This window comes from Puntigrus tetrazona, chromosome 8 (assembly GCF_018831695.1).
Source record: "Puntigrus tetrazona isolate hp1 chromosome 8, ASM1883169v1, whole genome shotgun sequence".
Lineage (NCBI taxonomy): Eukaryota > Metazoa > Chordata > Actinopteri > Cypriniformes > Cyprinidae > Puntigrus > Puntigrus tetrazona.
Genome location: NC_056706.1, coordinates 7,390,318 through 7,462,406, shown reverse-complemented (window position 1 = coordinate 7,462,406; position 72,089 = coordinate 7,390,318). Strand labels below are relative to the sequence as shown.

Genomic DNA, 72,089 nt, shown 5'->3' with positions numbered 1-72,089 from the left:
CACGTTTCCTGTGGTGAGGCCTCTTCTCTCCTGAGGAGAAAAAGAGAGGACACAAAATAAGACTGGAAGCCAAACTAAATATTTCAACATCCATGCCACAACAATTGTTTACATTAAATTATCACTAGGCAGAACAAACCCTTTCTACCCTCTGAAAAGCAGCTTTGTCAGTGGTTCTCAGTTGGTTTTGCTTCAGGACTTATGTTACAATGTTAACAATTTTTGCAATGTAAAAAAAACTTTCTTTTATCAAAAATAAATAAATAAATACATAAAATCTGTTTTACGATTTATTACTGTTCATTAAACTTTACAAATTATAAAAAATGTAACATTGACATTTATTATTCCAACAGTAAAGCTATTTTAATCCATTAAAATTTACAATTTACTATTAGTTTAATATCACACAGTTTGAATAATTGCACATAATTTTTTACTTAGTAATAATTGTTGTACAAAGCACACCTGTCCACTAGAATACACTTTATGATGACAGATGAATTTGCACCCAAATAGATTTATATTTTCTGAGCGACAAAAAATATTTCCTATCTATTAAATGTTGATAAGATTCTCAAGAGCAATATATATTGACATTTTAGTGTTTGCAGCAGAAAACCTGTGACCACCAGTCAAGAACCACTGGCTTAGAAAGATTCAGTTGACAGCTGGTTCACAAAAAACATTTTACTAGTTAGAAAATATGTAAGCACCAGCATAAAAAAACAACATCACGGTGAACAATTAATGCTGCTCAGGTCAGCTGGGTAGCTGAATATGAGAATTGAAGTATCTTGTGGGTAAAATATTTAACATGCACACTTGTTAACAGGTACTCTGCAACATGTGGTGAAAGGGTCCATTAGAATTTGTTTCATGACACAGCATTTTTGTGTGGCTGAATTATGATCAGCTCATGGTTTCATGGCCCAGTGAAATGGAAAACTGGATAGAGTTGCAATATTAAAGTGAAAAACAAGAAACAGCAAAACTGGAAATAGAGTTGATTCAGAATGGGGAGAAAAAAAGTGCAGGAGATATCGCTGGAAGCGACAAATCAGAATTCCAGCAAAGATCAGTAGACTTGAAAGAATGTGAAATCAGGCATTTGATAGAGATGGTGGAACAAGCTTCACCCAGATAGATAAATTAGGCGGTGCTGAATGTTAAAAAATTGAAATAAAACAGACTATTACTTACGGTACTTGTACTCTTGTGAAGTCCGTGTAATCAATGGCGATTGGTTGAAAACTAAGACATTAGTACTTCGAGAACAGAGACAAAACAAGCTTAAACATCACAGCCCCATGTTGATGACTAAGCTGGTTTCAGTTACATTTAATGCATTACTAAAGCCAATTCATTTATGTTTTATAACTCTTTTTACATTTGTTTATACAATTTTGTGATTATAAATTGGAGTCTTTTAAACATAAAAAAATGCATTGGGCTGCGTAGCAGGGCAGCAAAGCGTCATGATAACATGATGGTAATTATATTAGATAAGAAGCAACAAATACAGTATTCTGGAACATTTGAAATGCTGAGACAATGAAACATGACACAGATATAAGACATATATAAATGGGATTTCATAACCATAAGCACACAATATCAGAAGAGCCGCACCTGATTCATTTTCTTTGTAGTCAACTGGTCATTCATGTATTCCGGGATGACTTTGCATAGTTGTCATGCTAACTGAGAGCAGCCATTCATTTCCCAGTTCTCGTCAAGCAGTTTTCCGCGCCTGCGGCAGCCTTTTAAACTTTGAAGTAAACATGCAGATCCGATGCACGGACCCCGTTTCAGTCTTTGGGTTCACATGACAACCAGCTCTGCATTATCTCCCCAAATGCAGTGAGAAAGAGACCCTGCTCGTATTCACATCATAACAATGTATTCTGACAAAGGCATGGCCTCCATTGCCTCATACGAAGTCGTGTTTAGTTTTATTTTATAGTATTGTCCTTAAACGTATTAAATTATCCTCTCATTATTCAACTAATGATAGTAAAACCTCTTTTCTATACAACAACAATCATCACAAACATTGGTTTATTAGTTATTTCAAATTAGACATGCCCAAAAAGGATATATATTACAACAAATGTTTTCACAGGGTCCAAATGTAACATTTCAAACATAAATTAGAATAAGGCTGGTTAAGGTAATCAAATTTTGCAATGACCAGCAACTATAAGAAATGACAGTATATTATGTTACATTTCAACATAAGCTATGAAAGATGTTAGACATGTAAAGAGAATGTGCTTCAAATTATTAGGAAGATATAAACATCTGGCCACGCTCATGTATCCTCTAAAAATTATCACAGTAGAAACATACCATTAGAAGTTTATCTAGGAGGCTGGGATGATTTTTCTTCCTCATGTGGCAGCACAATATTTCTACTCATTAGGCTCCCAAATAAGTATGACAGAAAAACATCCGACATAAACATATATTCATGACAGGTGCAAGATGAATACTGACTCATCTTGTACGCGTCACTATAAATGGCGCTGTTTTCCTGTTGCCACTAATGAAGCGGAGTAAACAGCTAAATAAATCAATCGACATTGGGATGTAACAATGCATGAACAAGCCAAGTCAATAAAAATAAGCTATAATTTAAGTCGGTCAGTAGTAAACAGTGCAGAGACTTTCTTGGGTGAGGATTAATAGTCTTATGTCTGGTGGGAACTATCTTCAGAAAAGTTTAAATTGTATTTTCTTTTCATCTTACCTCAGTATAATGCCTATTAAGGTTATTGTTTAGAAAGCGTAGTACTTAACTTTTTATAACAAAGAAATGCTATGTGCGGCTGTTCCATAACAGCCACCTGCTATCAAAACCCGTTTTTGTTTGTTCAGAGTATATTTTATGTAGTATACTTTTTCACAAACCTAAAGTTCAATTTCAAATTCTAAATGAAAACGTCACTCATGGAGCATGTATACAGGATCTTCGCTTGGACTGTGATTAAAATTCGTGGTGCCTCTAATTTTTAAATGTAACCAACTGCAGCTTAAACCCGCCAAACTGATGACACTGGACCTTTTGAGCAATGTTGCCAGGCAACTTTAGGAAATGTTGCTGTAAACGTTCAACCAAGGTGAGACACAGGGCCCAGACTGATTTAAATTATCCAGATAAATTTGTTACATATTCTCAAATTAAAAAATGCCCAGCATCATTGCTGAAAAAAAGTTGCCTGACAAAATTGCAGTGGCTTAGTGTGTTAATATGAAAGGAATTTTTTTTTTTTTGGTTTGTATTATTTGTTTATGATTTTTGGATTTGTACAGCATTTTGTCTGAGAAATAATAAGGACATCTTATAATTTTGTCTCTTAAGTACATTTGATAAAAATGTTTTCATCTCTTCAGAAAATTGTATTATTAAATCTTTGTATTGAATCATATCCCATTGTAAGTTAGATGGTGTGTTACCTTCTAACTGTCGTACATTCCATATAACATTTCTCTCATATCATACCATTGTAAAAAAAATGTAGCAAAATGTTATTTTGGACCCTGCTTTTACATTTCTTGACTGAGAATCTTCAAACATTTTTCCCTTTTAGTCATTTTCAGTGATTAAGGAAGCACCTATTTCTCCTCCAGCATTTAATAGCATGTTATCAGTGAATCATGTATGGGGACTGATATATAACCACTCTTAATTCAGCATCCAAACTCACTCTAAGTCACTAAATGTACTGTGCTCATCGTAGAAAAAAGAAGCTTCATCTATAATCAATCAAAGAGATGTAAGGTGATTGTAACGTTGAGGACACAGTGAGCAATCATCAACTTGCACATGCTCAATTTCAGTCCTGACCTGCATATCATGCATTAAGTCCCAAAATCACAGAAAGATGCATGTGTGTATAAAACTATTATATAAACTTTATCTGTGATTAACCTTGTTTCCTCTGATCTCTTCATTCTTACAGAGATATAACATATGACTACATATACAAACTGGCCAGTGTAAAGGCATTCAAACTCTGTAATTCTCTTTTTGATGGGAACAAAGTCATCTGTGACAGCATAATAGACTCATCCTGCAAAGAACTGGGAGAAAGCAGTTTTCACAGTAGCTTTCATTGATTTTGGAAAAAACAAGTGTAGTATTTCAAGAATAAATGTCTCATGATATTCAAGTGTGTGTATTATAGTTGAATAAGTAATATTTGTTGATTGGCTAACTTATCTGTAGCCAGTGAGTATATCAGATTAACATCCTTTCTTTGTTTATACATAACTATGGCGTTTTTGTTGTCGTGGTGTGTGTTCTGAAGAAAATTGTATCTGTAACAAGAACTAATGTATATCTTCCACTGGCAACCATACAGCAATATCATGTAGACTCAAGCTAGCTTGTGCATCTGAGTCAATTTGGCTGGTACTGAAGCTGCAAAATCCTACAGTATCACTTTTAGACATGCCGATTTAGATATCTATGAAACCAGACTAAAATATCTCAGACATAAGACTGGTGTTAGTAGTGTTGAATTGGTATGTTAGCATCCTAACGTGAGGCGAACAAGCAGGCAGTGTACTTGTTTCACTTACTCTGAGGACATGAAAGAGAGGACATGGGCCCAACCTCCTTGGCTTTCTGCAGGGCATGTTTCTGATTAAACGCCTCTTCCTCTCCCTCTTCATCCTTTGGAACAGCAAAGCGTTTTGGTTATACAATTGCCTTACAAATCCTTCAACATATAAGCTAAAGCCTTGCTGGATATGCCTTTGAGCTCCTGGGCATTGGCCAAATTGTCAACAGCGATAGCCAAGAAGACGTTGAGCAGTGTATGGCCATTTGTCAAGGATTTTGGCTCAAAACAATGAGCCATACAGCAATAACCACTAAAACAGAGAAAGTTGCTTAAACATAAAGCGACATGCAGCTAACAGGATTTCAAGCAAACATACTAATATATAGCTTAAAAATGTCAGGCAAATGAAAAAAGCTAGTTTCATTTTACTGAAAGACCACAGAAAACTGTAGTAAGAGATACACTTAAACATAAAAGAAAAAGAAATGGGTATTAAGAAGGAAAAAAGGTCAATTTGATTTCATGTGACTTAAAAATGAATGAAGGCATTTAGTGAAAACCTGAAGCATATCTACGACACACACTAGACACTAAACAGAAACCGATGTAGGATGCAGTTTAAACAGAGTCAGAACAATGGTAGATAACAATACATCCTGACTTCATACCTTGAGACCTGATGCCATTGTACATGACTTCATTCAGTCACCGCCAGTGAGAATCTATAAATGTAGTGAACTTATTACAGGTCCACATGTAGTCTAACGTAACACAAACTAATCTTCTGAGAGGAAGAATAATTTGTAGATACACTCTTGCTGCATGTATGTCTATTAAATATTTAGTAATCTGACGATAATGTAGCTAATCTGTACCTTCAACAGAAGGAATACCAATTTATTTTACAGAATTCTATTCCACAGTTTGTAACCATTTTCCCACAATTTTTAAACACAAACAAAATCTACAAATTTTGTTTGGGCATAAAAGCTCTATTTTTTTGTTGTTGTTTGTTTTCATCTTTATAAAGGGAAGATAGTTTTATGTTTTGCTAAGTATGTTTTTGTTCTGTGCCTTGACCTTATTTCCTCTGTATCTGTGCAGTTAACACTGTGTTATCGATACAGTGTTATCTGTGTGTTAAGTTTTGGTCTAATTAATTGGCCTTCATTCTAAACCACTCTTCACTAAAACATCTTTTGCATTATACTCAGATTACAACTGAGTGAAATCTTACTTGAAACACTGTCATGATGGCTGCTGGAAAGAGTGTCCAAATTAGTGGGCGTGTGATCTTCAGATGAACCTGTAAAAAAAAAACTCTTTGCAAGCCATTTCATTTCAAAATCATATCTGGCCAGGTTAATGAATAATAGATTATCTTATCTATTTTCCTGTTGTGTTGCTACAACTGTTACATAAAGTTATAGTTCCACTTTAAGCTTTTTGTGCATTAAATTTAATGCCATGTTTGATGGGTATAGTCAGGATTAAAACAAGCTGAAGACTTAACATTGTTTTTGCCAAATTACATTAAGAGCAGCTCATAGCTACAGGTGTAGCATCCAGAAATTTTCGGTAGAAAAATCTTAATTTAAAAGGAAACTGTCCATGGGTGCTGTCTGCTTGAGCTGATAGATACCTTCCACCAAAGAGTTGCATGCCCAGAAGTGCAAAGACCACAATGAAGAGGAAAAGCAGGAGAACAGAGCTGATAATAGACTTCATGGGTTCATCAAATTTCAACCAGGTTCCTCAGGGATGCCCAGTGCCTTAACAACATAAATGCAGCATCTGAGTTCTGAAAACAGACAAAACATCACATGCCAATAAATAGTTCATTGTCTCTGCAAGCAAACTACAAGCCCAGAGGCTGTTCAGGCAAGCTTGCACTTACTTTTAGCAATCTTGAGATTCTCGAGAAAGTAATCATCAAGGCACATGAACGCTGATCCAAAGGATGTACCAGGTCTGAAGAACCCCAGAGCACCTCAAAAATGCACTTACACTATCACCTGGAAGCATTTCAGGAATTTACCTTTTTTGAAATATGCCACTGCTGTCGAATGTACATCAGTGATATGCATTGTGATACTACATAATAAATTGTTGTACAATAAATTCAACATCAATTTAATAATTTCACAGCATGACCAATAATTCAGACATCTGATGGCAAAAATCACATTTCTAAGCAGGATACAGATATTTGATGTGTTTAAAACCATCTACTTTTCATTTAACTTATTAATTAAATAAAGCTACATATTGATATTCAGTGATGGGTCCTAAAATTTATATTAAAATCAGAGACATGTTCATAGTGCTCCAGAGTGGAAGTATAATCTCAAAAAAGTTATGAATGTTACTATGTTTTCATCTGCTCTTATTTCTTGCACTGCTTTTATCTTTCTTGGAAAAAATGTAGACACTCATATTTGGAATCACCATGATCCTTTTTGACACTTGCACTGTTGTGCTATGCTTCATTCAAAGAGAGATTTTGAGATAGATATTGAAATACACTTGCCCCAAAATCAAAGCAGTTGAAGGAGGAGTGGAAATAGAGTCTGGGTCGAGTCCATACATCTTGAGAAACATCTCTGCCAGAAACAGGCCCAGAAGCAGGAACTCTGCCAGTCTGCAATAGAAAGAAATCCTTTCAAGTTAAGACTATTGATCATGTATGACAGCATATCCATTGAGAAAATACTCATTTTGTTGTGGTCTTACAAAGGAGACTTGACAACCAGTGAGGCTGCTAGCTGGTATCGATGGCAACACAGAAAGTGTTGAGAAACCACCAGACTCAGAGCGATCAGTAGAGTGTGAGTCTTCTGCATACGGCGAACGGAGATCCGTGGCATGCGTTCTTTCCGACGGAAATGGATGTTGGCCCTCTTTTTAGCACTGCGTATGCTGGCTCTGTTCAGTATCTGAAAAACAAAAATATTTCTGAACGACCAAACCAAACTTGATCCACTTTTTGTATACTTCTTGTTTGAATAAGGAATTCTTTCATGTGTGAATGATACAGTATTTTAAAAATGTGCATATAAGGATATATGGGTAAATATTTGGCATCACATGTAGACAAGAAATGAGGAGACTTGTCGAGAAACCACTCCCTTACACAGGCGATATGTCAGCATACTGTTCTTCTGGAGCTCTCAGACATCATCCACCCCTCTTCTCTTTTTATTGTGGTAGCTCTCTTTAGAACTGAGCAAACCAATCATTATCTCATTATCTTATCATTTATTTTATGTCAAATAAATGAGTAACATATTAATAAACCAAAACTGTAAAAATAAAAAGAATATACAGGTTATAAAACATTGACCTAGTTTACTTTTGGTCATGACCTGCCCATGTCGATACCATAACTTCAATGTATTAGGAATCCAAATATAAATACATAAAATAACTTAAATAATGAACTTAGATAATGCATAAAATCAATGTAAAGTATGTCTAGGTGGTTCCATCTGTAGCCCCTAGGGTGGAGTAGAAAAACTGCACCTAAAGCAAGTTCAAAGTGTATGCTTTAAATGCCTGAGAAACTATCGCTTTACATTTGTAATAATTTACTATCAGCCCTCTGTCTATTTAAAACAGGTCTCAGTCTCTCCTGACACCTAAAAATTGTTTTTCCATATAGTTGTTCCACAGAGTTGTTTTTAGACAATCATGTTGCAAATGGTATGATGGGACGTTTACATCAGAAAAACAGGGACATCGAAATAATGGTTCACCATGGTAACTGCCTGTTTTCACATTTTACACAGCCTCTGGGAAGCTGTCAATCAACATTTAATAAAGAAAAACTTGTTTTGATTCTGGGGAAAACCTGTCGACTTGTATAGGGTTTGGATGTCATGTGGTGAGTCTTCGCCTCACAGATGTGCACCATGACAATTTTTTTATTGTGACATCACTCTATTTGTATACCCTATAATCCTATGTATTATGGAGGACCAGAACAGGCTTTATTTGCCAGAACAGGCTATTGAATAAATGACGTAATCTGGGACAGAGAAGATAATAATATTTACTAGTATGTTCAAAATAATCCTTATGACCCTAACCCTGACAAATAATTAAAAAACCATCCACAATCACATTAGGAAAATGAAAAGAAGAAAAAGCTGTGAAGGTCAAACATCTCACCATCAAAGCAGGGTCCTGAATTCTTGTTCTCTTCTGCAAGCATCACCTCCTCTGCAAATAAAAATGTATTTAAATGCAATTCACGTACACAATTCACTAAAAAACTAGCATTTTAAAATGAAATTTATTAATATAAGTTTTTGGAAAACTTCAACAGATATTTCCAATTTAGCTATTTATAGAACACTAGTGAGCAAACAAATTTGTGACCGATCATGTGCACCAATTTTGTGTTCTGGTTTTCATACTTCATAAAATGCATTCTGGATCATTTTTAAAACATGCTGAAGAACATGATAATTATGTTTTGGGAATTTATGCCAGTTAAATCATTTTGAAATGTATATATTTCAGTTTATGTTTCACTTGAATTGTTACACTGATATATAGCAAATGTAATTTGCTTATGAAAAATTGCAAAATAAGTATTTTCTTTACAAGTGTTTCTTGTTTTTATGGCACTGAGCATCTGCTGTAGAATGGGAGACGATTCTGTAGCTACTGATGTGTTTTGACAGATTTGATTTATTTGTTTGCATGGTGCATTTGCCAGCTCAGTATGTAAAAATGCCTGCAGTCGATCCAGGCCCGATATCCGTTCGCTCCTCTCGATCTGTTGCTGTCTCCTGAGCTTCATGAAGGCTCTTGGGTTCTCTCTCGCTCTCGCTCTTTGTAAACTCCCTACATTGATCCAACAGCATACAGTACTCACACAGAGAAGAACCACAGGGACGACACTTAATTTATCCAAGTGTTTCACCTGCAGAAGTGAAGGGAATGAGGCAGAAATGGCGCTGCATCCATTTGCATAATTTTTTTAAAAGTTGAAATCCACACCAACTTGTAGCATCTATTACATTATCACTGCTAAGTCATATGATGCGTTTTTATGTATTCCTTTTTTTTTTTAGGCAGAGTCATGCTCATTCACAGTACATTCATGCAAATTCACACCAAGATTGAAGCTTGTAGTTTCAGTTACATTTCTGACAGAAATTGTGATTGTGTAAGAATACTAACAAAAAGCACTTTCAGCGTTCAGGTAGCCAGTGCTTTGCTGAACATTTCAGTTAATAAGTTGATGTATTACAGGAACATGATAATATTTTTAATTGTAATAGTAGCATAGCAGCGAAGTGCAGCTTTACAAACATTATTTTAATGTGAAAACAGTTAGCATATACCATAACTAATACAAAGTACCTAATTTGCATATACTATATAAGTCATATAATATTATTAAATTTCCTTTATGTCTCACTATTGTTTTATTCTTTCATCAAACTCAAATGTATACACATGTATCACAAAAAGTGTGCACATTTAGGATTGCACTGGAACTAAACAATTTTAAATAATTCAAGGTTTTTTAGTAAATTTAAATGCTCTTAGAGGATAACTGGCTGCTAAAGTGCAGCTTTATGCATCATAATATTAAAGTACATATAGTATAGTAATTTTATATACAGTAATATTTCACACTATTTTGAACAACTGCTATTTTCATGATGTAGCCAATGCTTTGTTTTATTCAAACCTCAAAAGCTGGTATTGTTTGTGAATAAAGTAAAATGAAATGTGTAAAAATGTGGCAGAAATGTGTAGAAAGAGAAACAGAGAAACAGAGTGAGGTAAGTTGCACTACACATACAGTGGGTATGTGTAGTAACTAATTTACCTCTTGTCTCTCTAGAGATTAAGTTAATACATTTCACATTTAACCTCTGATAAAACTCATTACCTGTGCCTGCTCAGACATCGATTTGAATGTAGTGTCAGTTTGTCTTAGAGTCCATTGAAAGCAATGCTTACCTGACAGGACTCCACAATGGATTCAACACAAAGAAGGAGCCAATTATTATTAGAGGAATGAAGTAGAGCCAATTCCAAATTAGAGCCTGAGCATCGTTGGTCTGTGCAAACACAAAACAAATGATCAAACCAATGAAAAATAATTCATTATAGTTTCAGTAAGTGGCTACTAAATCCACACAGAAGTGTCAAGAATTAGTATGGTCACAAAACAATACACCCTTCCTTTGTAACAGTGACGATTCAGTGAGGCTCTGTTCTGCAGTGTCTGGGGTGTGATCAGTGCGTGGGCAGGTGGCATTGTTGCCCAGCTGAGCTGAGAGGGTTATCCCGCATCCTGACGCAGCTGCATCGAAACTCAGTTATGAGTGTAAACACCTCTAACTGTAACATGACTCAAATCATGCATGACACCATGTGACTGATTAAAACGCTATGGATCCTTGAACATTCAGAATTATGAGATTATGACTTTTAAATATCATTATTAAGTAATCGGAGCCTGAGATCCATTTTTCACCATATTGAATATTTTAAAGGTGCAAATATAAATTACTTTCGAAATTCCATTTTAGATTACATAAATTATATGTTTAAGTCACCTTAGAATTTGCTTTAATTAATTTTTTATGTTTTTAAATATAATGTTTCCTATAACATTGATCTTAGCAGTGTTAAAGCAGGATTTTTCTTTTTTGCAAAATCATGAATAAACAACATAAAGGCGCAAACAGTAACTCTAATCTTTCCAATTCTTCAAATTTTTCCAATTCTTCAATCAAGTTGGCTAGAAAGCTTTCTTTAGTTGTATGAAGATTTATATTAAACTAAATGCATATAAGTATAATGCATAATAAATACAAATTAAGTCTTCTTCCACAAACATTACATATTAAAACAAAAATTAATTCCATGCTCAGATACCAGCACTACTGTACAGAAGAACAAAGAAGAACAGAGCTAACTCAGCATATAAATGGTACTGGAATGCTAGCAGTCAAGCTAGATTCACCAAAAGCTCAAATGATCTAATGCAGACTAAAGACTGTAATCAACACCTCTCATTTTTCAAGCACTTGGTACTGTTTATAGAAAAAAACACTTTACAATAAACACTGTGACATTATAAAAGGAAGTTGTTACTGTGCTTAATCAGCGAAAAGAAGATCGAAGTCGGGGAAAGCTACACAGTGTTGTACAGTATGTACAATCAGTGTACAAATACTATCACAGCCAGATGAGTCAGAAGAAGTTCTTCAAACATAAATCACAACTAATTCAACTAAAATGGACCAACCATAAACATTTCATCATTCAAGAACTTTGGTGATTTATCTTCTTATTTTGGGGAAAACAGAAGAACAGTATTGAGGAACAGTAATGTAAATGCCAAATACCTGCATGAACACAACAGATCAATGTCTCCAAAGCTACAGCATCAACAAAAAAGCGAGAACACTCATTTAACTTAAAACTCAAGCCAGTTTACTTTGTCCAGTCATTAAAATCTATGAAATACTACAAAAGAAGCTGTGAAAGAGAAACAGACTTGCTATATCATTCATCTGATAGAAACTCACATTTATAAGTACAGCTGTCAGCCTTCCATGGTGATGCACTGGAAGACAGTGAGTATGGAAAATAAGATGTTATCAAACGAGTGATGCCATCGTTGGGTCCTTGCCAGTGACCAATGCGGTTATAATTTTCAGGACAAGGCTTGGCCCCTGCGAGAAGTCAAGTTCAGATGAATCACGCTCTCTCAGAGTCTGCATGAGATAGAAAAGATGTTTTTCCATGAATTGCATACTGACTGTAAATCCATATATATGAATGTTAATGTGATAGTTTGATTCTACTGACTTTTACTGTATGGGCCAATAAAATACTTTGGATACCAACATTCACAATATCTTCGTTGATGTTCCACAGAAATGAGTTAGATGTGGAATCTCTTAAAGAGGAGTAACTGATGACACAGTTTACATTTTTGGGTAGAACTATCCTTTAAGAACATGGAGTGTTATATTCTAAAGATTTAAATACTTAGTTTGGATTCCAGCATCAGAAAAGCACACACACACACATATATATATTGATATTACTCTGTCTGTATATATATATATATATAAGTGAATGTGTGGAGTGTGTGCATGTTCTTTTTCTTGTGTGTGTCAGAGTGTGATCCTCATACATAATGTTTGAAAAAGCAACACATCTTTTGATTTCCACTGTAGAATAAAATCCGATAATAGCAAACATGAGAATGTAAAAAGCAGCAGCAGCCCCAATCTGCATGTGCTTCATCGCCTTCATTATGGATTTAAGAACTTCATTTGACCTTTAAAAAAATAGGAATATATAGATATCAATAAAACTTGTACACACATAATCTAAACAAAATATCCAAACTGTACTACTCACTTCTTCCCATGAATAAAGCTTTACTACAGCATTCGCTGTAAAGAAACAACTACATGTTGTTCAGACATGGACTGAATGTCTGAATCAGTGAGATTTTTTTGTGCATTTAAAAATAATTTCACCTTGTAACCAACAAAGAAAAAACTTTTACCTGATAAGGATGCAGTGAAATACTCCTTATTTCCGATGAATCAACACAATGCTTGATTAAGAACTTCATATAAAATCCTGAACATACTAGGAATGGAAACCAGTTTGAGACAATAATACCTCTGACCCTGAGCGTCTTGAGTCTAATGAAATATTCATGGGCTCTGCTGTGGCCAGAATCTGTTAACAAAATAAAAACAAACATAGATTAGGCAAAGAACCTAAATCAACTTAGAGAATTAGGCAGGATATATGAAAATTTTCACAAATATGTTAATAATGATATTTTGTTAACTGTGTCTCCATCATTAGTGACATGGTAATCAAGCGCGGTAGTGATGACTCATGGGCGATACTGTAGGTAAGGGAAGTAATTAGAGCAGTGGTGCTAAATGTGTCTGGTCTTTAATAAAGTAATCACTCTCACTGAATGACAGCCAGCACATACCCCAAATAAGGGTCACTTCTGATTCAAAGCTTCCTTCTAAAGCACAGGTGATATTCATCAGGGCACAACCAATGATTCATCACTGTCTTTGCATTCCACACAACTTTAATATACGGAGAAACCTTGTACCATATCTGAGTGACAATAATAGATGCCAGTAGAACCAGATGTGACGCTCATATGGAGTTTAAAGGACGATTCACTAAATATTAAAATCCTGTCATCTATTATTCACCCTTTGTTTCCAACATATTTCTGCTGATTCTAGATGTGTCGTTTACGTATCTGTACCTTGTATGTGGATGAGTTCATATGCTTATTTTCCACAAGTTAGCTAGTTATGGAAACACACAAAACCCCAAAAAAATTTCTTGAGGAACATGGGAAACGTCACGCCCTTATCTTATAAAACACTGTACAAACTATACTTAGAATGATTTTTTGTATATGCTGTATAGCATATATTTTCTTTTAGGTATAGTTTGGATGAGTCTCATAGCCTTCTCATTGTTTATAAAAACTAAAAAAGTTGTATGGTATGTCCTCCTTTTACATACACTGCCTCCACTAATAACAGCACTCTTGTCAATCTGAGCAAATAAATTAAAGGCCAGTACTTTTCCATCCAGCCATAGCCTTCCCAAGATTTCTAAAGTCAGCTTTCGATTTTTAACTGTTGGTATTTGAAAAGAATCCATGATGCCATGCATCTGAACAGAGATGTCCAGGATCAACAGAGGCAACAACATTAAAGATCAGCAGTATATTTAACCGTGAAGGTACGTTTATACCTTTTATGTATAAACCCATCTGGTGGTTTGCTGGCAATAAGCTATATTTTTGGTTTAACTCCAAATATAGAAGCCAGTGTCATTTGAAGTTCTAGTATTGTTTAACAACTAAATATGGTAGACTTTGAGGATGATTAGAGGATGTTTGATTTTCTTTTTTTTAGGTTTCTGTAGTTATTTTAACATCTTAGTTTATTGAAACCTGTATTTATTTCCCAGGAGTAAGCCAAAATGCATTAAGAACACGTTTTCGTTAAAGGATAACCAAGTAATTTCTCCAGATTTTACTAAGGGTGCAATATTAGTCAAGGGCACTGTGACTATATGAAAAAAAAACTGGACTGCTGGAGGTTTGATCACTGCTATGAGGAAAAAGCATTGTAAATGCCGCAGTATATAAACACCCATATTTGAATGCAATCAGTGCATTTGTCATGATTCCAGTCATTGCTGTTGAATTTAAGTAATCACAACCATGCCTGCACTCTTTGATCAGTAGGACCCTGCAATAATATGATGTCTTTGTGTAGTTCTGATTAGAATGAATAGCATCCTCATCTCTCAAATGCAACCCATCAAGTAGATGGCTCATTATAAAATGTAATGTTACTATCCCTTATTTGCTGCGCCACTTAAAGAGAAACAACAACATCAGTGATGCTGCATGCAACACTTGGAGAAATAAGAGGAGCATTGGTGTGTGTGAAGCTTTGATGACGGCATTAAACTTGACAGCTACCCACTGGATACCATGTGTGTAACCACTGGGATGAATCTTCCTTTCCAACATCTCTCTACCAGCTGCAATTCTGGATTCTCTCATATCCTAAGTCACCTGGCACTCCTGTTGTTGGCTAGTCGCTTCACCCCCTTCCGCCCCACTGAATTAAAAGACTGCCAAAGAAAGGTGTATGAACACGGGACTGATATAAAAAAGAAGAAGATACATAGGAACAATCGGATGAGGCGACTTTATGCACAGGATTTACCTGAAGCAATGGCGGATTTCTGCTCTTTTTTTAAATTTAACAGATGTTTAAAGTCGTAAAATAAATTATGCAAAATACATTAAGTTAAATACATAGTAAGTAGCAGAATGTGATAATTTATACAGTCCTCTTGTGCAGAATCTTATTTTGAAAAATATAAAAATACAGTTTTATTAATTAATTTAATGAAATTCATAGAAAAAGCAAACCTTTATCTAATAATGGCATTCAAGTATCTACAAATACAAAAACTGTAAAATCTTTAATTAAATGTGGAAATAAATTCAGCCATTTGCATTTGAACTTTATCATAAGTTCAAAAGAAGAGGATTTTGACAAAATGCATGGTTTTACTTACTGTAAGTGCACACAGGAAATACACTATTCTGCAGAACTTCCTATAGCCATGAAGTATTATGAAGGCGTTAATGTAGACCTGCATGAAACTATGCATCAGAATAAAATAAGACTTCAATACAGCCTTAATCAGCTCCTGTAGTCCACCTGGTAAGAAAGTAGTAAGTGCACAGTACAAACCAGACTCTTCCCTATACGATACTTTCACTTTATTTTCAGCAGGGCTTCTCAAGGCGGAATATTAATCCAGATTTCCCTGCATATTAGTCACATCCGGGGTGTCAAAGGTAGCAGGATGTCAGCAGTTCTAATTAGGACCTGAGAAAGAATTAAAATAGCAGCACAGGAACGAGATGAAGACTTCACTAAAAAGACTGCCTTAAAGAAAGAAAGAGAATTATATTTAGGAGTCTTTAAATGGAAGAATACAAATGAGGTGCAATCAGAAAAGATCTTTAAAATCATAAATAGATATTAAATTCAATGAAAAATGTTATGATGGCTCATTGCTCGGACTGACAATATTATGCGTTGCATTTATTAAATTAAGCAAAATGATTCTTGTCACCATGAAATCTGTTGTGAAAAGTTTATAAAGATGAGATCCATCAGTGCAAAATGTGCAGCGATAGCACGTATTCAGTTATGCTTACATAATTCATAACAGCTTGTGTTGTAACGTTAACATTTACAAACCATCACTGCCTGAAACAAACAATCTCTAAACCCTAATGCCAAGATGCATTCTTATGTATATGCTGAAAAAACACTAATTGCATGTGAGAAAGCTTCATTCCTCACTTCAAGGAGGAGTTGAGAGGAAGGAGATCTTGGCTGTTTCACTGAAAACAATATTGTGTGTAGGCGGGTCAGGAACACACAAAGCTGGTGTGAACAATTCCTGGCACTGAATAGACAGCGCGGTATGTTACCACTAACAAAAGACCAAAGGACCATAAATATAGCACAGGGCAGCACCACTGCTGATTCATGTAAACCTGCTGTATAGCCAAAGTTCATACTAATGATTAAGCATTGCAAATATATAGAAATAACACTGTAGTATTTTTCACTAATAAAGAATTGTAAAAATGTGAATAAATGAAGTAAGCCCTATAACCAGCAGTGCAGAAGGGATCAGGTAAATCATGCGCACTGAGGTTGTTTTTTAGGGCCTAATATTAATAAGTATATCTAATTAGAACTCAACAAAGATTAAAATGTATACCATAAAAAATGTATAACAATTGCTGTTACAATTAGTAACAGAAAGTCAAGATTATAATACATTCTCATTTGCAGTCAGCACTCTGCAAATAAACATTTTATATAATTTAAACAAATCATTGAATGAATAATGAGCATGATTCATTTCACAAACATTGCAGACTTAGTCAAATCTAGTTGAGATCTTATTAAGTGTGCATTTTGTATCTTCATGATCGTGTGTGAGCTGTGGGACAGTCAGAGGAGAGTTCAGCTTGACTGGAGATGTTCGTCCACAAACTTATTAAAACTCAAGATTCAAAATAAGCTGAGCTTTATCATTTTCCGCTTTCCTTATTCATGTAATTTTTCAAAAAAAATGGAGTGTTACCTTGGCTTTGTTAAAAAATAATGTGATTCCCAATTCACACAAACCTCCCAAGTACAGTACTGAGTTTATTTATTTTAAAAATTGTCTTTAAACTATATTTTATTATATACGCGTTTTATTTATTTTTATCTGTGGTCAAATAGTTTTAAATTTCTTAAATATTGCAGGTGCCGATGACTCGTGGGCACTGTATCGACATTGCTTGCCTGTTGTGCTTTGGGAGTCCTGAGTTCAAATCCCAGCTTACAGACCTTTCTCAATCTTCCCTCTCTCTCTTTACTGCTTTGCTTTGTCCTATCAAATTACAAGAGCCAAATTGTTTATATTAATTCAAATGAATTAAATTTTATTAGCCACTGATATCCTTTATCGGAAAAATTAAAAAACCTGTATACGTTGACAGTAGATGAAACAGTATTATAGCGTTTGCCTTTCTGTATCATTCAAATAATAATATTCTAATAATACCTTTTCCAATATTTTAAACAGTTCTGCCTAACAATTTGTTCAACTAATTAAAAACATCTGGAAACAGAGAATGAGAGCTCGCTCAGGTCTGTCACCATCAGCCACATATTGGTCAAACAGAAAATAATTTCCAGAAAATGTCTAATGCTGTAGTACAACCACTAATCTTGACTTGAGACAAAAAGTTTTTAGAATGCAGCCCACTCCTTCAAAGCCAGTCAGGATTGTTTTTGCAGGTGATGCCTGCAAAAGTGCTATCTGAATTTGAACATGTTCGGTTAACATTTGCATATCTACAGTTATATTTATTTATTTATTTATTTATGGGAAAAAATGCAGTGTTGTCCTTGAGAGAAAACCTGGTGCTGTCAGGTAAAACATGCAATCTGATGGAAAGTAGATATTGCTTATCTGCCTGTGAATATTAAAAGCACAAAGAGGCTGCTATAAAATGATCTGCATGATTCTGCATATCTCTGATTATTAACACGTCTAAGGTGTTTTCAGCATCTACATAAACATGACCAAGTCTCCAGAGCTGCTCTGAAAGAAAACTTAAACATTTCCTAATTAATAAAAAAAAAAAAAAAAAAAAACGTTAATCAGCTTTGCTCTGAAACTCAAAGGACCATCAAAATAAAAGTTTGATTTGAATTTGAAATTATGAGACAAATATATTTGCATGGTACAATGTACATGAAAGTTATGATAACAAGCAATATTATTTATAATAATTTATTTAAACATTATTTTTAAGAATATCGTAGGTTGTTTCTGATTTAATTTAATTATAACATTTTGAAAATATTAATTAAATTGTTAAAAGTGTGATATAGATTCTCTTATACTTTATTCGTTTGTAAATGTATATGTAAATATTTTTAATGAAGTGCATTTATTTCCTTTTTCAGAAGGAGACTTCGAAACTTTCATTAAAATGGTTTCAAGTTTGTTGTAAGGATTTGTTCTATTCTTTTGAGAGTAATTAGCCACATTTCCATTATTCTTCATATTACACAAATAAAAATTGCCAAATTGCCAATTCTCGAAAACATCCAAATATCCAAGATTTTATACACTCGCATGAGGTGGTTTCAGAGCAATTCGAAAAAGAATAATTTGCAAAACTGCAATGGAAACAGGTTTTTTCGTCTGCAGATTAAAAGCATACTTAGTCCTCTTCAATGTACTGTGGCCTCCAGAAACACTTAATAATAGTTTGCTCACCAGAGGTTACAGTACGATGAGATCATGCTCTTTGTGATCTGTAGATACTGAAAAAAACCTGTTTCAGTGTTGCTTTCGATACTCTTTTTTCCACCTCATCTTCAGTGTATAAATGTCTTTGAGTGTGGATGTTTTCTCGAGGTGGCTGTTTGGTACATGTGTGAAAGAATGAAATGTAATAATTACTCTCAAAAAATAGAACAAATCGCTACAACAAACTTGAAAACCATTTTAATAAAGAAGTTTTAGTCTTCCCTTCTGAAAAAAGGAAATAAGCTGTTTCATTAAGCTACGTATGCGACCTGCGAAATAAACTATCAAGAAAGAATCTATATCACACTGGCTGAACTGAATTAACATTTTCAAATGTTATGCAGTAAATCGAAACAACCACATGATATTCGCTTAAAAACTAATTTAATCGTATTATAATAATATTGTTATTATCATAACTTTCATGTACGTATGCCATGCAAATATATTTGTCTCATATTTCAGAATTAAATCAGCTTTCTTTGATGGTCACTGAGGGTGTTTATCATGTTTTTTTATTGAGCAGGAAATGTTTGAAGTAGCTACCGAATATTAAATGTTTAACTAATAGATGGCTTACCTTTTGAGCTTGTATGTTAATAATCGGGATATGCAGAAATCATGCAGACTCATTTTATAGCAACATACTTAACAGGCGAGCTGTAATATCTGCGTCGGTGCATGTTTTAACAACTCAAGAATTAACACTGCATTTTCCCCATAAATAAATAAACAAACAAATGTAACAACAGATATGCAAATGTTAACCGAACATGTTCAAACAATGATAACACTTGCGGTATCACTCTGCGCTAATCTGACATTTGAAGGAGAAACTACTAAGAGCTTTTTGTCTCAGAGAATCGAATTGAAAATGATTGTACCTACAAGTATTAGACATTTTCTGGAAATTATTTTCTGTTTGGCGAATTGGGCTTACAATGATTCAGTGTTTTAATGAATTGAACAAGTATTGAGCAGAGGCTATTTAAACGACGGAGAAAACCTGTTGTTAGAATATTTATTATTTGAATGATGAGCAAGCAACTACTAATCTGTTTCATCGCGTGTTTTATGCAGTTTTACTCGATGTGACAATCGTGGCGTAGTGGTCATTTGAACCAATATAAAGCTGATTTTGACACAGCCCCGATGAGACAAAACAAGCAATGAAAGAGAGGAGAAGGTGAGAAAGGCGAGACTTCAGCTCGTGACCCCCAAGCACACAACAGTGCTAAATGTTCGATACGTAGCCCCTATCGGCCTGCATTTAAGAAATTTAAATCATTTGACGTAAAAAAATGAAATGCTTGGCGTAAACGCGGATTTTGAAACATTTTTAAAATAATAAACTCGATGCTATTACTACTGAAGATGAGTATCACGACCGACTTTTAAATAAAGCAGGCCAACGCTAGGCGAAAATTGTGAATATGCGAGAAAAAGTATAAGACTTCAGCTTATTTTAATCTTGATTTAAGATTTATTGGTGTTTATCTCAGTAACTAGCTCTCTGACTGTCCCACAGCACACGTCATGCAGATACAAATGCACATAGATCTCCAGCTTCGTTTATTAAATGAATGAAATAAACTCGTATTGTTCAATGATTTGTTTAAGTATATAAATGTTTATTTGCAGAATTGCTTGAAAACTGCAAATGAAATGTATTATAATCTTTGACTTCTGTTACTAATTGTAACGACAATTGTTATAATGCACATGTTGTATTTAATCTCTTGTTGATTCTGAGCTCAGTAGATATACTTTTATTGTATTGAGCCCCCAAGCGTCCCAGTGTTTTTATGTTACCTGGTCACTACCACTGCTGTACTAGGGCTTTACTCAGCTGTACATTTTTAATTTCTTATTGATGAAAAATATGCTACAGTGTTATTTCTATGTATTTGCAATGTGTCATTGAGCAGGCTGGCTATACAGCGAGCGTAATTGCGTGCTGGTCTTTTTGTTAGTAACAACATCTCATGTGACCGTTAAGTGCCGAGCTATCTTCACCAGCACGTGTTTTTACACCTGATATTGTTTTCAGTGAAAACTTGGTCAAGATCTCTGCTCTTCTCAACCTCCTCTTGAAGTGGTGAAACTTTCACCTCATGCAGTGTGTTTCTGTGCACTATATGGGAAATGCATCTTGGCATTTGAAGACGTTTGTTTCTAACGTAATTTGTAAATGTTAACGTTACAAACACAACTGTTAGTAATTATGTAGCATAACTGGGCGCGTATTTAATGTTGCATTTTATTGCGATGAATCTCATCTTTATAAGCTTTTCTGGCTGCGTAGTGACGAATAGTTTTGCCCTTAACAAATGCGGCGTAATGGCTGTCGAGCGTCTCGGTTTAACGGTCATCATAACATTTTCATTGAGCTAACTCATCGACACATGATTTTATGGGCTTTCTGTTGCGGCTTTCTAGCTTTGCCAGGCTACTGCTTTCTTTCTTTAACGATCTTTGATAATCTTTATGTTCTGTGCTGTTCTTCTTTCTCGAGTCCCTGAGTAAATAAGCGCTGACATCCTGCTGCCTTAACACCCGAATGTGTTTTAATATGCGAGAGAAAATATTTGGATAATATTCGTAACTATGAAAACCCTAACAACTAAATTAAGTAAGTGAAAGCCTTCTTGTGGTTTGGCTGCGTGCGCATTACTTTTCACTTATGGTGAAGGCGATAGGCTGCTGTTGAAGTCTTGTTTTATCTCACGATACGTAGTTTCATGCGAGTCGTGCCTTCATATGGCCTTTATAAAGTAACGGCCTTATTGTGCACTTATAACGAAGTAACACATGCATTTTTGTCAAAAAAGCTTTCTTTTGAGCTTATGATAAAAATTCAAATATAAATAGCTGACTTTTTTTATTTACATTTAATTAATTTTACGGTTTGCGACTGTAGATATGGTCAATAAAACGTTTATTTTTCGTAATTTCATTAGTAATTAATAAAACTGTATTTGTATTTTCAAATGAATTCTGCGCAGGAACTTTAACGCTCAAACGTGCGTTACTTACTTTATGTATTTGGCAATGCTATTTTGCATAATTCACTGCATGACCAAGCATCATTCAAAAAGGATTACTTTGCTCAAAACAAATCACAGTGCTCATCATTGTCTCTGCTCTTCTTTTATATCGGTCGGTGTTCCTTGCACTAACGGCGATCTTTCAGTGGAAATATGAAAAGGCGAGCCAGCCAGCGTAGGAGTGCTGAAGCAACTTGGGAGTGAGGAAAATCCCAGAATTACGGCTGGCTAAGTGTTTGAAAGAAGATTCATCCCGGGTTGCACACATGGCATCAGTGAGCAACTGTCGGCAGTGCTGCACCAACACTTCTCTCACACACTATGCTCCTCTTGACCCTACTCTCCAAATGTTACATCAGCATCACTGACAATTTCCTCTTAAGTGGCACCTTAATGAGACCTTTGCATTTATAATGAGCCATCTATAGGATTGCATTTGAAGGTGGTGCTATTATTACAATCAAGGCTCACAATAAACATATCATATTGTGCGAGTCACTGACTTTGAAGAAGTGTTGTAAGATGAGTTGTGTTACTCAGACTCTTCAACAGCAATAATCAATCCTTAAACTCTAATATGATATGTTTGCTGTCGGCATTTGCAGTCTTTCTCATGGCGTGACTAAACCACCAGGATGAGTCGGTTTTCATGATCTGCCCATGTTGCCCATGGCTAATCACAGTACTGTTGCTATCTTTTAACAACGTGTTCTTTGTACATTTGAGTATGAGTTTCAATACTTCAAAGATGTTAGCATATTTACAGAAAACCTAAAAGAAAAATCAAGCATCCTCTAAATCCTCCAAAAGAAATCCTATTAGATTGTTAAGCTCTTCTAGAAACTTTAAATGTTGCAATATGTCGAATAAACTAAAATATAACTTGTGCACAACAAACTACCAGATGAGTTATAAAAAGGAAGAATGTGCCTTCGCAGTTAAATATACTGCTGTCTTTAATGTTGTTGGCCTGAGCAATTAGTCACGCCAATCATGGTTATTTCAATACCAACGGTTCATGAGAATGTTATAATGAGCCGTATTAACAGAAGACACAAACACGTTGTGTCCGGAGTACAAGAGGCCAATATTAGTGGAGGAGCTGATAATGTGAGAGGATCTATATGTTTTTGCAGATTTTATAACAAGCGAATTATACAAAGCCTGAACATCAAACCATACCTAAAAAGAAAAATGTATCGTTACTTTAACATGTACAAATGTCATTCTAAAAGTATAGTTTTGTACCGGTGTTTACTAGATGACAGGCGTCTCCTCTTTTGCTGAAAAGCCAAGCATGTAAACAAGCTCACCTTTGAATACGAATCACGGCGGCGAACGCATCTGAAATCGTGAAAACTATGAAGTTGAAACAAGATGAAATAATGAACGACGAAGTTGGGCATTCTATGGCGTCATCACAGTTCCCTACTGGCATGTGACCGTCGCTCAGTATGAGTTTTCTCCGTATATTAGGGTGTATTGAATAATTTGTCGTGATTTGACCTTACGATGAATACTCACCCATTAACGAAAGCTTTAGTCAGAAGTGACCGGTGTGCTGTGGCTGTGCAGTAAAGACCGAACACGTATGTGCACCATGATCACTACGGCGCTGATGTGTCACTAATGATAGTACACGATTAACAAATGTCATTGTCCAACGCCTGTTTAATATTTTCATATATCCCCACTATTTCTGTTGATTATTCTTTTGCCTATTCCATGAGCTGTTTTTATTTTGTTAACGAGATTCTGTACAACAGGCTTACGTAATCTTTCGTGAACTCTTTTTTAGTACCAAAACTATTGTGCAATGCATTACTAACGGTTCAATTGTTCGGAATTTTATGTGAGAAGTTCTTAATCAGCATTGTGTTGATTCATTTGAAAACAAAGTGACTCACTGCATCATATCGAGTGCAGACACTTTGTTGATTGCCCAAGTGTGAAGTATTTTTGTCTAAAATCTCGCTGTTCGAACATTCGATCATGTGTCTGAGCGCAACATGTATAATTCTTTTACATGTGGAAATAACAACAGTGTTGAGATTTATTCACGTAATGAAAATCTGATAATTACAGTTTGATATTTTGTTTGGGCCAACATGTTAATAATAAGTTTTGTTGATGTGTGTTCTTATTTTTTTAAGATCTTGCAAATCAGTTCTTGAAGTCAAATAGCGATACCACTGGGAGCGCTATATTTTGCACATTACTATCAGCACATAAACCATCGAATTAAGTGAATGTGTTCTTTCAAACACGAAGCAGGAAGGATACACTCTGACACACACACAGAAAAATTTGTGCACGCACCCGTTCACTTATGTAACATATGCGGGCAGAGTAAATCAGCTATACTGTGTGATGTTGACCCTTTTTTCCGGGCTCACTGGAATCCCGAAACTAATGATCTTTAAGTTATAACTGCTCCATGTTCTTAAGTTCACAAATAACAACTGTGATATCGGTCTCCCCTGAAGATTCCCGCATCTGTTTTTGTTTCTGTGAATTTTATAACAGATGTTGTGGTGTTGACGTCCCAGAAAGTACTTATACGGTAAAAATCGGTAAAGCAAAAACCGACCCCGATTGCATTCGCTGTGTTTTTGATCATTGTCTTATTCATGGAAGAGCATCTTTGCTCGTCATGCGAACTGAGGCGTGAACGACTTTCGATGACCAGACAGCTCTGAAGAACCTGGCTGCATTGATCGCAGCAGAGACAACGATGATCACTCCGGACTGATAACATCTTTATTTTCCGCCAGTGCATCACTGTGACGGACAACTGTACTTTACTAATGTGTTTCTATCGGGTAGTGATATGTGGCAAGTCTGTTTTCAATAACTTCTTTATGATATTTCATAGATACAATGACTGGATAACAAATAACTGTCATTTTGATTAAATAGTATGTCTTTGCTTTGTTGATGCTGTAACGGGAAGACATTGATGTTGTGACTAAATACGGTAACTACATTTACATTGTTCCCTAATACTGTTCTTCTATTTTCCCAAAACTAAGAAGGTAAATCACTTTCAGTTTTGAATGATGAAGAGCCATTTATGTTGGTCATTTATTGAGTGAATGTGATTTATATTTGGCTCTAACTGCAGACTATCACGGCTGTGATTATTTGTACACTGGTGTACATGCTGGCCACACTGTGCTTTTCCTGACTTCGATGCTTCTTTCAAGCTTGATTCACTTTGTGCTAACTTCCTTTATAACAATGCAAAAAGGAGTTTGTCAAAGTGTTTTTTCTATAAACTGTACCGAAACAGTGTTAGATTACAGTCTTTAGTCTGCATTAGATCATTTGAGCTTTTGGTGGAATTAGCTTGACTGCTAGCATTCCAGTACCATTTATATGCTGAGTTAGCTCTGTTCTTCTTTGTTCTTCATTACAGTAGTGCTGGTATCTGAGCATGGAATTAATTTTTTTGTTTTAATATGTAATGTTTGTGGAAGAAGACTTAATTTGTATTTAATATGCATTATACTTAATATGCATTTAGTTTAATATAAAATCTTCATACAACTAAAAAAGAAAAGCTTAGCCAACTTGATTGAAGAATTGGAAAAATTTGAAGAATTGGAAAGATTAGAGTTACTGTTTGCGCCTATGTTGTTTATTCATGATTTTGCAAAAAAAAAGAAAAATCCTGCTTTTAACACTGCTACATTCCATTAAAACATAGGAAATATTATATTTAAAAACATAAAAAATTAATTAAAGCAAATTTAAGGTGACTTTAAACATATAATTTATAAAATCTTAAAATGGAATTTCGAAAGTAATTTTTTATATTTGCACCTTTAAAATATTCAATATGGTGAAAATGATCCTTTGTGGCTCCGATTACTTAATAATGATATTTAAAAGTCATAATCTCATAATTCTGAATGTCTGAAGGATCCATAGCGTTTTTAATCAGTCACATGGTGTCATGCATTGACGTGAGTCATGCAGCCACAGTTAGAGGTGTTTTTCACACTCATAGCTGAGCTGATGCAGCTGCGTCAGGATGCGGGATAACCCTCTCAGCTCAGCTGGGCAACAATGCCACCTGCCCACGCACTGATCACACCCTTTACACTGCAGAACAGAGCCCTACTGAATCGTCACTGTTACAAAGGAAGGGTGTATTGTTTTGTGACCATACTAACCCTGACACTTGGTAGATTTAGTAGCTACTGCAGATTGAAACTATAATGAATTATTTTCATTGGTTTGATCACGTCCTATTTTGTGTTTGCACAGACCAACGATGCCTTAGGCTCTACTTGGAATTGGCTCTACTTCATTCCTCTAATAATAATTGGCTCCTTCTTTGTGTTTGAATCTGGTTTTAGGAGTCCTGTCAGGTAAGTATTGTTTTCTTCAATGGACTCTAAGACAAACTGACACTACATCTAACCTGATGTCTGAGCAGGCACAGGGGGTAATGAGTTTTATCAGAGGTTAATGTGAAATGTATTAACAATCTCTAGAGACAAGAGGTAAAATTAAGTTACTACACATACCCACTGTATGTGTAGTAACTTAATTTTACCTCTGTTTCTCTGTTTCTCTTTCTACACATTTCTCACACATTTCTACACATTTCTCATTTTACTTTATTCACAAACAATACCAGTTTTTTGAGTATTTTTGAATAAAGTCTTGTGTGCTTATCAAGGCTGCTGATTTCATGAAAAATACAGTTAAAACCAAAATAGTGTGAAATATTATCATATAAAATTGTTTTATACTATATGTACTTTACTATTATGATGGCAAAGCTGAATTTTAGCAGCCAGTTATCCTTCTAAGAGCATTTAAATTTGCTAAAAAACCTTAATTATTTAAAATTGTTTAGTTCCAGTGCAACCTAAATGTGCACACTTCTCTTGTGACATAAAAGTGTATACATTTGAGTTTGATGAAAGAATAAAACAATAGTGAGACATAAAGGAAATTTAATAAAATTTGTCATGTACTACAATGTGTGCGTTACCTTAAAATGTATTAATATATGTTATGCCCAAAACTGTTTCTTCATTAAAAATAATGTTTAAGGGGCCATGCATTGCACATGCACATTATTTTTCACAAATTGTACATTATTGCAGCTCCTGTATGCCCAGTCCTTCTACAAAACCTTTTCCTCTAAAATGTTCAGTGTGCTAATTGGCCATCTGAACGCCGAGTGCTTTGTTAATATCTTTACACAATCACAATCATGTGTCAGAAATGTAACTGTAAACCACAAGCTTCAATCTTGGTGTGAATTTGCATGAATGTATCAGAATGGAGCATGACTCTGCCTAAAAAAAAAAGGAATACATAAAAACGCATCATATGACCTCTTTAGCAGTGATAATGTAATAGATGCCACAAGTTGGTGTGATTTCAACTTTTTTTTAAAAATTATGCAAATTGGGATGCAGCGTCGCTCTCTGCCTTTCATTCCTTCACTCTGCAGGTGAAACACTTGGATAAATTAAGTGTGTCGTCCCTGTGGTTCTTCTCTGTGTGAGTAATTGTATGCTGTTGGATCATGTAGGGAGTTTGCTAAAGAGCGAGAGCGGGTAGAGAACCGAAGAGCCTTCATGAAGCTCAGGAGACAGCAACAGATCGAGAGGGAGCTGAACGGATATCGGGCCTGGATCGACCGTGCAGGTACTTTTACATACTGAGCTGGCAAATGCACCATGCAAAACAAATAAATCAAATCTGTCAAAACACACTGTGCTACAGAATCGCCCCATTCTACAGCAGATGCTCAGTGCCATAAAAACAAGAAACACTTGTAAAGAAAATACTTCTATTTTGCAAATTTTTTCATAGCAAATTACATTTGCTATATATCAGTGTAACAATTCAAGTGAAACATAAACTGGAAATATATACATTTCAAAATGATTTAACTGGCAGCAGTTAAATTCCCAAAACATAATTATCATGTTCTTCAGCATGTTTTAAAAATGATCCAGAATGCATTTTATGCTAGAAGTATGAAAACCAGAACACAAAATTGGTGCACATGATCGGTCACAAATTTGCTTGCTCATTTAGTGTTCTATAAATAGTTTAAATCTGAAATATCTGTTGAAGTTTTCCAAAATCCTATATTAATAAATTTCATTTTAAAATGCCAGTTTTTTAGTGAATTGTACGTGAATTGTATTTAAATACATTTTTATTTTGCAGAGGAGGTGATGCTTGCAGAAGAGAACAAGAATTCAGGACCTTCTGCTTTGGATGGTGAGATGTTTGACCTCTGCTGTTTTTCTTTCATTTTCCCACGTAGATTGTGGGATGCGGTTTTTAATTATTTGTCAGGGGTTAGGGTCATATGAATATTTTGAACATACTAGTAAATACACATTCTCTCTGTCCCAGATTCACGTCATTTATTCAATAGCCTGTTCTGGCAAATAAAGCCTGTTCTGGTCCCATAATACAGCATAGGGATTATATATACAATAGAGTGATGTCACAAAAAAAAATTTGCTCATGGTGCACATCTGTGAGGCGAAGACCCACCACATGACATCCAAACCCTATACAAGTCGACAGGTTTTCCCCAGAATCAAACAAGTTTTTTTCTTTTTATTAAATGTTGATTGACAGCTTCCCAGAGGCTGTGTGAATGGAAAACAGGCAGTTACCATGGTGAACCATTATTTCGATGTCCCTGCTTTTCTGATGTAAACGTCCCATCATACCATTTAACATGATTGTCTTAAAAAACAACTCTGTGGAACAACTATATGGAAAACAATTTTTAGGGTGTCAGGAGAGACTGAGACCTGTTTTGGGCATTGTATATGAGGGTTGATAGTAAATTATTACAATGGGGCGATAGTTTCTCTTTAGGCATTTAAAGCATACACTTTGAACTTGCTTTAGGTGCAGTTTTTCTACCTACCCTAGGGCTACAGATGGAAATCCACCTAGACATACTTTACATTGATTTTATGCATTATCTAAGTTCATTATTTAAGTTATATTTATGTATTTATATTTGGATTCCTGTAATACAATAAGTTATGGCATGACATGGGCAGGCATGACCAAAAAGTAAACTATGTCAATGTTTTATAACCTGTATATTATTTTATTTTTTACAGTTTTGGTTTATTAATATGTTACTCATTTAGTTTGACATAAAATAAATGAGATAAGATAATGAGATAAATTATTTGGTTTGTGTTCTCAGTTCTAAAGAGAGCCACCACAATAAAGAGAAGAGGGGTGGATGATGTTCGGAGAGCTCCAGAAGAACAGTATGCTGACATATCGTCTGTAGGTGAGTGGTTTCCTCGAACAGGTCTCCTTCATTTCTTGTCTACATGATGCTAAATATTTACCCATATATCCTTATATGCACATTTTTAAAATACTGTATCATTCACACACAGCTGAAATAATCTCCTTATTCAAACAAGAAGTATAAAAAAGTGGATCAAGTTTGGTTTGGTCGTTCAGAAATATTTTTGTTTTTCAGGGATGCCATTGAACAGAGCCAGCATACGCAGTGCTAAAAGAGGGCCAACATCCTATTTCCGTCGGAAAGAACGCATGCTACGGATCTCCGTTCGCCGTATGGTGAAGACTCACACCTTCTACTGGATCGTTCTGAGTCTGGTGGCTCTCAACACTTTCTGTGTTGCCATCGTACACCACAAGCAGCCTCACTGGTTGTCAAGTCTCCTTTGTAAGACCACAAACAAAATGAGTATTTTCTCTCAATGGATATGCTGTCATACATGATCAATAGTCTTAACTTGAAAGGATTTCTTTCTATTGCAGACTATGCAGAGTTCCTGTTTCTGGGCCTGTTTCTTACAGAGATGTTTCTCAAGATGTATGGACTCGGACCCAGACTCTATTTCCACTCCTCCTTCAACTGCTTTGATTTTGGGGTAAGTGTATTTCTGTCATCTATCTCGTAATCTTCTTTGAAATGAAGATAGCACAACAGTGCAAGTGTCAAAAAGGATCAAGGTGGTGATTCCAAATATGAGTGTTCATATTTTTTTTCCAAGAAAGATAAAAGCAGTGCAAGAAATAAGAGCAGATGAAAACATAGTAACATTCATAACTTTTTTGAGATTATACTTCTCCACTCTGAGCACTATGAACATGTCTCTGATTTTAATGTAAATTTTAGGACCCATCACTGAATATCAATATGTAGCTTTATTTAATTAATAAGTTAAATGAAAAGTAGATGGTTTTTTAAACACATCAAATATCTGTATCCCGCTTAGAAATGTGATTTTTGCCTACATCAGATGTCTTAAATTATTGGTCATGTTGTGAAATTATTAAATTGATGTTGAATTTATTGTACAACAATTTATTATATGTATATATCACAAATGCATATCACTGATGTACATTCGACAGCAGTGGCATATTTAAAAAGGTAAAATTCCTGAAATGCTTCCAGGTGATAGTGGGCAGCATTTTTGAGGTGCTCTGGGGGTTCTTCAGACCTGGCACATCCTTTGGGATCAGCGTTCTGCGTGCCTTGCGATTACTGAGAATTTTCAAGATTACAAAGTAAGTGCAAGCTTGCCTGGAACAGCCTCTTGGGCTTGTTTGCTTCTTGCAGAGACAATGAACTATTTATTGGCATGTGATGTTTTGCTCAGTTTTCTGTGAACTCAGAGATGCTGTATTTATGTTGTTAAAGGTACTGGGCATCCCTGAGGAACCTGGTTGTATCTCTGATGAACTCCATGAAGTCTATTATCAGTTTGCTCTTCCTGCTTTTCCTCTTCATTGTGGTCTTTGCACTTCTGGGCATGCAACTCTTTGGTGGAAGGTAATATCTTATCAGTCTAAGCAGAGACAGCACCCATGGACAGTTTTAAATTAAGATTTTTCACTGAAAATTTCTGGATGCTACACCTGTAGTTATGAGCTGCTCTTAATGTAATTTGCAAAAACAATGTTAAGTCTTCAGCTTGCTTTAATCCTGACTATACCCATATCAAACATGGCATTAAATTTAATGCACAAAAAAAGTTTAAAGTGGAACTATAACTTTATGTAACAGCTGTAGCAACACAATAGAAAATAGATAAGATAATCTATTATTCATTAACCTGGCCAGATACATTTTAAATGAAATGGCTTGCAAAGAGTTTTTTTTTTTTTTTTTTTTTTTTTTACAGGTTCATCTTTGAAGACTACACGCCCACTAATTTTGACACTTTTCCAGCAGCCATCATGACAGTGTTTCAAGTAAGATTTCACTCAGTTGTAATCTGAGTATAATGCAAAAGATGTTTCTTAGTGAAGAGTGGTTTAGAATGAAGGCTAATTAATTAGACCAAAACTTAACACACAGATAACACTGTATCGCATAACACACAGTGTTAACTGCACAGATACAGAGGAAATAAGGTCAAGGCACAGAACAAAAACATACTTAGTTACAAAACATAAACTATCTTCCCTTTATAAAGATGAAAAACAAACAACAACAAAAAATACTTTTATGCCCAAACAAAATTTGTAGATTTTGTTTGTGTTTAAAAATTGTGTGAAAATGGTTACAAAACTGTGGAATAGAATTTGGTAAAATAAATTTGGTATTCCTTCTGTTGGTAATAGATTAGCTAAGCATTATCAGATTAGCTAAAATATTTAATAGACATACATGCAAGGGAGGCATCTGCCAAATTATTCTTCAGAAATATTGGAAGCTCTGTGTTACGTTAGATTACATGTGGACCTGTAATAAGTTCACTACATTTATAGATTCTCACTGGCGAGGACTGGAATGAAGTCATGTACAATGGCATCAGGTCTCAAGGTGGCGTGAAGTCAGGGATGTGGTCATCTGTCTACTTCATTGTTCTGACTCTGTTTGGAAATTGTATCCTACATCGATTTTTCCTGTTTAGTGTCTAGTGTGTGTTTGTGATATGCTTCAGGTTTTCACTAAATGCCTTCATTCATTTTTAAGTCAACATGAAATCAAAATTGACCTTTTTCCTTCTTAATACCCATTTCTTTTTTTCTTTATGTTTATGATTCTTTACTACAGTTTTCTCTGTGGTCTTTCAGTAAAATGAAACTAGCTTTTTTCATTTGCCTGACATTTTTAAGCTTATAAGATTAGTGCATGTTTGCTTGAAACTCTGTGCTTATTGCATAATGCTTTATGTTGGAGTTAAATCTTCCTTCTTAGTTTTGGTGGTTATTGCTGTATGGCTCATTGTTTTGAGCCAAAATCCTTGACAAAATGGTCAGATACACTGCTCAACGTCTTCTTGGCTATCGCTGTTGACAATTTGGCCAATGCCCAGGAGCTCACAAAGGTATATCCAGCAAGGTTCTTTTAGCTTTATATGCTGAAGGATTTGTAAGGCAATTGTATAACCAAAAACGCCTTGCTGTTCCAAAGGATGAAGAGGAGGAGGAAGAGGCGTTTAATCAGAAACATGCCCTGCAGAAAGCCAAGGAGGTTGGGCCCATGTCCTCTTTCATGTCCTCAGAGTAAGTGAAACAAGTACACCCTTGCCTGCTTGTTCGCCCTCTCACAAGAGATGCTAACATACCAACTAACACTACTAACACCAGTCTTATGTCTGAGATATTTTAGTCTGGTTTCATAGACATCTAAATTGGCATGTCTGTAAAGTATACCTGTAGGACTTTGCAGCTTCAGTACCTGGCCAAATTGACCTAGATGCACAAGCTAGCTTGAGTCTACAGGGATATTGCTGTATGGTTGCCAGGGTATATAAACAGTTGAAGTCTTTGCTTTTACAGATATGTCTTTCATGCTACACCATTGAAATAAAACGCTACATAGTTATAGAAACAGTAAAGAAAAAGTATTACAACTTTGATGCTTATGCTTTTCCAGCTAGTTTGCGAGAGGCAGTTACTTGGGACCAACAAAATTATTTACCATTGTTGAAGGTTGTACACAATGTTCTTTCAGTTGATTGCGTAGGGATTTTTGGGCCTCTTTATTCTCGAAGCACAATAATTTGCTTCAAAATCAACAGCAAGTTGTCATAGCAACCGGCAAGCTTCCCAGTCTTTGCAGGGATGAGTCTATTATGTTGTCATAGAGATGACTTTGTTCCCATCAAAAAGAGAATTACAGAGTTTGAATGCCTTTACACTGGCCAGTTTGTATATGTAGTCATATGTTATATCCTTTGCAAGAACAGAAGAGACTAAGAGAAAACAAGGCTTACCCACAGATAAAGTTTATATAAATAAAGTTTATACACACATGCATCTTTCTGTGATTTTGGGAATTTAACACTGCATGGATATGTTATGTCAGACTCCTGAAATTGAGCATGTGCAAGTTGGGATGACCGTTCATACTGTGTCCTCAACGTTACAATCACCTTTACATCTCTTGATTGATTATAGATGCTTTAGAAGCTTCTTTTTTCATTGATAGCACAGTACATTTAGTGACTTGAGTGAGTTTGGATGCTGAATTAAGAGTGGTTATATATCATGAAAGTCCCCATAAGCATGGATTCACCTCTGATAACATGCTATTAAATGCTGGAGGTGAGAAATAGGGTGCTTCCTTAACCCATTGTGTACTGTGACTAAAAGGGGAAAATGTTTGAAGATTTCAGTCAAGAAATGTAAAAGCAGGGTCCAAAATAACATTTTGCTACATTTTTTTGCCAATGGCAAGTGATATGAGAGAAATGTTATATGAATGTACGACAGTTAGGAATGTAACAATTCATCTAATTTACAATGGGATATGATTCACGATAAAGATTTAACAATACAATTTTCTGAAGAGATGAAAACATTTTTTTTTAACAAAATGTAATTTAAGACAAATTATAAGATGTCCTTTTATTATTTCTCAGACAAAATGCTGTACAAATCCAAAATCATATAAACAAATAATACAAACCAAAAAAAAATCTTCATATTAACACACTAAGCCACTGCAATTTTGTCAGGCAACTTTTTTTCAGCAATGATGCTTGGGCATTTTTTAATTTGAGAATATGTAACAAATTTATATCTGGATAATTTAAATCAGTCTTGGGCCCTGTGTCTCACCTGGTTGAACGTTTACAGCAACATTTCCTAAAGTTGCCTGGCAACATTGCTCAAAAAGTTGTCCAGTGTATCATCAGCCTAAGGGTTTGCTTGTGCTGGTTACATTTAAAATTAGAGGCAACTACTGAATTTTAATCACAGTCCAAGCGAAGATCCTGTATACATGCTCCATGAGGACGTTTTCATTTTAGAATTTGAAATTGAACTTTAGGTTTGTGAAAGTATACTACATAAAACATACCTGAACAAAACAAAAACGGGTTTTGACAGCAGGTGGCTGTTATGGAACAGCTGCAATATAGCATTTCTTTGCTATAAAAAAAGCAGCATGGCGCTTCTAAACACAACCTTAATAGGCATTATACTGAGGTAAGATGAAAAGAAAATACAATTTAAACTTTTCTGAAGATAGTTCCCACCAGACATACATTCATATAATCCCCCACCCAAGAAAGTCTCGCAATTCGTTTATCATTTCGACCGACTTAAATTATAGCTTATTTTTATTGACTTGGCTTGTTCCATGCATTGTTACATCCCTAATGTCGATTGATTTATTTAGCTGTTTACCTTGCCTATTAGTGGCAAATAGGAAAAACAGCATTATTTATAGTATCATGTACAAGATGAGTCAGTATTCATCTTGCACCTGTCATGAATATGTTAAGCTATGTCGTGATGTTTTTTCTGTCATATTTATTTGGGAGCCTAATGAGAGAAATATTGTGTTGCCACATGGAGTGAAGAAAAAAAATCATCCCAGCCTCCTAGATAAACTTCTAATGGTATGTTTCCCACTGTGATAATTTTTTTAGAGGATACATGAGTTGTGTCAGATGTTTATATCTTCCTAATAATTTGAAGACATTCTTTTACATGTCTAACATCTTTCTTACAGTTTATGTTGAAATGTAACATAATACATAATTTCTTATAGTTGCTGGTCATTGGCAAATTTGATTACCTTAAATCCAGCCTTTATTCTAATTTGGTGTTTAGCAAATGTTATATTTGGACCCTGTGAAAACATTTGTTGTAATATATATCCTTTTTTGGGCATGCTCCTAATTTGAAATAACTAATAACCAATGTTTGTGATGATTGTTGTTGTATAGAAAAGAGGCTTTACTATCATTATTGAATAATGAGAGGATAATTTAATACGTTTGCTGGACAATTACTGAAAACAAAACCAAACAACAAGATTCTGTATGAGGCAATGGAGGCCATGCCTTTGTCAGAATACATTGGTATGATGTGAATACCACAGGGTCTCTTCTACTGCATTTTGGGAGATAATGTGAGAGCTGGTTGTCAGTGAACTCAGACTGGAAATTGTGGCCTGTGGCATTTGGATCTTGCATGTTTACTTCAAAGTTTAAAAAAAGGCTGTTGCAGCATGTCGGAAACTGCTTGACGAGAACTGGGAAATGAATGCATGTCTTCAGTTAGCATGACAACTATGGAAGTCATCCCCGGGAAATGCATATGAATGACCAGTTGACTACTAAAGAAATGAATCAGGGTGCTATCTCTTTCTGATATTGTGTGCTTATGCATATGAATCCCATTTATATATGTCTTATATCTGTGTCATGTTTCTTACTGTCTCAGCATTTCAAAATGTTCCAGAATACTGTATTTGTTGCTTCTTATCTAATATAATTACCATCATGTTGTCATGTGACGCTTTGCTGCCCTGCTACGCAGCCCAACACTTTTTTTATGTTTAAAAGACTCAATTTATAATCACAAATTGTATAAACAAATGTAAAAAAGAGTTATAAAACATAAATGAATTGGCTTTAGTAATGCATTAAAATGTAACTGAAACCAGCTTTAGTCAATAATATTTTTGGGCTGTGATGCTTGGCTTGTTTTGTCCTTGTTCTCGAAAGCACTAATGTCTTGTTTTCAACCAATCGCTCATTGATTACACGGACCTCACAAGAGTACAAGTACCAGTAAGTAATAGTCTGTTTTATTTCAATTTTAACATTCAGCACCGCCTAATTTATCTATCTGGGTGAAGCTTTCTGTTCCACCATCTCTATCAAATGTCTGATTTCACATTTTCAAGTCTGATCTTTGGTTGGAATTTGATTTGTCAGTTTCCTGCAGCGATATCTCCTGCACTTTTTTTCTCTCCCCATTCTGAATCAACTCTATTTCCAGTTTTGCTGTTTCGTTTTTCACTTTAATATTGCAACTCTATCCAGTTTTCCATCTCTGCTGGGCCATGAAACCATGAGCTGGATCATGAATTCCAGTCACACAAAAATACAAAGTCATGAAAACAAATTTAATGGACCCTTTCTACCACATGTTGCAGAGTACCTGTTAACAGCAGTATGTTAAATATTTTACCCACAGATACTTCAATTCTCATATTCAGCTACCCAGCTGACCTGAGCAATACACTTGTTCACCGTGATGTTGTTTTTTGATGCTGGTGCTCTACATATTTCTTAACTAGTAAAATGTTTTTGGTGAACCAGCTGTCAACTGAATTTTCTAAGCCAGTGGTTCTTGACTGGTGGGTCACAGGTTTTCTAAGGTAAACACTAAATGTCAATATATATTGGCTCTTGAGAATCTTATCAACATTTAATAGATAGGAAATATTTTTTGTCGTCTGTGAAAAATATAAATCTATTTGGGTGCAAATTCATCTGTCACTTGGTAAAAGTGTATTCCAGTGTGGACAGGTGTGTTTTGTACAAATAATTATTAGCCACTAAGTGTGAAAAAAATTATGTGCAATTATTCAAACTGTGTGATATTAAACTAATAGTAAATTGTAAATTTTAATGGATTAAAATAGCTCACTGTTGGAATAATAAATGTCAATGTTACATTTTTATAATTTGTAAAGCTTCTAATGAACAATAAATCGTAAAATAGATTTTATGTATTTATTTATTTATTTTTGATGTTGTAAAGTTTTTTTTTACATTGTAAAAAATTGTTAACATTGTAACATAAGTCCTGAAGCAAAACCAACTGAGAACCACTGGACAAAGTTGGGCTTTTCAGAAGGGTAGAAAGGGTTTTGTTCTGCTCAGTGATAATTTAATGTAAACAATTGTTGTGGCATGGATGTTGAAATATTTAGTTTGGCTTCCAGTCTTATTTTGTGTCCTCTCTCTTTTTCCTCAGGAGGAGAAGGAGGCCCTACCTGTACAGGAAACGTGCAATTCACCGGAGCCGTGCAGCCTACTCCTTTGAGGATTCAGAGAGTCTGGCTGATGCTCGTCCACTCAATGCCTCTAACTCTTTCATGTCCAGGAGAGAGAGAAGGAGGAGATTGACCATGTCAGTTTGGGAGCAGAGGACCAGTCAGTTGCGCCGACATAGACAGATGTCCAGCCGCGAGATCCTTTTCAGCAGCCCGAGTGAGGAGCACGATGGACCACCTGGCTGCCATCACCACAGGAAGCCTGGATTATCTCCATCTAACAGCAAGCGTAGAGCCATTGAGACCACAACAACCACCAGCATGCCAGAGGCTACCTTAGAGCCACCTATTCCTATGGACATGCCTGTGGATGAGCAAGCTTTGCCCATTTCTATTCCTGAACCCCTTTAGCTATTCCAATACCAGAGCCACCAATGCCTGTGGACATATCCTCCCTGAACCCCAGTGACTCTGAACCTACCCTGACAGAGCCATCTGAATCAAAGACCTCACCAGAGGGCACTCTGGACATCAACAACCATTGCCCCAGACTGAATGGAAACAGGCGGCAGCGGGCGGTCCGTAAGTACAGGCCTCCTGCGCAGGGGGACATGCTGACTCCAGATATGGGGCCCAGGCCCCGACGCCCACGCCACCGTGAACCTCACACAGAAGCCAGGGGTAAAGAGACACAACTAGGAGATGGTGGTGTTGACAGTAGAGAACAAAGGCCTGGGAATGAGGGAGATGAAAACGATTCAAAGAATGATGGAGAAATCAGTCCAGATGGCAGAGTGCTTGAACAGAGGTAGTTTGTTTAATTATTTCTTTTGATCTATATAATTTTAGCAATTTATATACACAACTCTTCAAATCTTTGGGACAGTATTTTTTACTTTTATTTAGCAAGGGCAAGTTAATTGATCAAAAGATATTTCCAAAAAAGACTTCACTTCTTATTTATCATTAAATTCTGAAAAATGATGTATCATTGTGATGTAAGCAGCACAGCTGACATCAACATTGATAATGATAAGAAAAATGTTCCTTGAGCACCAAATCACCATATCAGAATAATTTCTGAAAGATTATGTGACACTATAGACTGGACTGATGACTGGTAAAAATCCAGCTTTACAATGTAAAACAAGTGTGAGTGTCATATTAAGAGCAGTCTTTACCCAAAAATTACAATTCTGTAATTAATTACTCACCATCATGTCAACCTGAACCCATAAGATTTAAGTTTAAGTTTATCTTTGCAACACAAATTAAGATATTTTTATATCTAAATTAAGATTTTGTTCTGTGCTTGTGTTTATTTTATTGATGTCCTTTCTAGGTTTCTGTCTGCAGGGTCAAAAAGCTCTTAGATTTCATCAATAATATCTTAATTTGTGTTCCCAAGATGAATGAAGGTCTTAAGGGGTTAAATCAACATCAGGGTGAGCAATTAAAGACAGAACGTCCATTTCTGGGTGAACTATTCCTTTAACCACAGACCTTATTTAACTCATAAATCAAACGCTGCTGTTTCAAAAACCCATTAGAACTTTGTGAAGAAACTTTCAGGTTGATCTACAAATTGACTTCATGACTGAGCAGCTCTGTTCACATAACTTCATGGTGACAGGTTACATAAATCTCTATTTTTCATAGCCAACTAGACAGTATTCTTTGTTTGAAGCCTGGAGAGAGAGATTCTGCTGTTGACTTTTCCTCTTTCACAGGCAGAACAAACCAGACAACTCTGAATTATCAGAAACCAAACCAGCCAATTCCCCTCGCAAAAACCCACCTCAGGACTCAGAACCTGCAACTCTGCAGCTCACTGACAACACGCTCCAGCAGTCCCCACAGGCAACTTTGAGCTCCAGCGAGACCGATAATAACAACCATGGATGCTTGAATCAGGATAAGTCCTCCCTCAACAGCAGCATCGTGATAGAGGTCACAGACACTCAGCCATCCATGGAGCTGACCTCCATTACGGGTTTGAGCATCCTTGCACCTCTGATAACCCTACTGATAAGACCAGCTAGACTGATTGTTGTTGGTTAGTGCTGGTCTAACTAGAGGAAGACAGGAGAACCAAGCTGTACACTAGTTGTACACTAGCTGTACACATGCTTATATTTGACTTGTGACATTGACTCCAATGTATTTCTAATGCTTCAAAATGGCAGTCTCATATTTTATTGTAGATGAGTAATTTGCCTTTGTATATTCCAATACATTCTATAGAGGATCTATAGATAGTCTCTAGTTAATGAGTTACCCTGAGTTGAAATAAACATAAAAATAACACTAAAAATAAAACAAATAATACATTAGATGTATTTTTATTATATATAAAATCTACAAGGTCTTGAATATTTGATATTATATAATATTGTTTTAATAATAGTATTTTTTTTTACATATATCTGTAATATCTACTTTTTGTGCAACAAACTCCCAGTTGTTATAAAATCCATCATGTAAAAGCTCCCAATTTCTAATATTTACCTGGATTTTACAGGTAATAGTAAAGAAATGGAAGCCTCAAAGACAGAGAAAGAAGAGGAAACACCAGATGCACCAAAAGCCCCTCCTCCTGTCAGCATGTTCATCTTCAAACCCAACAACCCGTAAGGCTGAATGTTTATAGAACCACAGCTGTATTCCATATTTTAAAAATATTTTCTCATTTCATCTCTTACTCTTTCTATTTTATATTTTTTTCACAGGGTCCGCAAGGCCTGCCACTATATTGTCAATCTTCGTTATTTCGAGATGTCAATCCTTCTTGTGATCGCCGCCAGCAGCATCGCCTTGGCTGCTGAAGACCCTGTCAACACTAATTCAGACAGGAACAAAGTAAGAATTCCTCCACCGCATGTCTTTCAATAATTTTGTATACAGCAACCATATGTAAATAGTTCTGTTACAGTTCAGTGGTTTAAATGACATTGACATTGCATTTGTACTTCTAAGCTTAACTTACATAATTAACAAATTACCCATCATTAGATAATACAAATATTTTGGATGGATCATGTATATGTTCTTCAGTATGACAGGCTATATTTAAAGCTACTATACTATACTACTACGCTTTTACAATGCAATCCAAAAATTAATTACTCATTTTAAAAAACACTTACTTATATCTTATCACGCCACTTATAATAATGCATGCATGTGCATGTAAATTTAATCTAAAATGTTGAATAAAAAGAAAGGTTACAGCTACCCTATGTCATTACAAATGCAACATCTGCCTGTTACTTTGAACAAATAAAAAAGGGAATTTATTTCCAAATAAAATATTTCATTTTTGACAATATAAATAAATACACAGTAGATAGATGTTTGGGCTTCTCTGGTCTTCATGATATTATTCCCTGGTGGTCATGGAGTGTTTGGCATTGTTTGCAAGCTAATAGAAATGAGATTTTTTGTTGCAGGTTTTAAATTTCCCTAGTGACAGCGCACCAGCTGTATAAAACCATAGCTAATTACATGCTAAGACTCTTCCAGTAATGGTTGATGAGATCTTGTGTATATGTAAACTAATTACATAAGCTATTTCGTCGATGTTGAAAACTGAAAGACAGAAAAAGAGAAGCTGAATAAGTTACCTCTTTTCCTTTCAGAAATACACAAACTTAAATCTATACAGTGAGGGTAATGTCAGTGGTGTGACGTTGGCTGCTGATCCCTCATGAAAATAGCAACATTCTGGCTTGTTCAAATTTAGCAGTCAGTGGCAGACAATGCCAATGTCTCATAAGTCTCATGTCTTTGCATGTTTGCTAATGCTGACAATTCTAATCCTTTTGGATTACTGTCTTCATGTGTGATAGGTGCTGCGCTATTTTGATTATGTATTCACTGGTGTCTTCACATTTGAAATGATAATCAAGGTAAAGCTCGTGGATTGTTATGGTTTTCATTTGCTGTATGTTTCTCAGTATAGTGTATTACATAAATATACTGCCTAGTTTCTAATCCAGTTTTACTTTGTTTTGTTATCAACAAAAGAAAATACGTAAAATCTTTGCAGAATTTGCTGTCTTACGCCTGTTTCCATCCAACTGGCCTTTTACAGATAAAATGTGTGTGCGTGATGATGTCATCCTAAAAAAATGGATTGTCACATAAGTTTTGGTGTATCGCCAAAAAAAATTGCCCTTAAACAAATACATCTATTTTCAAATTGATGTTCTCCATCTATTTGAAACAAATAAAAACAAAACTATAGGCTGTTATTAAATTGTAGGCCTGCATAAACATATTTTTAACAAGTTTCAGGAGTTTTCATGTTTTGTACTTTGTTATAGACTTCATCATCAAGCAGTAAGCTATTCATAAGCAGGTGCAGTTCTATTATTATTATTATTATTATTATTATTATTATTTGACTGCATTGGAAATAGGAATGTTAATTTAGGGTATTTTATTTCTCCTAACCGACAACCGATGGTTCATTAAGCCATTATTAACTGACACGATTATGTTAAATTGCAATTACATTAAATTTGAATTGATATTTGGCTGTGAACCATTAAAAACAGCTACATTTGTTTTTAAGGATTACTTTTGTAATGTACCTTTGTAAGTAAAAAGCAATATGGACATCAGAAGGATTAACATGGTCACATCACACACAGAGTTTGTGCACACAGAAAAAAATGAAGCTATATATAAAAGAAATAAATTTCATAAGTTTCATGTGCAAAATATTTTTTTCTAAATAAGTAATAAATTAACAAAACAAAGAAGCAGCAACAAGAAGCAGCCTTGCATCTAATTTCATTTCAGTTCATTTCAATGATGCGGTCTTTAAAAGGTGGCATCCAATTAGTTTCCTTTATTTACAAACACACAACTGTTTTTATTGTGATTGTACAAAAATAAAATAAATATTTACAATTGTTTCCAACAGTGCCTTATTCTTGAATGAGTATTAGTATAAGCTGTTTCCACTTTTATAAGGGGAAAAACATCAAGTGATCCTGCCAGCCCCTAATTAACTTTATTAACAACTTTTATGTTCAGAACAAATTTAATGCATCTTAAATTTCAGCATATTCAAGCAGCATTAAATTAAGAGGTGACAATTTTTACCATATATAAAATTTTACATACAATATCTTAAATATGATTTATGTGCCTTGAACTAGTCTACAGAAAAAACCACGAACATGGGCTTCTGTCATGTGACACAACATTAATTTGTGCTAAAACCCCTTTTCTCGACAAAAGGTGCTTCCAAACATTTTGGCAACACTAGAATTTATGCACGCTGTATATTTTTTCGTAAAAATAAACCTTGGATGGAAACCTGATTTATGTTGTTATCATGTCTTTCTAAGATGATTGAGCAGGGTTTGATCTTACATGATGGCTCCTATTTCCGTGACCTGTGGAACATTCTGGACTTCATAGTTGTGGTGGGAGCTCTGGTGGCCTTTGCTCTCACGTGAGTCAAATGAATCCAAGCATGAGATATAAGAAGTGTAAATTAGCATTCTGCTGGTAAATCTGAAACATGTTGATGAAAGTTTTTAGCTGCATTGATCAAATCTTTTGTTATTCATATTCTAATACCATTAATGCTGTGTGACTACACGAGTTATGTGAGGAAAAACATTCAGACATTTCAAATTCTGAACACATATTGATGTTAGTTGATGCTCTCTTTCATGTGTTGTAAGTGTAAAGCATTTCTTTGTTCATTGAGAAGCTCTCTGGTTCAGAATGCCTGTCTGTTTCTCATTTTTTTTCTGTTGGTCTTCTTGTGGATTGTGGCTCACGGCATTTGGCAGGAATGTGATGGGGTAAACACATTCTCTTGTGATTTTGTGCCATATAATAATGTGTGTGTGTGTTTGTATTTGTACATGAGAATGAGGACAGTTTTTTATTGTTTGTTATGTATGTTTTCATGCTATACAGGAGTAACACAGGAAGAGACATTAAAACCATCAAATCACTACGTGTTCTCAGAGTGCTGAGGCCTCTTAAGACTATTAAAAGACTTCCCAAACTCAAGGTATGCAAACATGAAAGGAATACATAACCGTTCAAAAGTCAGGGGTCAAAAGATTTGTTTGTTTAAAAACATTTTTTATTTTTTATGAATGCATTAATATTCAATTCTGGTTCTTAACATTCTACTCATCAAAGGATTCTTAAAAAAAGAAAATGGTTTCCGCAAAAGTATTTGAAGCACAACTGTTTTTAGCATTGCTAATAATGAGAGATTCTTCATTAGCATATTAGCATGATTTCTGAAGGATCACGTGTTTTCACTGTAGTTTTGATCAAATAAATTTAGCTTTCGTGAGCATTAGAGGGTTCATTCAAAAATAAAGATTTTTTTTTAAATGTTTGTGAAGGTACAAATCTTTGTTGAATTGCAAGACATTATTGGATTAGACAATTAGTTGAACAGTGTATGTGTGCGCATTGCTCATTTTGAATCGCTTGAGGTTGATTATTTGACAAATGTGGTCAGCAAAGCAGCAGAACAAGATCAAATAAGAGGGAAAGTGATGAAACTCTCTTGCCATGTGTGAAAAGACTGCATAAGTATTTTCAGTTCCCAGTCCTCACACATGGGAACTCTCTCCAGTCTGACAGAGCTCTCAGTGTGTATGTGTGTGTTTGTGTATCTTGGGTTTGTGTATGTAAGAATGAGAGAGACATGGTGTAAGAGGTGGAAAAGAGCCAGCAATGTGTAGAAAAAACAGGCAAAGTGATAAAGTGTGAGAGAAAGATTTAAGAGACAGAAGGACAACTGCTTTTCTAAAGTGATCAAATTTTGTTAGAGACTTAAGGATTGCAAAAAAATATTGTTTTTTTCAATCTGCTTTCATTTTGTACTGACTATTAAAAGAACATTTTAGCACAACAATCAACTGAAATATTTATAATATGACCAAAGAATGGTCAAATAACTCCATTCTACTTGCACAGATTCAGTCAGTCCATATTTTTATACATGCATAATTTAGAAAGCTTAAATAAAATTAAAAATGAATATTACAACAACAACAAAAAAGAAAGAAATATAGAATTATTTCCTTGGCATTTTAACTGAAATAATATGTAAGTACTACAATTACCAAAATAAAAACTGAAATAACAATAAGGTTAAAAGAATAAATAAATTGTCATTATCTCAAATTGTTCTTTTCCCTTTTTTGATTTGCAGGCCGTGTTTGACTGTGTGGTCACATCACTAAAAAATGTCTTCAACATCCTCATCGTCTACAAGCTCTTTATGTTCATATTTGCAGTCATTGCAGTGCAGCTTTTTAAAGGGAAATTTTACTACTGCACCGACAGTTCAAAGGACACAGAAGATGAGTGCAAGTGGGTGCCCATTACATCTGCAGTATAAATTCTAAATATAATTCGAAAATTAATTTTAAAGCTGCTCAGATATTATTCAAAGCTCCAAAGACTTTACAAAATGTCAATGCTGCTATGAATAGAAGAATGACATTTTAAGAGCACAAAATCTTTCCTGCAAATGATGTGAAACATGTTTTTTCATAATTCTTTATAGGGGTTACTACATTGACTATGACAAAGACAAGAAAAAGGAGAAACGAGAGTGGAAGAGACGTGATTTTCATTATGATAACATCATCTGGGCTTTGTTGACTCTCTTCACTGTATCCACTGGAGAAGGGTGGCGCAGTAAGAGCCAACTTTTGTATACATGTTTTCACACTGTATCATTTTGACAAACGTGTTAACACCTTAGCATAACTTTCTAGAAGCTGGATGCTGATTTTTACTAATTCCTTTGTTACTCAAGACTTGAAAAAATGTCACTGCAGACATTCTTTTGCATAAAAGCATTTACTCTTTTGAATCTGTTTGTTACTTACTAATGTAACCTAATGCATGACTCCTGTATCAGTTACAGTTGTCATCATCAAAAACCAGCACGACGCTGGTTTGTTTTATCCAACCAAGTTGTAAATTCATATCATCTCCTGCAGTGGTTAAGTGTTTTTGGTTCAGCATTAACTATTCACATCCACTAATGTTTGGCAGCCATAAAGTGTCCAAATGTTATATAACATAGATAAACGTATACGGTTTAGTCTGTAATTTGACTCTTTGGCTTTTTAGAGTTTTGCAGCACTCTGTGGATGTGACCGAGGAGGACCGGGGTCCCAGTCAGGGAAACAGAATGGAGATGTCCATCTTCTATGTAATTTATTTTGTGGTGTTCCCCTTCTTCTTCGTCAACATATTTGTGGCCCTCATCATCATCACCTTCCAAGAGCAGGGTGACAAAATGATGGAGGAGTGCAGTCTGGAGAAAAACGAGGTGACTGCTCCCGTTTTTATGTTTGTATTGCAAATCCAGTGCATGTGTGTAGTAATGCACATAGAAGCAATTGTACATACTTGAGACAACATAAAGAAAAAAACTGTTGAATTTTATCAGAGCGCTGGCTCTTGTACACACGACAGGAGTGCTTTTTATAGAGGTATTAATTTTCTTCACTTCAGTATTCTCAAAGGACCTTTTGAATGAAAAGTGCTCCAGATTCCAAATATTTGTGCATGTATATATTTTCAACCCTCTGTCTTTATTCAAAAAACAGCACCACCAGAAAAAGGTCTCTTCGGTGTTTATGGGCAAAAAGGGCATGTGCTCTGAACAGCTTGAGCCCTACCAGTGCACATGCCTGTTTGGGTCCCATTTATTTCCATACCATTTGGCAGTGAAACCTAAAACCATTATTGGGTACACTATCCCTTTAACCATCAGTAATGTTATATTAGATTTTTGTCTCAGACATTGTGATCTGAATCCTGCCCAAAAGTGCAAGCTTATGTAATCTTTTGCAAGGTGTTCTTATTCTATTTATTTCTCTATTAGAGGGCTTGTATCGACTTTGCCATCAGCGCCAAACCTTTGACTCGCTACATGCCCCAGAACAGACAGACCTTACAGTACAGGCTGTGGCATTTTGTGGTGTCTCCTGTGTTTGAATACACTATACTGACGATGATCGCCCTTAACACCATCGTTCTCATGATGAAGGTAAGGAGGACGTTCTTTACATTGCTTTACTGTGGTCTTTCTTTTACCGCAATAAAAATAATTTTAAATTACTCTTTACTTCATTTATTTGTTCATTTATTTGACAAGTAGCCATGCAAAGAAAATACCTTCACCCTGTTTTGCACTGAGTTATGCTAAAGCTGAAAGGGTTTGTTTGCAGTAACTATACATTATCCCTTAAATATAATGACAGAAATGTAAGGATTATTATTCTTTTAAATGCTTTTGTTATTAAAATGAAATAGAAACTTATTTAAAGCCTGTGAGTATTCCTGGGACAATACTTTTTTCTTTGTGGGTGTATTTGTCAAAATAAATTGGGTTGATTTAGCTGTTTTTCAGCCCCTGCTGGTGACCTCTGGTCTGCACTACTGGTAGAAAACCAGACAGTCATGAGTCACAGCTTATTAAATATTGATCTGAAGCACCGGCTACTATTTAACTTCTCCTCATTAGCTTTAGCATGACATCTCCCGTGACTAATTTCACCTGGAGTTAGAGGTCGGCCTCTGCTAGTCATCATGTCTGCGTCACTCTGCCTAACACTGAAGCACAGAGAGAGTAATAGAGCACAGATATTTTTAGCTATTGTAAGTCTGAACAGCTTCCTTTCTCTATGTCTGTCTTATTCATTTAGTTTTCAGTTTCAATTTTAAAGTGCTTTATTGGCATATTAGCATCCATCCCGGTTTTAATTGGATGTTGAAAGGTGGGTGTCCATATAAGAATGGCTCCAGAGCTGAATATGTGTAAAATGATGCTTACTGTAAATAGCTTTGGCTATTGCTTAACATTATTTGTAAGCCTGCACAGCACAGGTAACATTAATAGAAAAAAACTAATTAGTCTAAGGTCTTAAGTTGAAAAACTTGGACAGTTTTTTTTTAAATTAAGTTGGCTCTCAGTGCTTTGTATATATGTATTACTAAGCTGTTGCCATACTCAGTAGTTGTCAAGACATTGTTAGGCAGAAATGTATGATCGTGATTTGTGTAGTATGGTGACCATGAGGGTCGTCTTTGGTCTACTTAGTTTTGATGTGGCCATGACATAATAAGTCATGGGAGCGTGATAATATAACGTGGCTACGCGATATTAATTAGTGGGAATGTCATATTAACTTGTGGGAACTTAATATTATGTCTTGGCCACTAGATAGGTTTGTCGAGAGTAACGACATCCTTATGTCATGGCCACAAGATGCTATGCTGAGGAAAATCCAGTTCTTATGTTGAGAAACGACAGATTTTCCTCGTGGCCACAAGTTTATTGTGTAAACAAACCTGCATGAGCATAGCAATCTGGGGTTATCAGAGACAGATAAAAAAAATGTATTAACACTAAACATTTAATTTAATGAAAATATATGAATGATTCATTCTTCAATAAAACACTAGGTACTAAGCTATATTAATAATTGTTAAATAGCAGAAATAAATGTATGTGTTAAATTCAAATTTAAACTGCATTTCCAGTTGACCCTTCCTGTCGGCATAATCAAAGCTTTATTGGCTTGTTGAATTTTACATTGTAACTTTATAAAAAGAATGAAATGAAGGGAAAATACAAATATAATAATAGGCTAATAATAATGATGATGTTGATGATGTTACTGATATAATAATAATAATATAGCAATATTACAGAAAATGGTGATCAGTTAATGGACACACACAGCTGGCAAGACTGTGAGATAAATCCTTATTGAAGGCCTATTTTATTTCCTTTTTGCAACATTTATTCATGAAAAACTTAATATGAATTCTGTTCACATCACATGCAATAGCCAACAGTCCAGTAGTCCATGCTAAATAAATACTGGTCAGTGGTCAATATAATAATTTCTATTATAAAACAATAAAGGAAATTCTTAAATAATTTCTATAATATTTAATATAATAGTTTTGTAATTCAAAATAAAATTATAATGAATCCCTCTCTGACAACTCCAGGTTGCTATGGCCATGCAGGTTACACAATAAACTTGTGGCCACAAGAAAAATATGCCGTTCTCTCAACATAAGAAGTTGTGGCCATGAGAGATGGATGATGTTTTCTCAGCATAGCATCTCGAGGCCACGACATAAGGATGTTGTTACTTCGACAAAACAATCTCATTTTATTATCACATTCCTATGACTTAATATGTCGTGGTCACGGCAAAACACCGAAGACAAACCCTCCCGGTCACTGTAGTGTAGACAACAAAAATGTATGGCAAAAAAATTGGAAAAGATAAAGTAAGACAGACAGAACTGCAATTTTTGGTCATCGGTATCCAATTCATGCATTAATTTATAACAATATTCTAGATATCTAATATTTAAAACATTTTAAGTTCCCATGTCTAAAGATCATTTTGTTATTTTTTCAAGTCATGTGCATTTTAACTAATCTCATGAGTCTTGGTTTCTGAGGGTCTAATTGATCTTAATTGCATGTTATTGCAAGTAATTGAAATATAAGATTAAATGAAATAGTTATGCTGTAATGTTTTCAATTCTTATGCACCCTTCATCTATTAATTTATAGCTATATTCATAATATATCAAAAGTTTAAATAATTTAAGACATTGTTTTACAAATTTAATTTTATTTTATGCATTGACTTTCACTGTTCACTTATTTATCGCAGTGTATTTATTGATACATTTCTATCAATGCAAATAGCATGTTGTCCCTATAAATCTGTTATCAGATGTGACTGTTAAATATGGCTGTAAAGACTACAACAACCACAAAAAAGTGAAGTACTCATACTTGGGTGTATGCGCTTTTCCACTAAGTTCACACCAATAAAAGTTCAAAAGTTTGTCTCAAATTACAAAATGATAAATGTAACTGCTTTAAGAAAACTGATTTTACAATAAAAGTAGTAGTACAGTACTGAATTAGTTAATTCAGTAGACTGTCCCAGACAATGGTCTCTTCAGTTCAGCTTCAGTTCCAAGAACTATCCAGAGGCCCCATGATTCACCATTGCCATAAAAAAAAAAAAAACCCAAAATGGTACATTGTAGTGACACAGCTCTTTCTCCCAATGGCCCTGCTTTTCTAGGTGGTTGCTGAGGTGTTGCTCATTTGTTGTTTTGGTGCTTTTCTGGTTGCTAAGTTATTTTGGGTAGCAGTTGCAAGCCTGTTGCTGCTTGGATGTTATGTTGCTAGAAAGTTGCTAAGACATTATGAGTTGTTAAGACATTATCAAATAATTATTAAGGTGTTTTGAATGTGTGCTAGGATGTGGTTGTTAGATTAAACCAATTAAATATAAAACCTTTCTGTTTCTCTCTTTTTTTTGCTTTCTATCAGCATCATGACCCTATTGAAGGCTATGACAATGTGCTAAAATACCTCAACACTGTGTTCACTGTTATTTTCACTGTGGAATGTGTTCTCAAGATCCTGGCTTTTGGTATTATGGTAAGCACACACTGGGAACTCTGTCTCTCTCTCTCTCTCTCTTTCTTTCTTTCTTTCTTTCTTTCTCCCCCTTTCCCCCTCTCTCATACATACATATATATAAAATAAAATGCATTTCTAGTATTAATTATTTTATATCTTTCAGAATTATTTCAGAGACACGTGGAATATATTTGACTTCATAACAGTTCTAGGAAGCATCACTGAAATTGTGGTTGACAAAGTCCACTCAGCAAAAGTGAGAAATCAAACAGCCTCATATACAGTATGTGTTTGCTGTTCGTAGTAATTTGCATGAGCAATTACGTCCCTATTCTAATGGCTTTTTAGCCAGTATTTATATTGCATGAGCAAGTTCCTTTGTGATTGCTATGTTCTCAACACTCAAGCTGTATTTCAAGAAGCAGTGACCTTTGTATTTAGATTTGTTTGTGTCCGGTATTTATTTGCATACGCAATAACCCTTTGTGTTCTGATTGGTTTGCAGAGTTTTAATATGGGCTTTCTGAAGTTATTCCGGGCTGCTCGGTTGATAAAACTTCTGCGTCAGGGCTACACCATCCGTATTCTGCTTTGGACTTTTGTTCAGTCTTTCAAGGTCAGACCTGGCTTTTACTACAGTAGCACCACAATAAAAGGCCCCAATCAGACAGAATGTGTTTTTGAAGTGACAGGCACCATTTTTGAGTTGAAAAAAAGCATCTCTGAGTAGAAAAGCAAACTGTAGTTTGATTTTTTTTTTTCGATTTTTGAATGGAAAGACAGGGCTTCAATTGTGGTGGCGAAAGTTGCTTGGAAAATAGAGAGATTGCAATGATGGAGGAGAAACTTGTGGTGGCTGTCATAGGGCTGAACTTTTAAGTTTCTTATAATATGACAACTTACTTAAAAGCATACCAAAGATTTTTTAAGTGCTCGTCATTAGACTGACAGCTGATTCGGTAGGCAACATAAAAAATTCTAAATGAACAAAAAGTCAACCAAAAAAGGCAGTGTGGTTCGCTTATATTTTCAAACTTGAAAAACACATTCTGTGTGATCGAGCCACATTCTTCTATTGTGATCGGGGCCTCATACTTATATATTCTTCTACTGTAACATGTTACAGTACTTACACATTAAACCTTAGTTTTAAAGATAATTTCAACTTAAATGTGCTGTCTATTATTGTAAGCTTTGTACTTTGTATTCAATAGCAAGCAGTTATGTAATTGTAATATTTGCCCATTACTGATAACATCTGGGTTACATATCAGGAAATGAAAAAATTATTTACTATATATTTTTGACTTTAATGTTTAACATGAGATTTGTCTTGCAGGCTCTTCCATATGTCTGTCTGCTAATTGCAATGCTGTTTTTCATCTATGCCATCATTGGCATGCAGGTAAAGGTTGTGTTTGTTCCCAGAATGTCCCATCTTTATATTCTTCTCTCTGTCTCTTCATTTGACTCACTTCATATCAACTGTACTCATTAATACCTGAAAATGACACCTTTTATGTATTTGTAATCTCACTAAAGGTATTTGGCAACATCAAGCTAAATCCAAAAAGCCATATCAACGAACACAACAACTTTAAGACATTTTTTGGTGCACTCATGCTGTTGTTTAGGTAAGATTAACTTCGTTTTCGATGTAAAAAACAGGTGCTACATTTATTTTACTAGGAAGCTCATACAATCAAGCAGTCCATCCTATGGGGGTAAATAAATGTGACTTATGGCACTTTTCCACTGCATAATATGGCATAGTACAGTTCACTTTTGGGGGGTTTTCCACTGGGACATGGTACTTTTTTTGGTATATATATATGGTACGAGCACCACCTCGGCTGAGGTTCTAAGCGTACAGTACCATTACCAAAATGTGACGAGTACACTCTGCTAAACACTGATTGGCTGGAGAGAATCAGCACTACCTGCGTCATTGAACTTGTGTGAAACACACATAGACGTGCAAGATTTAAATCAGCATAGCCAGCGAAGAAACGAACACAACTGTTTTAAACGAGCGCACCTTCTTTTAACAACCAAAAAATGTTTTGTGGTCTATTCGGAAGTACAGACATTCTATTCTTTTATTGCTAAGGAGGATAATCCTTCCCAAACCGTGCCGAGCCATACCACGCAGTGGAAAGGACCATTAATGTTTGATGTACATGTGTATATGTATATGTATATGTATGTATATATATATATATATATATATATATATATATATATATATATATATATATATATATATATATATATATATATGTGTATGTATGTGTGTATATATATATATATATATATATATATATATTTATATTTATATTTATATTTATATTTATTTGTGTGTGTGTGTGTGTATTTAGGAGTGCAACAGGTGAGTCATGGCAGGAAATCATGTTATCCTGTTTAGGAGAGAAGGAATGTGAAAAGATGAGTCTTTCAACAACTCAACAACAACTCAGAAAAAGATTGTGGTACAGACTTTGCATACTTCTACTTTGTCTCCTTCATCTTCTTCAGCTCTTTTCTGGTAAGACACTATTTATTTTAATGATACAAATACTCAGCATTGCAAAACTTCACACTAAAACCTATTCACAAAAAACATATGGCAAGTTTTAACACATTAAAAAAAAAATAAAACCCATGAAATAAAATAAATTAATTTAAATGAAACTAGTATCATTAAAAAACATAACAATCTGCCCCTGTTTGACACTCTGAAGCTCACTCTGAATACCTTTTTACTTTTCTGTCTATTTAGCTGTCTTTATTTTCACATGTCTAACTCTCTTATAGATGCTAAATTTGTTTGTGGCTGTGATTATGGATAATTTTGAGTACCTGACACGTGACTCATCCATTCTGGGTCCTCATCACTTGGATGAGTTTGTACGGATCTGGGGAGAGTATGACCGTGCAGCATGGTGAGAGATACCTTCCACTCCTTTCAGTCGATCACACGTAACACAGATGTCAAAAAAATGTTCTCATTCTGCAACATAGTATTTAATTCATTATAAGGTATTTATAAATACACACAATTTTTAAACATATCCCTAATGAAAGTCTTATTTTAAAAAAATGTACAATGTAAATTTACTTTGTAATTGTCACTAATGTTTCTGTTTCTTTCTTTACACTAATTTGTAACCCTGCAGGATTATTTAAAGGGGTCATATCATGATAATTTTTTTTTGTCTTTTGAGACCAGAGCTTTTACATTAAGCAAATTCTTCTGAATTCGGACATCATTTAATGCAGTGGTTCCTAACCTTTTCTTGTTTGAGGCACCTTGGAAAGCCTTTCAAAAGTTCTTATAAGGAAAATAGATATTTAAAATCTCCGTAGCTTTTTTTCTTATATTATTTATTTATTCATTTCATTTCGAGAGTTTATCTTATACCTCCTAGATGATATGAGAATACTGTTTACACTGATTCTGCCTGATACAAAATATGCAGAAAAAATCACAGAGGCTTAAATTAGATAGTTAAGTAGAGAGCGACAAACACAGTTTTAGCTTATCACAAGAAATTGCACTCGAAAGTGCTGTGCGAAATCTATCTTCTGCCTCCTTTGAGTCACCAATCAGTACTGAGGCATGCTGGGTGGCGACTCGATGTGCGCCCTTAAACGCGTCAATCCACAACCCTCATGAGGATGGAAGGTACCTGCGCGGGACAGATTTTTTCATTCCCGCTCCCGCGAGGTTCTTTCCGCAACAAATAGATTATTTTGTCCCGCTAAAACAGTTTTGTCCGCTCCGCTTCGCATGTAAACATTAAAACTGTGCACACATGGCGCTTCAGACCTGAAGTTCCAGACTTGTAGCTGCTGTATACGAAAGTATTTTGCTGCATTTATGCAGCTCGCAAAGGAAGGTGCTTTCCATACCAGTCTTTGTAGTTCTGTATATTTCCTTTTCTTTAATAATGAACTAATATCTGTAGCACTAAGCGCTCCACCTGTGTCATGCTCTTCAGACATTTTGCCTAAATTGTGGGTCTATGGTCTTTTTTTCCTCAATTTACGTTATTTTGAGTTGTTCGTGTTGCTTTTGTGCAGCAGATAAATAATATTTTATTTCTTTTTAACTATTTAATTTTAAGATATTTCCATTTTGGGGAGTCCATGAAAATAATTTTATTCTCCATAACCGCACACACGAACGCCCCGCACCGGCGTTCACATATCAAACCTCGTCCATGCCTGCACTGGTTGATTCGGGTACGAGACCCCAGTGGTACTCCAGCGGGATTGCGGGTCTCTACTCTCCGCTATCTCGCAGTAGTCTCTCCCTCCCTCCCCTCCCGCCAAGAGAGAATGGCGTTAGTGCATTTTTTTCCCGAAATTTTTGGCGGCACCCTCAAAAGATCTCACGGCACCCCTTAGTGCACTTGGCACCGGTTGGGAACCACTGATTTAATGAGACTAACCTGCAATATATCTGTCAATATCTGTCTTTGAAAATTACAGCTGCAAAATTACAGCAGTTTGATTCCATAATTCAGAGAAAGGCTGTGAAATCTTGATGATTTTTGGTGCAAAAAAACCTTAAACTTAATATATGGTATGACCCTTTAAAATGTACATAAAACATATCATGAAAAAAACACTCCAACTACATTTATCTTGAAGTTGTCTAATTTACTGTTAACGGCCAGTATTTCCTTCTCAGTGGAAAACTACACTATAAGGAGATGTACAAAGTAGTACGCACAATATCACCTCCACTGGGCTTTGGAAAGAATTGTCCCTACAAGTTGGCATGCAAGGTTTGGTTCACCCACAAAAAACTACCCCTCTGCCTCTCTCTCCTTCTCTCCTTTTATCATTCCCCACTCCTTCACTAGATAACACCCCTCACCCCCTTCTCGTTTCCGTGATCTACTCTAGTGCTACTTTCCACCGGGTCAAAGACTGGCAGAGACAAGAGCTCAGCGCACAGAGAGACAGCTCATCCCTTTGGCCCGTGGCCCTCTCTGAAGTGTGAATAACTGCTGCAGTTAATGACACTGAGAGCCATCCATCAGTGAACTCCATTAGATAATATCTAACACTGCCAATGGATGTCAGTAGGGATTTAGTCTCTCTGTGTCTGAATTGGATTTGGGGCTTTCATAGAACATTATTGTATAAATGTGGGTTTTTAGGTTAGAGGAGGGCAGACTCCTCAGCTTCGCCATTGCCTCACCTGTTTGTAAATCAACAGAACATTAAGCTCATCTCTCCCCTGACCTACATTAATTTAACTTCATAAATTAACTTTATATTTATAAAGGGGAATAATTGCTATTTGGCAGTTTTACCTATTGAGGGCATTTAAAAAAAAATATATGAAGGTTACTATTTTATATTCAGAATTAAATCATTTTTATATTTAATCTAACACATTATATAAAACAGTTTGTTCATATATTATATTTGATCACACTTATATGGTATTCATTTTGTTTATACATGACTATATTTTTATGATTATATTTTTATGCATGTATTATATTTAATAAATATTATTTTTGCACATATACCTATAAAAATGTATTTGTTTATTTTATTTTATTATTTTTTTTGCTACGATCTTTAACCAGAGCCCTTGTTAATTTCTGACTTCAAGCACATTGCTGCTTGTGGGTTAATGTATTATAATAGCAGTGCTCCCTTTTAATACAACCAGTCAAATCCTCAGATCCACCTGCTTGACTCATCAGATCTTTGGCTGTTTTAATATTTTTCTCTCCTTTAGCCTCTTCTATGCCGGCATTGCATAGAAAGACCTTCACCTGACCTCACTTCTATGTTTAATCAGTTTCCCTTTTTGACAGTTTTTCTTTTCTTAAGTATCAAACACATTAATATGACCTTCCCTTTCCTGTTTCTTCCTTCTCCCTCTATCTTTTCTGTTGTTTTCTTTTTCCTCTACGCCAATTCCTCTCTTCCCTCGTTCCTTGGGAATGCCCAATTCTTCTTCCTCCTCCTCTTCTTCATCACATTGCCCCCGGTGACTGCCCCCTCCTAGTGGCGTATTCATTACACTGATATATGCGAGATGCTGACCTGCATGTCGCCACCAACAGCCTGGGCAAGAAATGCCCCTCCCAAAGTGGCGTATAAGGTAGTCTGCAGTATTACAATTTGAATGAAGTCTGCTTGGTTTCAGAGGCTCGAGCTCAGGGCTGTAATAACAGTGTCCCCAATATTTCTCTTAAGCTAAAAGAATATGAATTCTGTATATTTGCAGTACCAAGTGAAAATGATTTGTGAAACACAAGCTAGCTAAACATATTTTTTTGTAATGCAGTGACAACTCAAGTGTTGTAGGGTCACTGTATGTCAAATAATTTCAATACATATAGCTATAATATAATTTGGCGTGAAGATCAATGATGTTATTCTTTGTCATTGTCTTTTAATCATTCTACCGTGAAGTCCCTGTACATCCACCAAATGATACTTTATTTGAATATGTGAAGTCTTCAACACTGTCATAACCCTGACATTTATTCCAGTGTTAAAGACATATTGCAAAGGGCATATTCATAAAGTGTGATCCTTTTCCAATTTCAATGCATAAATCTCTAATCTGTCTCTATCCAGTATATGTGTTTCAACTGTGTGCATGAATGTGTGATGTTGTGACATTCTGTTAGTGTTAACTGTAGAAGTTAAAAAAACACTAAACCTATATGTCTGTTCACTATTTTAAAAGCATGCTCACGCACAAGTACTTGTGTTTCGATTGTTTTCTGTCCTTACCATGACTTTTTTTTCTCAGAGGTTGGTTCTGATGAACATGCCAGTGGATGAAGACATGTCTGTCCACTTCACCTCCACTCTTATGGCTCTGATCGCACTGCGCTGGATATTAAAATTGCTCGAGGTTGCCACTACTGCTAATTTTAGGTTCAAGATCAAACAACCTGATTTGTTATTTGTTTCAAGAGTAATATTAGTTAAACGGTCTTTGTGTTACAGGGGGTGAGGACAGGGGTCAGATGGACATAGAATTGCAGAAGGAAATCAGTGTTATCTGGCCACACCTCTCCCAGAAATCTCTTGATCTGCTTGTACCCATCCACAAGGTGAGCGATCTTGCAGAGACTTTCTTTATTTTTTTGTAATTTCTTTTTTAATTTAACAACATGTTATTTACATTTTTGGTATAATTCACCTACAACTTGACAGTTTAGCTTGTGGTACCATGATAGGCCACTAGGCCCCCTGACTCCCCTGAAAGTTAAAGTAATTTGCAGTCTGCATTTAAAACTTAGCTTTCTACAACAAACGCCAAAATCTTTCTTCCAGCCAGTGACATGACCATTGGGAAGATTTATGCAGCCATGATGATCATGGACTACTACAAGCAGAACAAAGCTAAGAAGCTCCGGCAACAGCTTGAGGAACAGGTAAAGATGTCTTTTACTTTCTACAGAACTAGAAATTCAGAGCTAAATACTTTTAATGCCTATTCAATTAGGTTGCGACATTGACAATGCAATTGCCATGTATATAACTGTATAGAATGCTGTTAATTTCACTAAAAAAAATCTCAATTATATAAATTTAAAGTGTAAACTTCCTAAAGTTTGAAAAAGATGTACTGATTTTTGTACTGGATTACTGTGTTGCTGGAAAGATTGTACTAACCATCTAATGTTGTCTTGCAGAAACACGCACCAATGTTCCAACGCATGGATGCATCTTCATTTGCCACAGGATATTCTCTGCAGTGCCAAAGCTCTGCCATTCCTGTCCCACAGTGCAGGATCTGCCCTGTAATTGTACATGTTGTGTGTGTGTGTGTGTATGCTTACAGTATAATCGTCCTGTGTCTGCCTGATCCCTTATTTTAGTATAATTGATATACTAATATTGTTAAGATTTTAAGTTAGATTTTATTTTTATATTTCAGTTTTCATTTTAATTTAAGCTAAGTATCTTTCTGTTGTGGTTTTGTAATTTGTATTACTTTTTATGTCTATATAGTTTTAGTTTATTTTAATTTGTTACATTTGAATTACATTCAAATGAGAAATATTGCCTTGGCAACTAAGCTGAAATATATTTCAGTTAATGTATTATATATTAACTGCTAATTTTAAGTAGTGTAAATGTTTTGTCACAGTTTTAGTTACTTTTACATAATGTACAATTTATCTATCTGTTACATGTTAATACTATATGATAAAAAATATATAGTTTTTGTATTAAATTTTATATCCCTTTTCTTAAAATAATCATCATTTTGATAAGCATGGGACAAGGTCTTAGTCTTTTTTATTGTACTCACTTACAATGTTGCAACCATCTGAAATAAATGGTGCTAAAAATTTCTGATTGGCAAAAACAATGTTTGGACCCTCAGTTTGAAAACTACTATTTCTCTATTTTCTCAGAAGTAGAGGTGGGTTTGTGGCACTGAGTCCCATCTCTCCTCAAGATCTCTTTATGCAGCCCATGGCCCAAGACAGCATGGAGGAGAGGGATGAATACCAACACCAGTATCACCTTCAGAGTATGGTAGGAGAAACTAAATATACAAAGAAATACATCTAATTTTTACATGTCTTACATGATGTGTTTTATTCATTGTTTTATACATGTGCATGAAATACCTGATAGCTACTTTATATTTTTTATAACAAGATTCAAATTCACAATCTAATTGAAATTCCCAAATTGTATGTGAATTCAGGCTCATTCTCAGTTAATTGATGAATTCATGAATAATTCTGTTTGGAAAACTGACAAATGCTAACAGGGTCTGAATACAACACAGCCAGTAACTGATCTATTTGTAAAGGTTTTAGAGATAGAAAAGTAAAACTAATTTTTTTAAAAACAACTGATTTGCAAAGCACGGACTGTAATTGGCATTGATCTTCAGTCTGTCAGAAAGTCATCTGCATGGACATCACCTCTCTGATTCACAATCCTGCATGATGCTTCTACTCATATTTTTTCATATTTGCAGCTTTATTGTCATTCCTTTATTATTTGCCTTCTGGCCTTGTAAAGGGAGAGATTTTAGAGAGCTGTTTTTAAGGTTTGGAAGGGTGTATTGATGTGGTTTCTCAAGGTTAGACTGCCAGGTCAGATAACTTCCAGCACTTATATAACCAGTGAGCAGTTATACACAAGCTTAGATGTCTTTCTGTACTCTTATCCATTACTCTTATTTTATACCCCTCCTGGTAGCTTTTTCTTTGCCTCTCTGCCATGAACTGTGATATAACACTAAATATCTTATGGGATTTAGGTTGGTTTATGTTTGGAACACTTTTTGTGTTAGAGCGCTTGTGTGTATGCCCAATATGTGTGGCTTTGCTTGAAAGTTTCTACACCCCCTTTGAGTTGCTTATATGTATTGGCTCTATGTTGTGCTTATGGTGCTTCCCTCTTGCCACTTTACTTTTCCTCTATGACATTTTGTGTATAAACTTGTCTTTAAATAAATACTTGCTTCTAAAAGGAGTATAAGATTAGCCAGGTTATTTTGACTTCAGTACATAACCTTGCATTTCTATTCTATGTCCCTCTAACAGTTACACTTGGTGCAACAATATTTGAGGCCTGCTCACACCAAGAATCACAAGTTCTAAAAATTATATTAAATATGAGCGAATAAAAGTTCACACCACAACTATAAAGATATAGAAAAAACAATATTGTTGGAATCAGTTTCAGTTTTTAAAGCTGATGAGCGATAAAACATTCACATCCTTTCTTTTTAATTTATAGAGCTTGCACATTAAAATACCAAAATACATCACGAAGTTCTACAGAGTAAACATGAAAACTACCTCACGTATACAGCACTAGTTTCTACAACATAGTCTTGCCTTCTTTAGAGTTGTACTGAAAAAGGCGGTAGTTTTTATTCTACTACATTGGCTGCATTAGCTAAATTCGATGTTAAATCAGATAGATTACACTAGTTAGATTGACTGATATGCTCAAAATATTGCATGTTGAAGACATCTGCTGGTAAAAGCAGTGTAAATGCAACAGCATAAACCGACTCTTCAAGCGAAACTCTGTTAGCAGAGTCTCTCTTTTATCTTTATCTAATGTAGGATAGTCGTTTCTCTTTTGGTATCTAGCATAAAGCAGCAGCAAGTCAGTTGCATTGTTGCAAGTTCATTTTAAAACTGAATGTGTAAAAAAAACCAAATACTGCTGTAAACACAAATATAATTATCGTTATAGCTATTGTTAAGGCTCTTGGTGTGAATGGGGCTTTAGAGCTCCTAAGTGTTGTGGGCTGAATGTCTTTACCTCCTCCCCATTTTTCTCTTTCTAACTGCGTAGGTGCCAGAGCACAAAGGAATTTAGCAGTGTGCTGTGCCCCACTAGCATGCAGACCGATCCTCTGCAAGTGCCAGGGGAGAGTGTCTCTATCCGAGCCTCTTCCATGCCTCGCCTGGCGATAGAGCCACAGGTACTACCTGTGTTAAGCAACCTAGCGATAACTAGCTGCTCTGTGTAAATCTGCTCTATGGTTAGCGTCAGCGTTGCTGCTGATCCCAAAGGGAATGGAAACAGCATGTAGAAAGGTGTCGTTTGTGATTTGGTGGGAATGTAATGTCTAACCCTGCTGGAAAAACTAAAACCAGCTTCAGATTTAGGTTTGGTAACATGTTTTTACCTCTTGAGAATGTTAATATGGAATCATAGTGTTTAAAATATAAATTCTGAAAATATTCTAGCTATATAAATATATATCATTATTTTAAAATTTGTTTTGATCATTTATATAGATATAAAAGTAATGTAAATATGTATATATCATTAATGTATAATATAATATTATATACCATTTATCTGGGGTAAAAGTTTTAGATGTTGATTAACTGGTATGCCCAAAGGTCAACCTGTTTAAAACTGGTGGAGCACCTTGTTTAAGTTAGTAGGGAGCAGTGGCGTAAGCAGCTACCAGAAACAAACCATCTTAACCAGCTTGACCAACCAGTTTTTCCAGCGGGGACTGTAGGTGGTGGTGGTTAACTTTGTTAAAACTCAGTTCGGAAACTTTTTTTTTGTATAGGAACTCATTTCATTTACATTGTTTAGTGTAATATCACTGTGCGGTTTCAAAGAGAGCATGTGTAAATTTTCCAGCATAATATGTATTTGTTTCATTTTTGTCTTTTTGTTCTGATTGTTGATGCATGTGTGCCCTTGGGGTTTGCGTGCGTGTTTTGTGTTTTTGTATTTTGTGCATGTACAGCAGGTGTCTTCAGAGAGCAAACTGATGAAGCGCTCGTTCTCCACGATTGGTGATCAGTGTGTGAATGGTGACTGGCAGGAAGAGTTCTCGCTGGAGAGGGTGAGCCCAGACCGACTGGAAAGACCCAGACAAAAAAGAAGCTTCAGAGGTCAGTTTGCAGTAGGGATGTCAAAAGAACCAGTATTTTAGTACCAAGTCAATACTAAGATAATTCAGTCCCGGTCTTTATTTAACACACCTGCTTCAGCTCATCAGTTGAGAGGCTAAATAAATTGTGTGTGTCAGATAAGATTAAGACATACAAAATATGCAGATTGCTGGGTACCCAGAACCAGTACACATGTATGTGATTTATGAAGGTGCCCAGGCTATGGCCATATTTATGTGTGTTTCTCTGTCTGCCCTTGCCTTAACGTGCTTATGCTTGTGCATGTGCAGCTGTCAGGTCAAACCTGCGGGAGCCAGTGGACAAAGAGAGGACGGTCTAAGAGAGAAGACACCTGCTGTCTCCAGATGTGTCTCGCTGCAACTCAGAAGAAAGGAGTCAGTCCCAGGAGAGACGCCCCTCTCGTTCCCCCAGTGAGGGCAGGAAACACACGACCCTCAGACAGGTGAGAACAAAAACATGTGACCTGGCAGAATATTTAGTGTTTGCTATGGAAAGTGCTAAGAATTTTGAAGAATTGTAATTTCAATTAAATGATTATGGCAATAAAAACATGTAAAGATATTTATTTAAAAAGAACACAGTTTACAGATTTTATAAGAGAATGCTGAATCCAGAAATGCATCACACTTTCTATAAAAAAATATTAAGAAGCACAACTTTTTTTAACATTGATTAGAATAAGATTTGCTCTTTGAGCATCGGCAAATTTAAAAGATTTTAGATGGATAATGTGACACTGAAGACTGGAGAAATGGCTGGTGAAAAGTCAACTTTACCATTAAATAAACAAATAGTATTTTAATATATATTAAATTATAATAACATTTCACAATATCACTACTATATTTTTGATTTAAAAAAATTTTGGTGAGCATAAGAAACCTTTGTCCAAAGCTTTTCAAAATTTTACAGACACCAAACTTTGTGTCTGCAATGTACATAATTATGCATTTATTTCATCATGTCATTGCTTTCTCTGTCTCTCTCTCAATTTATTTACCCAAAATCATTTACCCCATATCTTCTTATCCCTATAGGGCAATAGTTCAAGCAGCCCAATTCCCTCTACTTCTGATTCAGGGACACCTCGAGGGCGCCGTCAACTCCCACAGACACCTTCTCGGCCTCGGCCTCACATATCCTACTCTCCGTTAGTCTGCCGTGCTCATCCCACACAAGGGAGGCTCGGTCAAGGGCCCAACCCACAGAGGAAGGTGAGGAACCAACCGGGACGGGACCAGGCACCGCCATGGCCCCTCCACCCCCTCACCGATACATCTCGGGCCGTATCTGCCACTGCAGGAGGGCGTTAACAGTCCGGACTCAAGTGGTGTAGAGGAGACTCTCACTTTTGAGGCTGCCATGGCAACCAGCCTGGGCGCTCCAACACCATCAGCTCCGCTCCACAACTACGTCACACCTGGCGGGTGCCTAACGGACATTTCCGTAAGCGACTAGCACAAGCCCGTCAGGGGCGTCAGGCTGTGAGCTTCTCAGTGACACTGATGAGGATGACCGGTGTTAGATTGGCGCCTCTAAGCTTTGTGCCTGGATCTAAGGAAAAAAATATGCCTGTGTGTGTTTTATTTGTGTGTCTGTGAATGTGGAGTCTGATCAGAGATGTGTGATCATCTCAGAAGAACCATACTAAAGAACTGATTGTGGTAAAAGGACAGCAACGAACATGCTGAAATGATCAACAGTCAAGCATGAGCACACTGGGGTTGAAGATGAGGTTTGTGCCCTTATTCCTTTTCTGAACCCACCCATAAATGAAGCACTGGCTAATGCAGATGTATCTAAGCGTATCTTCAGGATTTGGGTCTTGCCTGAACACGCTCAGCTCTCCAAATCTGCCTCCACATATTGAGATGCCCCATCAGCAGAACTTCTGTACTCTGCCAATAAGAACAGCGTGTTCAGACACAGCGTTTACAGTCCTTTCCTGGCATGCCACTTCTTTATGATTTTCAGAAGCTGATGGACAGATGACAGGTGCATAAATGGAGCTTTGGCATCCTGATTGTTCTGCTGCCTGTGTCAGAGGTTTATTTAAAGAGTACACACAAGCATACATCTAATACACACGCTCAGAATACAGGCAGTGATGTTCAGTCTGTCCATGACGAGAGTAAATACCCTTTAACTACATATCGTAATAATGACTGACATTCCGTGAAGGTAACAAGGATGTGAAGGGCCTGATAAATAGTGCATGACATTAATGCAAGTGGATCCAGGTGACATCCTGGCCTTTAACAGTGGAGTCTATATGGAGGACTCATGTATCGTATGTAAATATTATAAATCCAGTATATGTACTGAGAAGTTTCCAAGCCATGTTTTCTGTAAAGAATCTAATTTGTCTTAAAGATGTTATCTTTTGTGACGCAATGACCAATCTCTGTCCTTTCTATTTGTAATGCAATCTATTTGAAATGGTTCAGATGCACCATGTTATGTTTGATTAGACTTATCATCTCATTCTTTTCTAGCTGATAATTTTTGACCCTTAAGAAAATTTCTTAAATTAAAATTACTCTTGGGGTGAATCTCACAAAGACTGTCTGGGTCATAATTTCAGCATAAAGCCAAAAGGAAAAATAAGCTATTGTGTTTTGCAGAAAAAGAAAATGAAGCATCAATATGCAAGCAACCATTATAATTTTTGCATTGCTACATAGAATGTTTACTTGTGCAGTAAATATAATACAAAAGTGCAATGGGTTTGTGAACATTATATCAAAATGAAAAAATTATATTTATTGTAGTTGTGAAGTATGCATAGAAGAGAGTCTTAGAATCTTGTGAGAATAAAAAAAAGTCTGGATGCATTGCAAGCATGAGAATTTAGGAAAAAAATCTTGCTAAAATAATGTCACAATGCAACTAATATTAATGGTACACAAATAGGCATCCTTGCTTCCTATGCAAATTATAATTTCAAAGTAACAACAACAAAGGAGTATGAAATGACCTGTACATGTTTTACTGTGATTCACCCCTCTAGCTCTATTAAAATAATGGGAAAGCAATTACAGTTAGTGTTTGTTGCCTTCAGGTTCATTTGTAATGTTTATTGTGAATTTCTGTTTATAGTTTGGCATAGAAACTGTAGTTTAAATTAATGAGAAGCATCACCTCCTTCTTACGTGCTAGGTCTAGCAGAAAAGCTGCTTTTGCAAATCGTTTGCAAAATTCAAAATGTATGTTAAGCCTGAATATGGTGAGCTGGGACTGAGAAGTAGCTGTAGGAAATGGGCGTGGCGTAAATTTGTCTTTTGAGTATTGTAGCAGAAGTATGGAACCAGCGTTATTGGTCACCCAACATGCCTCCTCAGACTGGTTTCCTCTCTCGATTAAATGATACAAAGAAACAAACAAAACAAAGATATTTACATACCATTTTGAATTAATAAAGATCTTTGGTTAGTTTCTGTATATTCCAGCATCTTATTATAAGCATTTTAAAATCAGTTGCCCCTCATGAGAATTTCTGTATCATGTGTTGTGTTGTAATTTGTTTTCTTGACATGTTCCTGAATGTGAATAGAGAGTATTTGGTACTTGTTCTTCATGGCCTGCTGGGGGTCGCTGCCTTGTGAAATATATAAAATAAAAAAAGATTCCCATTGCAGCTGTCTCTGCTTAATCTTACTGTTGTTGTTCTGTGTGATTTGTTTTACAGTTTATACTTGATGCAATGCCATGTGTGAGTGGTTAGAGTGGATTCTCTGATCTGGCGTACTGTTTTCAGTCAGCTCTGAGGGTGTTGAAAACTATTTCTTCTCTCCTATATGGCTCTATTGGCAGTATTGTGGTTATTTATAAAATCTATTTCAAACTGTGAGATTCTCTATAGCGCTTCAGCAGCGTGTTGTTGATGATGATTTACTGCTGCTGTCTATATTTGTCTGTCCACTTTCCTGAAAGCCCAACCATCTGTTTTCTATAAAACAAAAAGTGAGAATGCCCACGAATGTGCAAGCGTGCAGCATTAGACTGTAAGGATCATTTTAGAAGCCTTTCTGAGGAAAAAGATCTTCTGTGATCATCCACAAGAGATTGATAGCCAGTTAAATGGATGAATGGATAGACATATAGATGCTTATGCATAGGCGGATAGATAGATATAGGTAAGCACATGGTAAGAAATATGGGTAGACATGGATAGATAATAGATATATGGGTTACATGGGTATACAGGTAAACATTAGATAGAAATGGGTAGATGAGCAGGTATAATGACTGACACATTCCTTGAAGGTAACAAGGATGTGAAGGGCCTGATAAATAGTGCATGACATTAATGCAAGTGGATCCAGGTGACATCCTGGCCTTTAACAGTGGAGTCTATATGGAGGACTCATGTATCGTATGTAGATATTATAAATCAGTATATGTACAGAGAAGTTTCAAGCCATGTTTTCTGTAAATTGTCTTAAAGATGTTTTTGACACAATGACCAATCTCTGTCCTTTCTATTTGTAATGCAATCTATTTGAAATGGTTAGAGACTAAACTGTTACTGACTTAACTTGGCCTCCCCTGCTCGTGGTGATCAGATCAGAAAATATTGTGCCAGGGTTTGAGAAGAAGTCCATACAGACATACCACACTGACAGGTGAAGTGTTCTGTATTTCATGCTCATGTATGAGTGAAGCTAAGTACGCCATATAGAGCTGAACCTGTTCCAGAGTGCTGCCAATCTGGCTGTTACATCAGGTCAGCATATGTGAGGAGCTGAGGCGAGACAGACCATCTGCCGTTGCTCTGAACGAATACATCCATCAGTCAAACATTTGTATACAAGAGCTGTCACATTTTAAAATGGGACAACATCATACTCAACATGTTTCTTTATGTCTCACAACAAACACCTTAAAATGTTGACAATGACACCAGGGTACTTCAATACTTCATAGTCTCTTTGTGTCATCAGTCTATTCCTTGATATATCATCAGTCTATTCCTATATATATATATATATATATATATATATATATATATATATATATATATATAAATCTTGATTTGGAGGAAAATTGTATTTGTTTGGTTTTGACATTAAAGTGAGACTTTCCTTCTGACACTATCTTTTACTGAATGTACTTGTCAGGTCTATGGTAAACCTAACATTAGTCTGTGAGATGACACTAGGTGGGAAAACATCACTCTTTTGTAGCATGTGTACAGCATGACAACTTCATGATTCATCTCAGATTTGAAATAATTTTCTGTTCTCTGTACTGATGAAGTGTTTCTGCTATATTTAGTGAGAGATTTAGTGAGAGTTATGCGCACTAATCAATTGCTCAAAGCAGCAGTATTTATGTTTTTCTGTCTGAATGTGCTTGAGTATGTGCATTGTGATATTTGTAGGTGCGTGAGCCAATTGAGTGTGTGTGTGTGTGTGTGTGTGTGTGTGTGTGTGTGTGTGTGTGTGTATGTGTGTGTTTTCCAGGTTCTCTGATGAGGTAACAGCTTATCTATGCAGAGGGGTTTGAGCAGTGCAGGTGCAGATCACTTTCATCACCACCTGGATCTGCTGATATGTATGATGAGACACAAAGACACACTAACACATAAAGTGCACCTTGTTTTAGCTCAATTATTGTTCATTGTCATCCCAGACAAGAATTCTGTATCCCTTAATTAGTAACACTAATTCATATGTACCATTGTAATGGGCATGTATGTAAAGGACAGATAAAGATTAATTTTATTTAATTTTATTTTATTTTGCTACTTTTGTCAAACCGAAAGGACAGATAATGATGGCTATAATTTAATTAGGTTTTATTTATTTAATTATTTTTTTTTAAATGATGGCTTTTTTAAATGAAACAGCTTAGACTTATATGTTAGTCTAGGACTAGTTTTAAACCTTGTCTGTAAAACCGAGGATAATAATGATAAGATCATAAAAAAAAGGTATTTTATTTATTTGTAAGTTTACAAATGCTGTAACCATAACAGCACCAGTTTGGCACAAAATAACATGGACATACACACAGATATTTAATTTTTTTATTTGTTTCATTTCATTTTTGCTCTGCTTCTTCTACTGAAAATCACATTTGCATTAGAGTTCATTAAGGAAATTTCACTGAAAACCCCTCTCAGTGAGGAGTTAATTTGATGTGACATTTGCAACAGCTATATTAACTAGAATGTGTAATGATATACTAACTGAAATTCAGGTCAACGTTCAAACACTCCACTTACCCAACATTTCCCTAGAGATATTAAAATTGCTTTTAAAAGCTCATAATTGTGTTCATATTTTCAGTGGTGTGGCATCAGAGCAGGACTGAATGTCTTCCAGTCTTCCAGTAGACCCTTATACCTCTGGGAGGAGCAGACAGCGTTGCCTCACACCTTTTACCGTAAGTTAGACACTCCTCTAAACACTTTGTCACATTCCTCACTGGAGCCATATGTGAACAGAACACACACACACACATATGCTTAAGAAAAAGGGCTTTCTAGATCAATGCTTTCCGGTGAATATGACTCGCTGCCCACAGCAGTTTAAATATTTGGTTGTCCCATGAGCTCATGCTTTAGATCTAACAAAACCAAACAGTAAGTCACTAAGAATCACTAGTTATCCTAATAAAGCACCTGCCGTCCAGTGCACTTCAATGTAGCATTTGATCTTATTCATTTGCTGTAAAGTACACTATAAAATAGCGCGTCAGAACCAGATATTACTTTGTCTAAAATATAGCGCTTTCATTCTTTTGGTTTCTCTGGGAAGTGTCCAAATGGCCCTTCTTCATCAGGGCCACAGTGAGGCTCTCTATCATTTCCCCTGGGCTCTACGCTGTTTATGCACTAAGCTGTGTTATAGAGAGAGTGTGTGTGTATGGCACAGCCCATCTCTGGCAGCTCTCCAGGTGCCTTTCTGTTTTAGTGGCCTTCAGAGTTCAAAGACTGACCATACCTCCTTCTGAAAACAGCGGCCATGCAGGACTCTGAGACTCTGCTCAAACTTCTCTGCTGTGTAGTAAGTGTCTCCTTTCATACGCATAGCGAATGCTCGAAAGTAAATGGACTTTTGTTTGTTTGTCTGCAGACCTTGTTTTTATAGTTTGTAGCAATAATTGCTTTATTCTGAGTGCGATTCCAGCATTCAAGCGTTAATATGAAGCTCTCTGTGCTTCTGTCTCAGCTGGCATCAGTGAATGAATCTGAATCTGTGTTTTGATGTGATTTGAGCACGGTGTGTATTTCGAGTGTTTGATTGCCCCAGGCCAGGCCTGAGGCCTTTGTCATGAGCATGAGCGAGGACAGGAACAGGAAAAAATCCAACTCTGAAAAGTTTTTCAAAATACACTGAACAAACTATTTTTAGTAGGAGATCTCATAAAATACTCTAAACAATTCAATTATTAATACTCTAAATCACTATCAAAAGTTGTCTTGTTTACCTTAACTAGTTGAGTATTTGTTTAAGACATATCCCAAACTTTCAAGTTCCCAGCATGCACTGGATGTTGAATATACTGTATGTTGATTATTATGAAAAAAATATAATTGTTTTACATTTTAGTGGTTTATTTTATATTTGGCTGTTGTCATTGTTAGTTAGCTATCCTGTGGATCAGACTTCATATTTTTAATAGATTTAAAATTTGTTGATCAGTAAAATGATTTTTAGACATTCATTATTTTAATCAAGTTTTTAAGTTGTCAATTCTAGTTGAGTTAACTTACGTTCATTGCAATAGTTGGCCTTATTTTGTTGAGTTTTTCATAAACCAGAGCTAAACTTCAGAAATGCAAGAAAATCTCACACTTCCTTTTTTAAATCTGAATTGAATTCATGTAGTTATACACAAAAACAACTTCACTGATAGGTCCAAAAATAGGGTACATTTTAAAATACATTTAAAAAACTTATTCATACACCACTCTTCAAGACATTGGGTCTGGAAGATTTATTTATTCATTTATTTACTTATTTAAATAAATTTTTAATGTCACAAAGACTTTGAGAAAATTATTAGATTGTAATCATGTTTAACATTAATAAACATTGCTGCTTTTTATCAAAACAATTGCAGTCCTGGTAAGCATAAAGTCATTTAAAAACAGATCAACAGTAAGTACCAAAAATGCCAATGTCATATTCATATAGCTGCTGAGTAAACAAGTGAACACAACAAAACCACTACATCATTTTTACTAACATTTTTAAACTAGGGTAAATGGCAGCTTTACTGCCATTCAAAATCATTTTTATTTTTAAGAAAAAAATTGCTCATGAAGGCCGTAAATTTTGAAAAAAATACTGATAAAAATAACGGCAAATTAAAAATAGAAATCTAGTATGTCTTCACTCTCATTTGTTCACACTCCTTGCTAAATAAAACAATTTCTTTAAATTAAAAAAAAAATTACACTGATCCTAAAATGACCTGTTATTAATTATTAAATCTTTAATATCTCTTAATTAATTATTAACAATTAGTTATGGTTATTTTATTCTCAAATAACTTAATATAAAAATAATAATAAGAAAAACAGCTTTAAAAAGAAATCCAAATTAAGGCCTAATATAATGAATTTCCTTTTTTTAACATAATGTATATTAGTTAATGGATAAGATGTAAGATGTGTCCTATATCCTTTATAGTTTGTGAGCACATTGATGCTCTCTTGTGTAACTGTTGCCCCTGACAGCCACCGTTGCCATAATCACAGCCCAAGTTCAATGTCGGCTGGAACGTTGCCACAAACAGCTAATTCTCTTTGCAATGCAAACTAGCCGGTCCTGCAAACACCACAGGCTGGATGAAATGAAAGTGAAGTTCACAGAGCTCTGGAGCCCATGTGAGAAAAGCAAACACAAGCTGTTATGCAGTCAAAGGATTGCCTTCAGCTCAGCGGCTGCTTGAGAGAAACCTTTCTAACACTGCACGATTGGGGCTTTACTTATGTTATTATGAAGCTGAGATTGCAGACAATTCCCAAACTGCTTGTCACATTTAAACCTACGTACAGTAAATCTCCCTCTTCTGGACTGGAGAATCAATGCTACAGCAGCTAATTAAACTTAATGTTTCCACACCAAATTGCGTGGTTTCAGCCTTGTGTTGACTTGTGCGTTAAATAATGCAAGCGGCATGTCAGTAAAGAAAACAGCGGATGATTGCAGTCTGACATGATGTTAAGGAGGATGATAAAAAATAAAAAAATGATTTTCACATCTGGTCCTTTCATAACCATGGCATGAGACATTGTCATAGCAACTGTGGACATGTCTCATGTACTGGATATTTTGCTGATAAATCAATGAAAGATTAGTGACAAATAATAGATGTCTATTTTTGAGCTGTACATGATTACATGTATATTGCTCCTTGATTTATACACTTTATTGGGTAGTTTGTTTTATGGCGGTATTGTAATAATCATCATCTCCATTTGAACTCTATTGATGCTTGAGCTCATCCATTAATATAAACTCTTTTATTTTCATTATCTGCCATTGATTTGGTTTCATATAATCAAGCGTGAACGTCAGGGAGGTGTATTATTGCAGCTAATGTAATTGCTTTGAGTATTACATGCTTTATTGTGCTCATCAAACACATTTTCCGTCTGTATGGATCTTGAAATCTATTGTTTTCTAGATGTCTGTTGTTTGCTTTAATCAGTGAAAAGTCATTATCTGTAAACTGGAGATGGTTGTTATGCTTTACAGGGTATCATGCAGCAAATGACCTTAGTAATGAGTGACCTGACTGGAGATGACCCTGACTGTCCTGATCACAAATCCCACTGTATCCAGAAGTCACAGGTAAAATCTTTATTTATTTTTTTTTGGAACAATGCCAAAGTATTCATGCAATCAGCACAACTAGCCCAGTTCATGTGGATGCAACTTGATGAATGAAAACCAAATAGTAGATACTAATTGAAAAAGGTTTATTGTGCAAAAAGATTGGGGCGCTAGATTTTTGATGTTTTTGAATGAAGACTCACCTCACCAATTCATTCTTTACTATGCAAGTTTTGGAGCGTTTAAAGCTCTCAAGCACTGCTTTAAATGAAATCGTCCAATCTTTAGAGTGTTTGGAAAAAAATTCACCGTTAAACAAATTGTTTGGGAGTGGTTGAACAAATAAGGTTAAAATAAATACATATTATAAGAAAATTAAAAGTGTTTTTTGACTTTGCATGTTTGTCAACCTGTTCTTTGAGACTCCTAAAACCAGAATATGAACCATTTATATATAAAAGGGACACTTTAAAATTCAAAAGGGGCACTTTTAAAGTTCAAAAACTTTTTTTTGTGACTGTAATGCATTTTAAGGATTCTTTAGTGATTAGAACATCAAAAGGACAGCATTTATTTGAAATACAAACATTTTATAACATTGCCTTTACTGTCACTTTTGATCAATCGAAAGCATCCTTGCTAAATAAAAGTATCGAGTGGTGTGATTTCTTTTTAGATGTCCTTATCAAATAATTGTCATGAATTATCTGTGTACTTGATATGCAAATCTTTGGATAAAAGAAGATATTGAATTTATCACCGCTGTATAACTGCTTGATGTTAGGTTGAAAATGTGGCTGTAGATTGTGTGTTTTCCATTATGGAGATCTAGAGGGCCATGAATCAGTCAACTTCAGTGTACTAACTTTACGAGCGGATAAAACTCAGTTTACTTTGCTCACAAACATGTCACTCAAGAGACACTCTGTGTCTGATCACTGCTGTCTGGAAATCTCTTAGTCATTTTAGAGTTTATGTACATGTATATTGTGAACCTATATGAGCTATGTGAACTATATTAAAGTATGTATCTGTTCAAACTTATTACAAGGAAGAAGAC

General features: G+C 35.5%; 1 long non-coding RNA gene and 1 pseudogene across 1 annotated transcript in view; both read left to right on the top strand.

The window, feature by feature from the left end:
* The first annotated feature begins 27,646 nt into the window (after nucleotides 1-27,646).
* LOC122350885 lies at nucleotides 27,647-62,760 on the top strand (annotated as a pseudogene).
* Nucleotides 62,761-68,197: 5,437 nt separating this feature from the next.
* The window catches only part of LOC122350888, a 3,922-nt gene continuing 30 nt past the window's right edge, over nucleotides 68,198-72,089 (top strand). The window contains exons 1-3 of the long non-coding RNA XR_006251632.1: nucleotides 68,198-68,248; nucleotides 70,952-71,047; nucleotides 72,081-72,089. The exon at nucleotides 72,081-72,089 is cut by the window's right edge and continues 30 nt beyond it. This is a non-coding gene — a long non-coding RNA (uncharacterized LOC122350888). The remainder of the gene's footprint in view (nucleotides 68,249-70,951; nucleotides 71,048-72,080) is intronic.